Source organism: Akebia trifoliata, chromosome 8 (genome assembly GCF_017979445.1).
Source record: "Akebia trifoliata isolate Shusen 1 chromosome 8, ASM1797944v1, whole genome shotgun sequence".
Taxonomy (NCBI): domain Eukaryota; kingdom Viridiplantae; phylum Streptophyta; class Magnoliopsida; order Ranunculales; family Lardizabalaceae; genus Akebia; species Akebia trifoliata.
The window spans coordinates 17,530,862-17,601,239 of NC_141382.1; the positions used below are offsets into that span (position 1 = coordinate 17,530,862).

General features: G+C 35.0%; 1 protein-coding gene across 4 annotated transcripts; it reads right to left on the reverse strand.

Moving 5' to 3' along the window:
* Positions 1-31,982: 31,982 nt before the first annotated feature.
* LOC147396325 (uncharacterized) lies at positions 31,983-42,119 on the reverse strand. 4 transcript variants are annotated; one of them, XR_015180882.1, is made up of 4 exons: positions 41,915-42,119; positions 40,417-40,476; positions 32,886-33,039; positions 32,000-32,777 (listed from the first exon to the last, which is right to left on the reverse strand). XR_015180882.1 is itself a non-coding variant. In XM_086451690.1 (3 exons), exons 1-3 carry the CDS (start codon positions 42,059-42,061, stop codon positions 32,589-32,591), a joined length of 396 nt encoding a protein of 131 aa, XP_086307816.1. In that variant the 5' UTR covers positions 42,062-42,119; the 3' UTR covers positions 31,984-32,588. The 4 variants fall into 4 exon arrangements, 1 of the variants encoding a protein (XP_086307816.1); XR_015180881.1 differs by having other exon boundaries at positions 32,002-32,777; positions 32,886-33,031; XM_086451690.1 differs by lacking the exon at positions 32,886-33,039 and having other exon boundaries at positions 31,984-32,777.
* Positions 42,120-70,378: the final 28,259 nt, after the last annotated feature.

Sequence of the window (70,378 nt, forward strand, 5' to 3'; positions counted from 1 at the left end):
AATTTTTGTCCTTATTTCTCCATATTAAAGTAATAATCATTGCATTGAATGTGCCAATCCAAAAAGAGCAGACACAATTATAAAGATCAAGGCAGCCAATAAGAAAGCAGGAATGTGTCTCGAGGAGACGAAGAAACCCCACACCTCCTCGAGAGGGGGGTAATTGTATAGGAAAATAATTGTGCATTAATCTAAGTCGTACACGTGTTCAAACCGGTTAAGTGGTACCAAGCGCAGATCAACATATAGGCACTGCCCTTCAAATATGGTAGGTCTAAACAGAGACCTTCCTATCCTAGCTAGAAGGGCAGCACAACATCAAGTGACATCAGATCAACCAAGTAGGGCAGATATGGTCGTAGAATAACCGTAAGCTTGATATGTGCATGTCAATCCCAGAGATCTAGGAAGAGATCTCTGTAGTATAGTACGATCAATCCAGAAGATCCTCGTAAGGTAAGCAACTCCGCAGATTCAATAGTTATCCTAGGATTGTCGCCTGAAAAGCGGAAATCCTGATTTGTGGTGAGGCACTTAAATAGCACAGTAAGCACTATTGGAGGGGATCTTTTTGGAAGGATCAGAGTCTAACTAGTTTTCTTAGACTATTCCTCTGCTTCTTTAACTTGAGCGTCAGAGTGATTTTGGCAGGTAACACGCAGTTGTAAGGAGGCAGGTGTTGGGAGCGACTTTGGATCAGTGTGATTGGGTCCATCAGAGCCGTTCATCAGATTCTGACCACACACATATAAAACAAACTAAATTGGATTTTCTATCATCAAAATCTAATACTTGAAGCAAAATGACAAAAGGTAGTCTTAAATTTCCAAAACGATTAATTTAATTATTTAAATTAAGTATTAATGCTTACAAAGATAAATCATTTCTGAGTTTGCTTCAAGAACACTAAGGATACTCGTTTGGGATCAAAATAGGCAAATGGGGAACACCCTTAAATAAAGTGCATATCACATTCACCTTAGATTATTTCATATTTGAAGTCACGAAACGAAAATAATTGAACAATAATGATAAATGCATGTAAGCCACTTGAAATAAAGGTTCATCTGCATGGAAATCACTATAGGGGAAAAATATATAAAAATTAAGCATCATCGGTTCTATACATATGTATATCCATTCTCCAATATCCGTGGTCTTTGTTTTGTGAAAAAGCGTTCGTCATATTGCCAGGAGGCACTTAATAAAGCACTACCTTAATACTATTTTGGGAATTACACAAAGGGAAATCCTAAACTGATTTCCTACAACACTGTCCCCCCAGTACTGTGCTGAGTGTGGGAGTGTGCATAGAACCATTGATATGTTCCCACGAGATGCAACCATTGTATACTCGAGAAAAATTGATGGTTCTCTGCACACACAGTGCAGTAGACAATGATGTAGGATGATAGTGTAGCTCGACTCTTATACAAATAATATTTTTTTAGGTTACTTACCAAAAATGAGTTGGGCCTAACTTAGCCCATCCTTATAGATAATTGGGCCTAGCTCCAATAGTACTCAAATTGATCCATGCTGGAATGGGGGAAAGCCGACTCATTGGTAGCTTACTAAGAACCGGTATTTAAAGCAATGATCTGAATTATTTTCTCCAAAGGTCGTAACCATATAACATAACCTGATTTCCATTATCCATTTTATATTTGTTGCAAAGTAAATAAATAAAGAAAAAATAACAACAATGACAACAACACCATCTTTCTTATTCTATTCTCATAATGCTCGTAAAGAATTTATATTATATTACTCATAGTATGGTATGATCTAACCATCCAACATCCTCCAACGTCACAACAAGATTCACTTTGAGAAGAAACGAAAATGTTTAAGAAGTACTATAGTCAAAAAGGCCAAAAGTGTTGACTGATCCTCGAGTATGTGATTTGACTCTAAAGGACCGTCAATGATCTTGATTTTGAGACAACCACATCATTTTCACTCCTCTATAAACAATGGGAATGAATTATTGAAGATGGATAAAGTGCTGTAGGATTTGCATTGGATGTTGTGTCTCGGATTAGCTACATACTTAAAACCATAATAATGTAAACTAGGATTGGAATGGGCCAATGGTAGATTGAGATGATGCGTGTGACCAAGCACACTCAACATTAATTCTTTAAGCATTTCTTTTGTTGATATATACAAAGATGGTGGAAAGCAACCACCAATGAGGGGTGTGTTATATTACAAAACCTCTATTCTTAAATTACAATTATTTGTCCTTAATCAGCATTATGTTAATCGATGATGTCATCACACAATGGATTGGGGATACATTTGCTTTTGAGCGAGAAGAAGACCTAAAAATCATTGATTGATTGAGGTAGTAAAAGACGATATGAATACATTTCTAGTAGCATAAGAAGCGAACATTTAATGGGTCATACTTGTACCTAATAAAACAATAAGGCAAAAATTAATAGGATAAAGGGATGTCATCCATTTGATATATTTTATTATATTTCTTTATAAAATAAAAAGTAGTATAAGCTCCATTCTGACGGACAAAATTCATCCAATTATCAATATGACACTCAATAAGACATTTTGCTCAAAGGCCAACGTTTGGGTGTTTGATACACTCACTACATACACCCATTGTACCTGTGGGTGTAAACAACAAAAACTTGTTGGCTACGTTCACCCACCAAATTTATCTTAATATTATTACAAGCCTACCAATCTAATACATCTTGATAAAAAGTTAATATTTTGAAAACGATTTCACTCACATTTTGTACACCCAATTTGAATAGACGCCACTTGAAAATGGCTTTAAAAGATGTATTTAAAAAAAAAAAAATCGTCAATGGATTTAAGGGCCCAAATCTTTAAAAAATGTTAGTTTTATTTCAAATAATAGCCTAAGGCCCTCCTATTCGGCCTATGGGCTAAAACTGGACCATCCCCTACCATAAACCTTCACCTCCTAAACCCTCACCACATCACTTCTCAAGTCAATCCAATCCTACACATTTATGAGTTTGGTTGTCTCTACCGTACATTTCAGGATAGTATATCACTTAGGATGATATGACAGATTATCTCTTCAGGTATTTACAAGCATTTTAACAGTTCACAAAATAGCTATATATATACATCATTTCTTTTCTTTGAAAACAAATAAGAAATTAGCATTATAAAATTGAGAATGAATATCCAGTTTCCTACCATGCAACTGTATCCACGCGGCCTAAAATAAATAATAGAACAAAAATATAAACTGCTCCTCGTGCTAAAGAAAGTAAATAAAAATGCAATCATTATCATTATCCCTGTATATTCATTCACTAACCTACACATAACATTACAATGTAAAATGCATACATCACCCCTTGGGTGTGATTATTATATTTTACCATTTCATCCCTTTTGCCCCTTTTTCAATTCTTACACTATTTACGTTTTCAAACACATCATCCATTTTTCGATATTTATTCACTCAAATATTCATTTTCCAATATTAAATCATTTTTCAACAAAAAAACAGAAGTAGTTTTGAACAAAAAATTCTGTTGGTGGCTATCAGTGGCAGAAGTATGATTCTGTATGTTCCACCGACATAATGGCCTTCCACAAGTGTCAGTGGCATCGCCAGCTCCTGTTGACAACACTGAACACATTCACGAAATTTTGATTTTTGTCCATTTTTTAGGTTTTTCTTTTGTTTTTCGAATCCTTCGACCCACCCACAAATTTGTTGTTAAAATTTGATAAAAATACATCAAATTTCTAATTCTAACATGAATTTTAAAATCAAATACAAGATTTCTACGATTTATAAATACCACATACATTCGATAAAAGTTTTCTAAATGCACATTTTGAAATCTAAGGTAACTACAAAGAATCGAAAGTCCCCTACTTGGTTTGTGGTTGTCGAGGGTGATGAGATAGCACAAAGGTCCAAGTGAGACCACAAGGAACTTAAAATTTGACGAACTTGGTTGTCAATGGTCGGGTTAATGTCAAAACCCTCGATGAAGATGTTTTTCTTCTTCTTACGACGATGAATGACTTCTCCTTTAAATGGGTGAGAATCTAAGTGAGTAATATTGAACCCACATGCTATTTTTGGGTAAGGGACTAAGAGAAAGAAATGAAAATAAAGGTTAAATGGGGTGAGAACGTGGAGCTCGACAATGCAGATGACTTTTCCCTCTTTGTCGACAATCCACATAGGCTTGATCACGATGGATTTGGATGATATTGGATTGAAACCCCATGGTTGAGAAAAGTACTAGTTTGGGTTCTTTAAAGAAGAGAGAAAGAAATGAGATAAAAAGAAAGTTAACTTTCTTTTATAAAAGGCTGAGGGCACTTTTGGCATTTTCCTCTCATTTCTATTTTCGACGGTAACCTGACTATTCGAACTTATTCAATGCTATGCTACCCTTCTAGGCAAACCAGACACTCTCTACTTTGGCTCGCCTTGCTGCTGGGTAGAGCCCATATGCTGATCTACACATAGTACCACTTAATCGGCCTAGACACGTGTACGGTCTAATTAATTACGCTGTTATTTCCATTTACGTAGAATATTCTAACAGGGTATCCTTTTCCCCATTTCTGAATACATCTAATACTTCACCAAAGCCGTGTTTTACTAAAAAAAAAGTCATCTTTTGTTGTGTATTATTAAGATAAAGATCTATGTGAGTTAAATTGAACTCTTTTGTTAACTGAGGGATATATTTAGCATTGCTTTGGTAATTTCGGCATTTTTTTGGATTTAATTTTTTTTCTAGCATGATTGGACTCAATGATTTTTATTTAGAAATTGAACCTGTATTTCTAGGCTTTTTGTTTGTCTTATACTATGTATTTTAGCTTACCAAGTTAGCCAAACAATTACACGAGATTGTACGTAGGTAATGTCTAAGTATTGCTGCAGAAACATTTGAGTAATTTCTTTACTCCTTTATTGGCACATGATTAGTTTTCATTAAAATTCAATTCTCCAAAAGAAGAGGTTGCAATTGTATTCTCAAATTTTAAACTATTGAATCAATTAGATGATCTTTGGTAGCATTTTGATGTGAGGTAATTTCTAAGATGTCATTCCCTATATGAACACTAGCTTTAATCTCTCTCAATGCTTTCCATTGTATAGTTTTAAGAATCTGGGATAATAGAATGTTATTTCACTTACATTATAGCATGATTGAATCAAATAGGGAAAATAGAAGTTATTTGATTTTTGACTTATAGCCATTACTAAAGAAGTTTCATTCTTAAACCTATGTACAATGTTTGTTTTTTCATTTATATCTCTAACCAAATCCTTCATTTTTTTTAGGTTGAATTACCATTTCGTGAGATGAAAATGACTTACCTAGGATTTTGGCTAACTGTTCATTTTAACTAACCAAAACATGAATGACCACTTTTTCGTTAAAAAAAAATTCAAAGCAGTAACGAATTCTGCTGTTTTAAAGTGACTACTTCGCAAGTTTAAAGTGACAATTTCGAAGGTTTAAAGTAACTATTTCCAATGAGTCACTTTCAACCTGCGAAATAGTCACTTTAAAAACCTCTAAATTCGTATCGTTCATGTTTTGATAATTAAAATGAACAGTGAGCCAAAATCGTAAATTCTTCCAAAGTGGATCACTTTTTCTTAAATATCCCTTTTTCATATTTATAATGAAAATTTCATCATGTGTGGTTATAAAGAGGTTGTGGTAGCAACCCTTAGGGTTTATAAATAAATGTAATATATGTTCTTAAGGCTCTTTACAAGAATCTAGAAATTTTATAAGTTTTTACAAAGATGATTTTATTTCTATTTGAGCTAGCATAAGTTAAAGTAATTCATAAAATTAATGTACAAATTATTACTGTGAAATATGCTCTCAAGTCTCTCTTCTCTGATAACATTTAGTAATTGCTTGTGATATGAGAAGATCATCCTTCTACCAGAGGAATTACTAGAAAATAATCTACCTCCACTACTTCATCTAAAGCATGTGAAGCTCCAAACAATAAGAACAATGATGAGCTAAGCAAATATTTTAATCATATTATTAAGTCTTTCAGTTCATCTAAAGACTCTCATATTAGTCTTGGGTTACCTAAAAATTAAGTTCAAGGTACATGTTTCTTCTTAGAAAAGTTATCACATTATGCACTATTTTAGACTTATTATGAGGAATTTAGGATTTAGAGTCTATTATAGTTAAATATTTTTCCATCCATTTTAGACCCATGGACGACTCTTTAGAGATGGAAGAATTTCTGATGCTGAACTAGACTCATTTTTCTTGGGATTATTTTCGACTTCGCCTCAAGGAAGTCGAAGTAAGAAATCTTAAAGGTAATTACAATGAAATCGAGTTAATACAGTTTATTGGTGGGGATGTAATGCTCGGATTGTATGTCTACCTCATCATTAGATTGCTTCGTCTAGAAAGCCTAAAACATGGTAAGTAGACTGATCATCTAATTGCTAAACATTCAAAATAGTATTTGAGAGAGCATTTATATTATTTTTGACCTTGATGATAATGTAATGGATTCACTGATCTTTGTAAATACAATTACTATTCTTTACGATCGAAAATTTTCTTTCAACTAATCTATGAAAACACTGCATCATTGATGAAAAGGAAACACAGTTAGTGAACTTTCTTCTTGAGATGCAATATATGGTCTTTGATGCAATTTCTATTCCTCCTTATAAATGCTTGAGTATGAGATCTTTTTGAAAGAATTAACATTTCTTGAAATGGTCAAAGCATTTATACAATTGTATTATTGATACAAATATATCAAAATACTTATCTTAATTATCTTGATAACTAGTGTTTTACTCATTTTTGGTTTTGATGATTATCCATGTAAGTCATCTACACTCTCTGATTTCTTCAAAGTGATCGACTATATATAATGCATCTACAAGATAAAGTATAAAGCAAACTTTTCAGTCATAACCCATTGATTGTACTATTTCCATGTATGTTTCTTTCACTTCTTGACCAATCGCTATCGCATTGGAATGTGTCAGCATTGGTTGATCAGGGATCAATAGATCTTAATTTTCAAATGTTACTTCAAGAACAAATAATGCTTGGAATCATGCAGGCATTACAAGCCTCAATCGTGCTAAATATCTTGTATTTAGCTGGAAGTAAATTTTGTGGTAAATTGTTTAGGATTGAATTATTTTTTTCTTGGATATTATTTCTTTTATATGCTTGTACTATGAAAACTCAAAAGCTCGTCTGGTTAACATAGTGTGGTTATTTAAAATTAGCTAGTGAAATTGTTTAAAAAGAGTATGCTAATGTTTTGTAATGTGAATGCTGTGTTTTATTCTAATCATGGTGTGATAATTAATTGAAGTGTAATAAGTAAAATGTGGGGTGCCAATAACATTTCTTAAGAAATTGAAGTGTGATAAGTGAAATTTGGGGTGCCAATAGCAGCTCCTTTATATATATATATATGCAGGTTTTATTTTGAAACGAAAATTTAATAAAAAAATGAACATTAGGGGCAGTTTTTAACTGCCTAAAATAAGATTTATCTTTTAATAATAAATGAGATTAGGGGCAGTTTTAAACCTTTGGGTATTCTTTATCTTTTTCAATTTTAAAAACACAATTGGAAGTCGTTATAAACCACCTATAAAAAATATAATAAGAGTTTTGTAGACAATAGCCATTAATGGTTGAAAACTGCCCTTAAATAACATACATTAGAGGTGGGGTTTTAAACCAACAGTTAAATGACTAGAATTAGCGGCGGTTTTCTAACCACCATTACTTGGCCACTAAAAGTTATTGGCAATATCACTATAGTTAGCGTATGACTAAACCGCCCTTATAACTATTGGAGGAGATTTTCATGATTTTGGAGGTAGTTTAAAACCGCCTCCAATAACTTCAGATTTTGTAGAGGGTGATGATGATTAGTACCTTCTATTTTCTTAAATCAGTAAATTGAGTTGTTCAAGGAATAGGATGAGATATCGTTTTCTTTGTGTTGTGAATAGCTGCTGCCCAACAAACATACCACAATACATATAATTTTTTTTTCAGAATTTAATATCAATCGTGCACATTGCAATCAATCTCTGCCCAGCTAACATGCCACAATATGGCATTTCTTATCTCATAAATAAGTTCAACTGGATTCTCTTATCAATTTGAAAATTAGGGGAATGGTATAGGAAACATGTCTATACTAAATTGGATTTAAATTTTTCTTCTTTTACATAATGGGTTCCATGATATAGGCCAAGGAAGGTTTTTATGCCCATTAAAAAAAAGTTTGAATCCAGTGATTGGTGTGGGTGTTGAACTACTCCATTCACTGGTGTTTGTGAACAACTACCTTCTAGAAACCCCTTTTATTTGTAAGAATTAGACATTGAAGATATTTGCTGACATGCCCCTACAATGTAACGCCATCATGTTTCGTCTATTTGTCGACACACCCCTACAATGTAACGCCGTCATGTTCCATATGTAACAGTCGTGGCGTCACAAACAATGAGATTTCTGCTAATAAAAGCTTGAAGGAGAGGAACCCATTCTCACCCTAGTAGTGAGTGAGTCCTTCCTTTGTTTATTCCTCAAGTTATGTCAAGTTCTTTAATTTCCATCCCTTACAATTGTGACATATTTATGGGAGTCCTTGCTTAAGGAAGACAACCTCCTACAACCTTCTGAAGCATAACCCAATGTGACAATTGTTGAGCTAGATCATGATGGTTGTTCCTCAATCATCAATGATGGGTCAGTGGAGTTGCCAGTAATGGCGACATCTGATTCTCTATCGAGAAGGAAAGTGAGAAGTCAGTTGGGTAAACCTCATTGGCTCCCTTATGATTGGAATATAAAATGCAACATTCGCCAAATTGGTCATAGTAGATAGTAAAGGTTTCAAAGACAAGGTATTCTCTCACTTTCTCTCTCTCAATCTTGTTGTTAGACATTATATCAATTGATCTGATTCGACTATGAGTGTGAACAGAGGTAATTATGTATCTTATTGTAAAGATGTGCATTTGTGTATCCCGAGGAAATAGATCTACGGTTCCATATCCATAACATGTCAGCCAAGTATTGACCTAGTGAAGACTTTCTAGTTAGAAAATCAATATTCTTTTTACTCATATATATCCCTAAGTTTTAAAGGATTTTCTTTGCTACTTGAATACCTAAGGAGATAACCTGAGTGCAATACCTTGTTAGCAATCTCCCACTTAATTCTTGAAAAAATCACAAATTTGATGTTTTTTTCAATAGAAGTATTATTCTCTGAATTATTAAACTATTCTGAATAATTCACGGATTTTAAGTTTGGAAAGAATAAAACACGTTTTTATGAATATTACAACTTTTTCGAATTTTTATAGAACTCAGTGAAAACAAAAAATGCTACTATAACTTGTTATATGTTGCAAAGTGTAAACTTGTAAGCTGTGACGTGTAACACAAGTTGACATTGAAGCAGCCATGCTCCGAAATTTTGGAGGAATCCACCCTCTTACGTGACAATTATCCCTTTAATCTTTAGAAAAAATAATGACATGGCCTTCTACATTTATTTTTTTAAACCTTAATTTCCCAAATTGATGATTTATCCCTTGATTTTGGTCTTCTTTTAAAAATCAATGGAACAATAACCTCGACGTTCTCATTATCACCAACATCACCAATTTCATCATCACCATCACTATCACCAGACCAAATATTTGGTTTTTGAATTATTGAAGTGAAACGAACAATACACGTATGAAGCGTATGCCGAGTATTTTCCATTTATCGAAGTTTAGATAGGATTTTTGCAATCCAAAATCGGATAGAACTCGAATTTTTCAAAAATTGAATATTAGCCGTATTTCAAATTGCTAACAAGGGTGCATTGTCAAACTTTTCCACATGCCTGTTGAATTGCAGTAGAATAATAAATAATATACTCATAACTTAGAGGTGAATGAGGAACCCTTCCTTGACCCTTTTCTTAACTAATTTTATTAGAATCATATAGAAAATGTTATCAGCTTTTGTCATTTTTCCTTTTACAATTGTTTATCTGAAATTTTTATCACATTTGAGACTTTAGAAATTTTCAAATCTTATATAATTTTCCTTGAAAGTTAAGAATATTAGGAAATGTTTATAATATTCGGCGCAATTTTATTATGATTTAATCAAAGGCCACAAATTTAGGTCATTGAAAGATACCATTACTTGAAAATTGGAAGTCCTCCATCCAGGGGGAAGGGAATGAATGCTAAAGCTAACGTTTTGGTGACCTAGATAATAACCTACTATTTTTAACTACATGTGGTTGTGTTAGTTTTATAGGCTTTGGACAATTTCAATCCATGTAACAAAGTGGATCTAATTGGAACAAAAAGAGGGTAGAAAAACTAACTTCAATCTTTGACTTTCCCAAAAACGTAAGATGGGTTTTAACTAGCGATGGGGAAAGAACAAAGTTGGCATTTGCTGGTGATGAATGGGTATCTGAATCCAATCTGCATGAATGGCCTACAACTTCTACATGTTTGGCCCGTTGAAGTTTGGCACCTCGTTCCGAAGGTATCTTAATTTATCTTGTACTATTTTTTATTGGAGTACATATAACTTAAGATACCTTTTTAGTAAATTGATGCAATCTCTTTTTAGTTTATCTTGTTTAGATGAATGACCACTCAAGTTTCCTGGGTTCAACACCTTTTTCTTTTTTGGTTTGTGGTCAACATTTTTCATTCAAGAACCACCCCCCCCCCCCAAAAAAAAAAAAAAAAAAAAAAAAAAAATTAAATAAAAGACAGAGAAATGCTCTAAGCAATATCTATTAGACTTTAAGCATACAGAATCTTTAACATAACAATTAATTTATTACTCCCAATAGGATCTAGAAACTCACACATGTTTCAAGAATACTACTCACATTGCCAAGAATGAAACTTATGGTACTTACCTTGTGTCATAATGATATGGTTGATTCAATAATTTGTTGGTGGTGTGCCTTTCACAATCCACATGTTTGACGAAGTGCCCGAACCACCCCAAATTGTAAGTTCCTTTAGTTCTAGACTCTCCTTCTCTCTCTTCTATATTTTGATAAGCTAGGGTTCTATTGATTGATGAAGATCACTATTATAGAATTCTATTTCTTATGTGCGTCTCTCGCTCTCTCTTATTATGGGGTTGTCAATCCTCTTTTATAAATGGAGATAGAAGCCTAAAGTTCTTCTCTTAGTAAGATTCCTATCCATCAAGGTTTCCTACTAAACTTAAAAGTGTACTATCTAAATCCAAACGATATTGAAAATCCCTTTTAATATTGACATCTTTTATTACCTTGTGCAATTAAATCACTAAAATCATGAGGTCAATGGATGAGACGTTATTGAGTTCTAGCATTCTCCCATTTGGTCCATTAGACCGATTGTGCTAAAGTTAATTTTCTTTTACAAAACATTTTTTGAAAGAACTCAATTTATGATTCTATAAACAAAAACATTTTACATGTAATCACAAATTCTAAAAACTTGTCAATATTCCCAATATTTAATTAGATTTTATAATGTCATATTTCGATAGTTACTAATGTGATTCATGACAGTTGTATGTCATTTATGCCATCTTTTCATGTATCACACCATTAATGCCCTTTCTAATCTAGTATTTAATTACGCTTGTTTTGTCTAGACATTTTCTGTATTACTTCAATCCAAACAAAATATACATTATATAAATGAAAATGAGGAATAAGTAGAAACAAACTTTGTTTGGCATTAATGTTAATGAAAATTATATAACAACTTCAAAATAATCTAATCCAAATACATAAAAGATTTTCCCAAAAGACCAGTCCTGACAGCATGTTTTTTTATAAGCCTTTGGTGATAATCCATTTGTCAATGGATCAACAATCATTCGATATCATCTACGTCTTTGTTATTTGTTGCAAGCAATTATCACAGAGAGGGGCAATTGTAGACACCCTATTTTTGCTTGGGCCGAGTCTGAAAGCATTCAAACCTTTTGAGAATGGACTTGAGCTGAAGAATTTCTTACAAAGTTTAGAATCCAAAGTCCAAGCAATGAGGACCCAATCTTGGGAGGTTTAGCTAAGCTAATTTAAGCTTGGCCAAATTTAAGATTCAACCTAAGATAAATTTAACCTAGCTGAACCTAAGGTTCAGCCAACGTTAATTTAAACTTGTCCGCATCTTAGGTTTAGCCAAGCTTAATTTAAGTCTGGCGGAACCATAGGTTTGGCCATGGTTAAATTTATCTTGGTCGAACCTTAAGTTATGCCAAAACAGTTAAAACAATTTGAAACCCATGTGCATTCAAATTTTATTAGGAAAAATGACCCTCTAATTCCTTCTTAGTAATTTTCCCCTCAAGAAATCCCTCTTCTTTTACTCTTTTACCCCTTTTCAACTATCCAATAAACTTTATCACTTTGGTCTTCTCGTAATTTCCCAAATCTTCTAAGAAAGACTAAGTCTTGCTCGGTCCCCACTCAAGGATAATTACCTACATAACCCAAGTTTGTTGGGACTCATTAAAGTGGATTTTCACTTCTACTCTTTCCATGTTCTTCAAAATTCAAAAAGTTTCCATGACATTCAATATGATTTTTCCAAGTTCAAGGATCCATGACACTTTTGTCCACCCTAGAGAATTCTCTAAAAATTATACCTTATGAGCAACCTATCCCTAGTTTGTTGAGACTCACCCAAGGAAAGTGACTAAAAGAAAAAAACCAATCATCCAATTACATGCCATTTGGTTAGTTCCCTCACAATTGACTCAAAGCCAAAGTCTTAGGACCATTCTACCCCTCCCAAAGAATTCTTTTGAAATTATTGGTTTTTACTAACCTATCTATTAATCATCATAATTAGTGAGACCTATAGGTGAGTGAAAGACCATCAAGGCAAAGAGAGGTAATTTATATTTTTCATAGTGGTTTTGATGTAATTATTGGGAACTCTATGATTTAAGATAAGTTTATCACTAAGGGTCTCCTAAAATCTTATAAATAGGACCCCCATTCAAGGCAAAGGGGAAGGAGCTCAAGTGATCCAAAATTTTGTTATTTTCTCTTATCAAAAGCCTCTAGCCTACTTAAACTATGTCCAAATTCTTTTTCAAACACACAAGAAGCTTTAACCAAAAAGAAGAAGAAGAAACCAAGGTGGGGAGAATCCGTATTTTTCAGGTTTCATTATGTAATCCCCATCTCACTCCTCACTTCTATTTAATCTCCTTTCTTTTACTTGCAAGGAGTATTATTTTATGTTTTTCTACTTTCATATAATGTAGATCTAAAGTTTCTTAGTTTGAGGCATGGGGAGAAAGAGTAATTCCTCTTTGAGAGGTAATCTCCCCTATAGGCCCTCAATAGGTTCCTTGTGAGAATTTTAATTTACATCAAGAATAATTGAGTTTATTTTATTTCTATGCACTTTAAATTCCTAATGGTATTTGGTTTTTTACTTTCAATGGCGTAAGAGCTAGAGAGTAATGCTACACTTTGGGTAGGGTAATCTTCTATTTATTGGTTTATTCATACATACACACTTGCACACACTACTATCTAAAAGGACTATGAGTTGGGGAGTCAATCCCTTTGAATCCATATCTAACTCCCTTTGCCAACAAAAAATGTCTCAATGAGGGCACAACTTATGTATAAAGTTCCCTAGTTGTCTAATGGTAGATGTCTCCTAAGGGCTAAACTAACAAAAAGATGCTCCCAAGTGAGCACATAAGCTTTCAAAAGAGTTTTGGGATCGAAGAAAGTGAAGTCCATATAGAATTTCACCAAAATCCTAGACTCATAAGAAATTCCAACAATATATTTGTTTTTAGCTTGCACATTAGTTTAGTTTCTTAGTTTTCTATAACTAGGCTATGGTGAATTTTTTTTAAAGTTTTCTATAACTTCCTATATTTTTAAACCCCCAAAAAATGAGTTGGTAATCTCACCTTTGGTCAATCAATGGTAACCATCTTTGGATAGAAGAGACAAGGTACATAAATAACACCTTCCTTGTCTCTCAACCGAATTCTCTTACCATAGAATCTCTAAGAACACATTTTCCTTATCTTTTGGATATGAGAGTCACTACAAGCCAAGAAAAATAGATTTAAAAAAACTTTTTATGATGCCCTTTCACACCTTAATTAAATGGTGGCAACCCTTAAACTCGTGTAGAAGAGCTCAAACCCCCAAAGGTTTCGAAGCTCACGTATCTACATGTGGGTGTGTGTGTCACTATATACTAACATCTTACATCTTATGTTATTGACATGAACATGTTTTATATGATCAAGTGCATTAAATCTCTTTTTTTATAATTTAAATTTGCAGGTGATCTTCATTGGCAAATTGTATTTGTTTATATCAACTGAACGGGGTCAGCTGAGATAAGGTATGCATTTACCTATCGCTTGTTTTTCTGCTATTAAGTAAAGCCACAACAATTTTAAGGTATTTTGTTGTGTTAGACTAACCAGTATGATATATATAGTAAAATTCATAGTTTTTTTTTTTTAAATTTTATTTCTTATTATGTTAAGGATAAGATTTGAACTTTACACCTCTTGAGTGTTACTTGTAAAAGAGTAGTATTTTCCTTTTTTGCTGAAACATAAAAGAACCCATTCCTTTTTCTTTTTTTGTTTTAGTTGAAGTCAAAGATTCTCCTTACTTTCTTGGTTTTGAAAGTTGTAAAGAAAACTCTTCTTTCTTTAGTCCCACATTGGGAAAATAGAAGGAAAGTTCTCAACTTTTATATCATCCCTTTCTCTTTATTACTTGAGTGTGAGAAACATAGAGACTAGGCTACATGCGCATATGGGGACCCAAGGCACCGTGAGACTGCAGCCCATGGTGTTTGGGGCCAACCTGTTAGATAACCTTAGAGGGCGTGTGCGCATACGATGCATATGCGAGGGGGTGTAAATCTCGAAATTTAAGCCTCATGTGGGTGCGAGTTTTATTTAATCTCAACCGTTGGTTTGTATTTTTATTTCTACCGTTGATTTGCGAGTTAATGTTTTTATCTCAATCGTTGGTTTGTGTTTTTATCTAAAATTAGATTATTCCTCTTTGTTCTAAATACATAAAAAAACACATCAAGCTTTTTGATATCTCTTCTTCTCTTCGATACAAAATCTTGCTGCTTGTGCAAAGTTCAATCTAATCGAGTTCGTCGTAGATCTACTATTTCTGAGTGCACGATTAGTAGACAATGGCTATTGAATCTTGGAAATCAAACGCCTAAAATCGACTGCATTGAAGACTTAATCCTAAGAGGGCGAAATTAGTTTTTAAGGACAACAGCTTCTCTGTGCCTCAGTCACCGATAAGTTCTTCCAATTTCTTCGAGTTGTTTACATTATACTATTGCTTTTAATTCATTGTTTCAACAAACCAAAATCAGAATTTCCAACAATCTTAAAACCAATATTTTACTTATATCCTATTTCTGTTTCTAAACTTTGAAACATGGATTTCAAACCCGAACATGTGAAACCTAACTTGTTGAAACCACAACCCTTTAATGGGAAATTTTACAGAAGATGGAGCCAAAAGATGTTCTTATTCCTTAAAACCCTTAATGTACTGTTCGTACTCAAAATAGAAAAATTTATAGAAACAAACCCTAATATGCATAATTGGATCAAAATAGATGGAATTTATAGGAATTATATTTTATCTTTTCTTGTAAATACTTTGTATGATATTTATTGTGTGTATGAGACTTTTATAAAATTGTGGGGGGCATTAGAGAAGAAATATGTAACAAAAAATGTGGGTGTCAAAAAATATGTAGTTAAAACATTCCTAGAATTTTTAATTGTTGATAGGAAGTCGAGTGAAGACTAAGTGAATGAATTTCAAAACATTATTCACGAGTTGACGTATGAAGATATTAAATTGTCAGAATAGTTTGTAGTGTCATCTCTAATTGAGAAACTTCTTGAAAGCTGGAATGAATACAAGACTAATTTGAGGTAGAAAAATAAAGATAAATCTCTTGATGACAGTAGACAAAAAGAGAAAAATGGTAAGGTTAAACAATTTGTTGCCAAAGTCAATCTCATTGAAGGATATTCTCAACCATATAGGTTCAAACCTAAGAAATTGTTTAAAAAATAGGGAACAAGGACAAAGAATACTGTTGGCTTCAAAAATTCAGGAAATTAGACATAATGTGGTTAGGAAATTATTAATGGATGAAGTGATTGCTATTGACTTTGAAGGTCAGAAAGCAATTTAGTAGATTCGTTAACAAAACTATTAACTAGAGGCTTAGTGAGTAAATCATCGAGGGAAATGGGACTAATGCCTATGTAAATAATTAGTCTATGATGGAAACCCAATCTACATGACTGGAGATCCTAAGAAGTAGATTCAATGGGTAATAACAAGTCACTAAACTAATTGATAAAGCACTAGTGAAAAAGTGTTGATAAACTCTTGGTCCCTTTCTTATGGTGTTAAGTAGTGCTTATCTATGATGAGTCAAGGATGAACAAAAGTTCTTAATTAGTCCATAGTCTTATTGGGTGGTGTGTAATAGTCATAGAACATATTTGATGGACTGACCTATGTGAATGTAGAAGTGGGGCCGCTTCCTATGAATGTTATGGGCAATTATTCTAAAGCATTCATGAAAGACCAGGATTCAACACATAGTCGAAAAGTGTCAAACCATAAGAACTCGATCGGTCCTAGAGAGAAAGATATCTATGATATGATAGTTAACTTATACCAAAAGGAAAAGGGTTAAGTAACTTAGTTACCCTAGGTCCCTGTGAGTTTTGTCTATCTATACTAAGTATCGATTAAGTCCAAAAAACATTGATATTAGGTATCCGGTATTTGACTTTGTACGAGCAGCATTCCTTCTCTTCTTATTATGAATCTGTGGGGGATTATTGTAAAATTCATAATTTTTTTTATTTCTTATTACGTTGAGGATAAGATTTGAATTCCAGACCTCTTGAGTGTTACTTGTAAAAGAGTAGTATTTTTCTTTTTTGGTGAAATATAAAGAACTCTTTCCTTTTTTCTTTTTTGTTTTACTTGAGTCAAAGATTCTCTTCATTTTATTGGTTTTGAAAGTTGTAAAGACCACTTTTCTTTCTTTAGTCCCACATCAGGTAAATACAAGGAAAGTTCTCAACTTTTATGTGATCCTTCTTTTTATTGCTTGAGTGTGAAAGAGATAGAAATTGGGCCTCGCACGCACATGGGGGCCCAAGGCACCGTGGGACTGTAGCCCATGGTGTTTGGGGCGAACCCGTCAGAAAACCTTAGTGTGCATGTGAGCATACGATATGCGTGTAGGGGGGTGCTAATCTTGAAATTTAAGCCTCACGTGGGTGCGCGTGATAGGCCCGTTTTTGCTAAACTTTTATTTAATCTCAACCATTGGTTTGTATTTTTACTGTTTGGGCTTCTCAAGGCCCAAATGATGTGTCTTCATTACATCAAACTTAGATTGTTCCCCTTTGTTCTAAATACAAAAAAAAAACACATCAAACTTTCTGATCTCTCTTCTTCTCTCTGATACAAAATCTTACTGCTTGTACAAAGATCGATCTAATCAAGTTCGCCATAGATTTGCTATTTCTGAGTGCACGGTTAGTAAACAGTGACTGTTGAATCTTGGAAACCAGATGCCTGAAACTGACTACACTGAGGATTCAATCCTAAGGGGGCGAAATTGGTTTTAAGGACATCAGATTCTCTGTGCCTCAGTCACCGATAAGTTCTTCCAATTTCTTTGAGTTGTTTACATTATACTATTGCTTTTAATTGATTGTTTCAACAAACCAGAATTAGAATTTCCAACAACATATGTCCAACATAAAGTTGTTGAGTAGTTGCAAACCAAACACAAAAAGTAAAATACATATATTTTTTGATATTATTAGTCTAATATATTAAGTAGTTATATTGGTTTACTCTTCATATATTCTACTTATTTATTTGTTTTTGAGTTTTGAAAACTATCCATGGTGTATTTTGCTTGTTAATTCTATTTTTTGTTCTTAAATCTATCATTTTTTTCCAACTCATCAAACAAACTTGGGTTGTAGAAATTCCGCAAACAAAGAACAATGGTACAAACTGTTCCATTTAAAAAAAAAAGTATTTGAGGAAAAATATTAGAGATTTTGAGGAACAATACCCATCTTTTCCATATGACTTGAATTACACAAGATAAACTTGGAAACAACTTTTAGAAGGTAACCTACATGACCTTCTTCTATGTCTACCAATTGTAATTCCTCATCAAAAATTTACAAAAGATGTGAAACATTTAAAACTTCTTAAGATTTTAAATATGAACTTTAAAACCATCTTGTACTTATTTGTTCTTTTAATAGATTGGTAAGGGAAGAATCTTGATGGAAGGCAATAGAGTTGGAATTCTTTTGTTTGGTTATGTAGTTCAACAATGTATGGAAGCTACAAACACTCTTAAATCCTAAAATATTGATGTTACGGTCACAAATGCTTAGTTCTACAAACCTTTGGATGTAGAGCTCATCAGAAGATTAACTAAAGAACATGAGATCCTAATTACAGTGGATGGAGTCATTGGAGGTTTTTTGTCTCATGTATCTCTTCCTAAGCTTAAATGGTCTTCTAGATGAACCCCTAAAGGTAATTTTTTTCCTTCAAGTTTTGAAGATCAAAATGGTTTTTTTTTTGTCTCAATTCTGATTCTATTAGGTACTTTTATGCAGTTAAGAGCAATGATGCTTCCAGATAGATACATTAAACATGGATCACCCAAAGATCAAATTGAAGTGGCGGGGTTATATTCAAGGCATATTTCTTCAACAATATTGTCTCTTATGGGGAGGCCTAAAGAAGCTTTACAGTTCAAATGATAAAAAACATGGGAAGTAAGTTCCTTTCTACTGTCTTATATTTGTAACTATTTGAGATTGGTTGATGTAAGTATTGTAAACTCGTATTTGTAACAGCTTTAATGCTTTGTAATGTTGAGTAATGACTTGATTGTAGGTCATTGTTGAAGTTTTGTTATGCTTGATGGTGTGTTCTAATCATTCATTAGGTTGTGCTAAATAATTTAAGAAATAAGATTTAATAAGTAAAAGTTGGGGTGCAAGTAGCAGCTCTAATTTTTTTCAGGTGTGTATAAATCTTTAATTAGGGAGTGGTAAATAATTTAAGAAATGGGTGTAATACAGAAAAATTTGGGTGCAAAGGCTATTATTTTTTTGGTGCATTTATGTCAGTTTTCAACAGTGAATTCAACACTTAATTTGACGGCTCGAAACTGTCCAAAAGTGTATTCTACATCAAAAAATTTGACAAGTTGGTCCGTCAAATTTTACAAAATTCAATGATCTTTGACAGTCAAATATAGCCTTTTTCATGTAGTATTGTGGACGTTAGAAGTAATGTTTTGTAGGATGGATTAGGTCTTGGGTGTGTTGGAGGTAAATGATGAAGGATTTTGGAATGAAAGGTAGTTATATAGATAGTGAAACTGATGGATAGGAGATAGGGGTGCAACTTGGTTCAGTATGGTTCGATTTGGGGCTAAATCAGAACTGAACAAACATAGGCTAGTTCCACTAAATAAAAACTAATAAAATCGAATTGAATAGTAAATAGAATTGAACTAAGGTCGATTTGGTTCTATGGGTTGCCAATATCCTATAAAATGTCTTTGAAGCAACATCTTCTAGATGAAAAAAAAAAAAAATTTGTGACCATGAAATTTTATTATAATAAGTCATTAATCTATCCATAAAAAATAATTGCTAATCTATCCATAAAAAATAAGTCATTATTCTAAGTCCTAACTCATAAAAGCTACCAAGTAATTAAGAGTTTAGTTCTCAATTTGGTTTAGTTATATATAAGCCTTGAATTAAGAACCAAACTGAATTGGTCGGTTTGCAATTTTATTAACACAGAACCGAGTTCCAACTTATTCGAAACCGAACCAAACGCTATCAGTTTGGTTTGATTTTCAATTTGAATCAGACCAAGTTGCACCCCTATTAGGAGATACTATGATAACAGATGGTGTGTAAGAAATTTGTGATGGATGATAGTTTGGAAGGGTAAATAGTGAGTGATTTAGGATACAAAGTAACAACAAACAAAAGAGAAGAGAAAGACGATGATAGTGAGGCTTGGTTATTTGGTAGCAATTTTTTCAGGAAATGGATTGTAAGCATACTACCCACAACATCAATTGAAATGAAATTCAATCAGGGTTAGGGTTATGACCTTTAACAATTTTGGACAAGAGATTGCAAAAATTTTATAGTCTAGATTTCATATGAAGGGATGTCGGCTTCCAAGTATATAAGTGCAGCTTCTCTCCAAAGTGCAATTTAGAGATAATCGAAGGTTTCCCGAGGTACTAGTTTAGCTTATAAAAAGCTTCCTCATATTCTTGTCCTTAATGTACATGTTTATTTATTTTTATTTTTTTGAAGTAATTGAAAGAGGGGTCGACACTTATATGAGGTACTTACGATGAAATAGTTGAGGGTTGTGATTCATCTTGTTAATTGTTGAACTTCCTTCTTATTCTTTTGAGAAGGCATAATGATTAGTTCACTAATCTAATTCGGATTTGCAAAGGTGCACTTTCTTGGATTCAACTTCATCCTATACTTCTTTAGTATGTTGAAGGTTTCTTGTAGGTCCTAGATATGGTCTTGTCTCTTCGTACTTTTGATAAGAGCATCGTCGTTATACATTTACATAGTCTTCCCTATATGTTTCTCAAAAATTTGAGTGACGAGACACTAAAAAGTAGCCCCTATGCTTTTGAACCTGAAAGGCATGACTCTCTATCAGAGTATTCTTCCGTCCTTGACGAAAGAAATTTTCTCTTGGTAATCTGGATGCATCATGATATGATTGTACCCAGAGTAGCCATTAATGAATGACAATAGATCATGTCATGATGTTGCATCTACCAGTTCATCAATTTGTGGCAGAGGAAAATAATTTTTTAGACATGCCTTATTCAGACTCGTGAAGTCTATGCACACTAAAAAAAGTTTATTCTTCCTAGACACAACAATGATATTGCCCATCTAAATTGGGAACTAGACTTCTTCCATAAAATTTGGGTGGTATAGTTTCTCTATTTCTTATTTGATTGCATCTCCATGCTCTAGTGTGAGTGGCCATCTCTTCTACTGGACATGTGGATAACTAGGATCCACATTAAGTTGATGGCAGATAAGCTTTTGATCTATATGCCCAACATATCATCGAACAACCATGGGAACAATTCTTTATTTCATCTTAAGGAGCTGTTCAGCTCCTTCGTCTCTTCCTCTGATAGCATGATTCAAATGAAACTTTCCATTGGCTATTTTCCATCTCTGATAAATACGGCTTATATGGGTTTGACCGTAGGTGAGTCATCCCATATGAGTTAAACCTTGCTCTAGTTCCTTCTTATTGAATGAGGTGACATAACATCACCTTATGGTTGCTTGGTTACATTGAGTTGAGGGACCCTCTCATCTTATGTATCCATGTTTGCCTTAAAATTACGTTCTAGGGTGAAGAAGCATCTACTACAACGAATCTTGTCATCACCGTTACTGGTCCAGCCGAGATTGGTAAGGTGATCTCTACCAACATTCAAGTTGTATTTCTATTGAAACCCACTTGAAGGGAATTTTCCATTGAACTTTCATCTACATTCATCTTCTTGAATGCTTCAATGAAAAGGGCGTTAGCAATGTTAGGACCAAGGCATCTTCATGCAGCCCATGTATTCATTCCAAATCTTGAGTTGAAAAAAAGATGAGTGAGTGTCCATATTCTGTTAATGGTCAAGTCTATTGAGGTTGAAGTTAGATTTGGTAGACTTCTTATACCTGAAAGCTTTTCAAATTATATTCCACTTTCCTAGTTACCCGCTAGATTTTTTTTAGTTACCACTCCTCCATGTATTAAGTTGATAACATTCATTATCTATGCATGTTGCCCCAGTACTCTTGGGGATGAAGAGGGAAGGCATTGTAATTGTTGGTTGGCATGTGTCTGCTCCTTCCTTACTTCTGGTTTGACTATCCATTTTTTACATTGCTGAGATAGCTTCTCTATTATCTAAAGGATATATGCATTTCTTGGGATAGCATTTAGCTTGTCTTCTTCTAGCTTTGCATATTTCTCTGCCTTTAACAAAAAATTCTCCATCTTCTCTGGATTACTCTTTACCAGAGAATCATATAACATCAGATTGTTGGGGAGCCCATGATTTCCATATTATCATCGCAACAATTGATTTGAAGAAACTCCATTTTGAATTTGTGAGTGTATTCTCTTATGGTCTCTTTAGTTTTCTTCTTGAGGTTAAAAAGACAATATACCCACTTCTACTAATGTCGGCTTCCTACGAACTGTGTATGAAGCTCATGTAAAGACCAAAGAAACTTTTGATTGACTATGGAGCAAGTCTATGAAATTATGTTAGGATTGCTCTATGCAGGCTGGGGGGGAATACTCAACATAAGAGAGCTTCCTTCCCTTCTTACTTGTTTGCAATGGTAGAGATGTTCCATAGGATCAGTAGATCCATTGTAGAGGTTAAAATTGGGAATTGAATATTTTCAAGGTAACGTCTCAACCATGATCGTTGTTGCAAACAAAGATTCCTTCATATCTTTGATTACCAATCGTGCATGTTGCTTGGCTGACTTTTCCTTCCCAAGTGCCACCAAGACATCAAGTTCCTGATTTAATTTCTTCAACATAAAGTCTAGTTCATCTTGGTTGATCAACTCACTAGCATCTCGCCCTGGTTCTAACTATTCTACTCCTTGGTGAGTCATCATTTTTTATTCTATATTTTTTTTCTTGGTCTGCTTGTATGATGGGAACATTGATGTTCTCTATATGTTGATTATTCTATTCTTTTTGTTGTGTGTCATGATTGGGAGTATTGACTATATCTCGAGGATGATTTGCCCTAGACCATTGAGTTTGTTCTATAGAATTGCATTCTCTTAGAGCAAAAGTGCAACAATTTCTTATTGATCCTATATTTGGGCATGAACTCTTTGGAGTTGATCGTACAGAGTCAGAAGGACCTCTACCTAGTTTTGATGTTGGTTAGAAGGACTAGTCGTAAGTTGACATGAAAAATAAAGTGAAAGGTTTCTTGTGTATTGTTTTACGAGTGTAAGATGGCCTAAAAATGATGTTTTATTAGTCGAATTTTAGTTAAAAGATAGCTATCTCGTTAGGGATAAGAGTCTTCTTAGTTGAGAGTGTTGCTTTGCATAACAAACCTCTAGATTGATCATGCACAGTGTGTGCTAAGTGAGTGTTGTGAAATTCCTTGAAAGGGAAGCTAGTGAGGAGTGACTAAGGGTCTTGATTGTTAAAGGCCTTTGATAGTGAAGAATAGTAATTTTTTTTTAGGGTGGAGGATGGTAAAGAAGAAGGCCTTTTGTTAATGGGATCTCAGGGTTGGTTCTTCGTTTCCCACAGACACTGCCAAAGAGTATGGAGGATTTTTTAGATCTCCCACTCCTGGAGACACATTTTACAATAAGTGATCAACTTTTCTTCAATTTTTGTTTTAAAATAAATGATTAACTCATCCTTCGGATACGAATTACAATAAATGAACAATTATGGTCATCTTCTCCGATAAAGCTTCTAAGTCTTCGACTGTAGTCTTGTGACGCCTTAACCTGAAAAGAAACTGACAGGCTACTGGCAAATGAGCCTCCAACAATCAAGTTAGATGTTACTTAAATTGCAACATAAAAATAAGAGAACAAGTGTAAAGGAAACTTGTACAACTTGTCCCTTGTGCCTTAAGTGGGAGAAGTCTCCCTATTTATAGATTTGACTCATTGAAGGTGGTAGTAAAATTAGTTGTAACCACTCACTCATGTTATCCAACAGTTATAGAAGTTAATGCCCATGATGCATTGATGACAATGAAGACCCACTCCTCATAGTTCTTATAATACACATGAGGAGTAACATTAAATGTGTAACCATCTTGACATGGTGGCTACTCGGTTCTCTAGTTGATTCAGTCAAGTTATCAGCCATAGTTCATTTAGGTACCATGTGTAATTTGTGTTACTTGGTTAACTTGAGATAAGAGTGTCTCTATAGTTTCAGCATGAATTTTTTCCTTGGCTTGGTGGTTGTACTACCTATTGTGAAGGAACTTGTTGTCCGTATCTGACATGAGTAGAGGGGCATGTTTGGTTGAACCATGTAGAATGTATACTGATTGAACCATATAGAAGGTGTGCATTAGCCCAATGATATATCGATGGGACTCATTAACTGAATCTTATAGTGAAGGGGCTTATTGGACGAACCTTATAGTAAAGGGGATCATTGATCGAACCTTTTTGTGAAGGGCTCATTGGCTGAACCTTATAGTAAAAGGATCATTGGCCGAACCTATAAAGTAAAAAGTGTTAAGAGGATGAACTGACCAAGTTGACCAAACCATTTTGGACAAAGTACGTTAAATTGAGGGGTCAGCATAGGTAGTCAAATCCATTGTGGAATAAATTGGATTGTAGGTTCGACTTAGGGTCATACCCATTGAATGGTTGATCCGACTTGCATTGATTTCTATGACGCCCTGCCAAACGCTAACACAAAGCCCAAGTCAGATCTCGAGGCACTAGGTGGCGTCTCGAAATTTCAACATGGTTTCTTCTATTTATGTTAGCATTTCAAGGCATTCAACCTGTTCCACTTGATAAACAAAATTCATAATATCCTGTATATACAAATTACAAGATTATACAAGCATTCCTCACTCTAACAAAATTCTTAATGCTCAGTACAAGACCCATAATATTACCTGAACTAACTAACACAACTAGAGGGTATAGTCCCAGTATTCACTAGGTAACGAACTCTGGTTGTCTATCTGACTTACCAGATAGTCCTTACTCGTGTTTTACACCTACCTTGCCAAGCTCCAGATCTGAAACTAAAAATTGGAGAAGAAAAGGTAAGTAACAATGGTTACCTAGTAGGGAAGCAAACAATTTCTGCCAATAACCTCTTCTAACATGAACGAATAAACATACTGATTCATTTTAACATATGTAAACTTTTATAGAAGAAAACTACGATTAACTGGTACATATGGCCAGAGATAAATAACTAAACATTTTAAAACTCACATTATATCATCAGTAGTACTCACTATAACATTTTCTTTTTATACAAATCTAATTAACCAAATGAAAATATTAAACATGCATTTCATTTTATATATCAAAATAAGGCAACAGATACATAATACACAATGGTGGAATAGTAGAATTGGAGAGTTGGGATTCACGACTGGATCGCTTACAATCGGGACATGATGTTACAATTCTTTACTAGCCTTTAGTTCCTAATTTTGTGGACGGTCGCTGCACTTACAACACTTGGTTGATCATTTATCCGGCTTAGGCTAGTCTTTTGACATGACCGTTAGCAATAAGTCTATTTTCGATGTATCAAAACGTTTGACTACTATAGATTGTTAGTGATCACTGACTGATAATCTTTGTCTATGCCTATCAAACGTACATGTGATTCTCAAATATACAACTCCATTTGTATACGACCACCTATACATTACAAGTTCACTGGTAAAGATAGAGAGGAATAAACTCGAATTCGAATTGTGACTCCACTCACATACACGTCCCATACCACGTATGAGTTTGATTGTCCCTACCGTACATCCCAGAATAGTATATCACTCCAGATCATATGACAGACTATCCCTTCAGGTATTTACAAGTTCTTAAATAGTTCACAAATAGCTACACACACACACACATATATATCATTACTTATTTTTGAAAACAAATAAAAAATTTCGTTTGAAAACAAATAAGAAATTAGCATTACAGAGTTGAGAATGGATATCCAATTTCCTATCGTGCAACTATGGCCTTGCGACTTAAAATAAATAACAAAATATAAATATGAACTGCGCATCGCGCTACAGAAAGTAAATAAACATGCAACCAATATCGTTATCCCTAGATATCCGTTCACCAACTTATACACAACGGTACAATGTAAAATGCAGACATCATCCTCGGTGTGACTATTATATTTTACCGTTTCATCCCCTTTTTCCCTTTTTTTTTATTCTTACACTTTTTATATTTTCAAACACATCATTCATTTTTCGATTCATTCACTCACAGATTCATTTTCCAATATCAAATTCATTTTAACACTTCGAAATTCATATTTTTCATTTAAATTGAAACTTTACAAAAGTTATATCAAAACAAGGTCCGAATAGTGCACAAAACCCAACTAGCGAAAATAACTCGGAGAAATATCCTCCCCACATATAATTTGTTATAAAATACAATTAAACATATAAAATATACAGTTTCTGGCATGAATTTGAAATAACAAAAAAAGTTCTATATTTTTGAAACATATAACAAATTTTTGTTTAAACCCTATATGCAATTTTTACAATCTACGGTTATCAATAGAAATTGAGTCCTTACAATCTCTTTGCGATAAGATTAAAACTCATGCACGAAAATTGATATGATCAGCACAAAAATCGAGATGGATCAGACATCAAGGTGACTGATTTTTGAATCTGGCCCGGTGATTTCGAAGATCTCGATGCTGTTGTCCTTTCTTTTTTCTACAATGAAGGACGATGTGACCTCAAAATAAGTAAAATCTGAGGTTTAAAAATTGAAACCCCCGTATCACATATGATTGATTTTTGACGAAACGGGATGAAAAAGAAGAAAAAACGAAAGAAAATTGGGTGGATTTTGTAGAGGTTGATGCCGTGGACGTTTTTCCCTTCTACGTCGGAAGGCAACGACTACTCGTTCACGGTGAATCTTAGGTTGAAAGTCGAGAAAAATCCAAATTTTTTTCGCTAAAACCTCACAACTGGTTTTGGACGATTTTGAATAAGGATGAATAGTGACTTCTTTTTAAAAATTATTTATATATATTAGCGGGACGAAATTAGTATTTTTTATATTATTTCTTTCAACGATAACTTGCCCATTCAGATTCCAAAATGACAAATTAATACTCTATTTTGTATAATTTTTCGTTTCGGATCTAATGGTGTGGTCAAATTCTTCAAATTTTATCTCTGACAAAAGTTCACTTTTTTTGGTCTGGTGGGACCCTAAAGTTGACATCATTTCCATTTTTGACGATAATTCGATTTTTTGTGCTCCAAAAATGATAAGTAAATAGTCCATTTTCTATCATTCTTCATTATGAACCCAATGTTGTGATCGAATGTTGAAAATTCTTATTCTAGAAAAAAAATCATTATTTTAGCCAGACTCAACTCGAAAATCGAGGATTTTGTAATTTTTCTATTCGAACTCGTATTTGAGCGTGCTTATAGGCTAACATATGTTTTCTGACCATTTTGAATCCAATGGTGAGGTCATATTTCATTAAAAAAGACCAGAATTAAATCCTAAAGTTTTACCCTAATTCACATTTTCAGAATTTTCTTAAACTTCCCCTATTTGTTTTTTTTCGATATACGAATAAAAAACTCGGGATTTTACAGATTTGGGTCGAATCGGGTTGAGCCAGGTCCCAATGCCACGATTTGATAACTTTACTAATCCAAAGGAAAGCGCTTCTTTTTGTTCCTATATTACCTTTGTATAATAAGCTTATTTTCTCCGTGAATGATTTTAATTCAATTAAATGCATTTGATAAGTTTTATACTCCTTACATTCTTTACCAATCTTGCAAGTTAATGATAACGAAAGCAAAAAAATAAAAATAAAAATTAGTGCAGCTTAGTTGAAAAAGGATGATTTGTTAAAAGCAATTAGCTTTAACGAGGGTAACCTAACAATAAAATACTTGGGTCTTCCTCATTTTTCTTCATCTCTGGCACATTCCTTGTGCTAACAATTAATTGATAAAATTTATGAATGAGGGTTTGGAATGCTTTCCTTTTGTCTTTTGTAAGTCATTTTGAATTAATCGGATCATTCCTTTCTAGCTATAATATTTATCGGCTTGGTTCTTTCTAAATTCAAATAAATTTCTTAAAGAAAATTGAATCTTTCTTGAAAAAAAATTGATGGAAGATAGGCTAATTTGGATATGTAACTCTAATAGGAACTTCAGTTTAAAATGTGATTGGATTGCACTTTTGAGAGATAGAAGATAAGTCTACTAGGATAATCTTTATTTTGAATTGCTCAATAGTACCAAGATAATCCTTTTTTGTTTGGCTAGCAATCTAGAACAAGTTATTCATGGCTGAGAACCTAAGAAGACGTGTATTAATAGTGGTTTCCAGATGCATCATAAGTAAAAACTCCATAGAAGACAATAGGTACATTTGTTCTTTTATGGCCCATATAATGCCTGGATATGGTAAAAATTCTAGAAAAAATTTGACATCAATAGAACTGGGACTGGTTCAACAAATGTGGAAGCTCTAGTAATAGAACGTGTTGTTTCCTGACAAAATTTAAAGTGTGTTGGCTACTTTTTATTGATTTTGATGAGGGTATTAGGAGTCGCCACCTAATTCTAGGCCTAAGATCCATAAATTAACTCCAAGTATGATGTAGGTTGGTTCATGTTGAAGAAAATGGGTAAGGAGTCTAGTTACAAGTTATGGAAGGTGTTCAACACCGAACCAATCTAATTGGGGAATCAGTCTCTCCAATGAACCATGACTATCCTATGGTCAACTATATTTGACTAAAACCACCAAATGCTATACTAGGGCACATTTTATCAGCTTATGTAACAAATCCACATCCTATCTATAGCCAAGGCATGTGTCTTTATCAAACCATGGAATCAAAGCTTATACAAATTTTGCTGAGTTGACCCGATCTAGGAACCATAAAATCCCAACTTTTCAAAAATCAAATAAACCCGATCGAATATTAGAAACTTAGGCTTTTAAGATTGGAAAATAGAATTATCGAGAAACCAAATTTTAAAACTTTAAGATTGTAGGTGACTTGAGAGAAATTTACATTATGATTACAATCTTGGGCCCACAAATAGGTTATAAAAATCAAATTTTTTTAATGCTTTGAAACCTGGCACTATGAAACTTCTGACCAATATCCAAGTTTTTGTTTTTTTGTTTTTTTTGTTTTGAAACCGTGAACAAAACTAAAATCTTGTGATATTTTAAAGGCAACAATAAATTTAAACAAATCCTAATAGTTCACAATGCCCTGAGTTCAACATATAATAAACCATGGGGAAATCCGAACTCCCAAAAAGAACATTAATGAAATTGGGTTAATGCATATTGTAAACAAAGAATAATAAAACCTACCATTTTATCACTGCGTGAAAAAGGGGTAAATTTGACGCCATGATCCTTCAAATTTGACTAAATTCAAGCATATCCTACTAACCTTGGTATCGAAATTTTCCCCTTTTTCCATGTAATGTATGCAACCCGAACCAGTACAGTCATTAACTGATTGGAACATTTAAAATAACTAGTCATCCCATCACCCAAAGTTATAAAAGGATTAATTTTTGAGATTCTTGATTCGGCAACAAAATTTAGTGAATCAACTTCATGGCTGTCGATTACCAATCAAACCGAGCGTCATGGGATGGGGATTCACACAAGAAACATTTATCCACCCATTGTCATTCCTATAGGTTTCAACTTTAAATTCAGTACAATTCCACTTATGGATGCCATGGTTGATGAATCAAATGATTTTTTTTTTTATATTAAAAAAAAATGAAAAAAACACAGAAGACATGCCAATAAGCAAGAGTCACCACATCCTAAATGGCTATCCAAATCAAACGACCAAATTATCACTGATGCCTAAACTTCATCAATACCTGTAAAAGTAAGGACGTTTAAAGTAGACACTAAGCAATAACAAAATTGAACAATAAGATAATTAAAATATGTGGAAAACATCCAAGATAGTTACTTTGTTTCTAGTTGTACAAATCATATATATATATATATAGAAGGAAAAGTGGTTATTGTGTTGTTTAAAGTATAAAACATAAAGAGAGAAACAAATTTTTTTATTGGTAATTATTTATTGCTACAAAATAATTATTTTGTTTCCTATTGTATGAAAAATAAAATATGAAGAAAGAATTTTTTTTTCTATTTGGTAACTAATTATTACATAAAATAGTTACTTTGTTATCTATTGTACAAATCCTATAAATATAAAGAAACTTTCTTTTCGTTGGTAAGTATTTACTACTATAAAATAGATACTTGGTTGCCAATTGTATAACTATAAACATTTTTGATGGGGTGGGGGAAAATATTTTACATTTGTTTTGTTCAAATTTTTGAATTGGTTTGGTTCGAATCCGGTTCGGTCCAGCTTTCGAGGGTGGAAACCAAACCCAGACTAAAACATTTCGGTTCAGTTTTTGTTTGGTCCATTCGTGTTTTGGCCTGGGTTCGGTTCGGTTTTCGGTTAATGGGTAATTTGTACATATATCCCTAACCACAAGTGACTCATTCCATTCTTTATTCCTCTCTCTACTACTCAATATTGCATTTTGATGCATTAATCAAATTGGAATGCAATTGTGAGTATCCAATGTCACATATTTAGGCATCATCCCGTTAACCAAAAATTCAGAAAGAAATGCTCTACTAGTTTCAAAAATAACTCCCCTGCCCCCTCTCTCCGAGTTGTTCAGCATCTATGAGTATAAAATTGTTCTATATACAAATAATAGAAAATTGGTCTATTGGATTCTGCACGTTATAATATATGAGTGTAAAAAAATTGCTTCAAATTGATGAAAAACATTTGAAGGCATCCAGTGCTTGTTTGTCCATCGTTGACCACAAATTGAACAATTTTTTTACATTCTCCCATGGATTCCCTTAAGAAATTGTTTCAAACTTTGCAATCAAATACATCAATGCATTTGTAAACTCTGTGAATTTGCATTCATTACAGGCACCCCTTAGTCTTATTGCATGTTGTCTTGTGACAATCCTATTGATGCCACATATCCTCTAGTCATAGGGCAAAATTTTGTCTTCCACACTAGATATGATAAACAACCTATCCTACCTTCTCTACAATTTTGACAAGCAGGGAAGTTAGGGTTGGTATATAGTAGGTGAAGGCAGATTTTATACCCATACCTTCTCTACATTCTTGACATCCAATCATTTCTTTTTTATAAGCCACGGACCATACTTTTAGGAAATAATGTTGAAAAAAAAGTAAATAATTAAAGTTAAGGTATACTGTTTGGAGTAAAAGAAGAGTGAAACTAATTATTCATTATTATGTTTATACTGTTTGTAACTCATAGAAATCTTAAGAAGAACCTGTTGGGTGCAGTTCCAACAATCCTGAAGATTTCAAATTCAATTATTTTCATTTTTTTTTAATGATTCTAACTGTTGTAAATTTTATTAATTTCTTACATAATTCCAATTTCCACATTTTTTTTTGTTTATCTGTCTTCTATTGCATGTGAACAATGTTTTCTACTTCTTTAGTAACATGATACAAGAAATGGTTTAATTACTTATATGATGTTTTTGATTTAATTTTTTACTATCCTGTTTTTTATATTTGTTTGATAATTTACTCAATATTTTTTCAACACGACAATTTTGTCATTCACCCTTATTTGTTTAGATTGGAATGCGGATCAAGAGAGATTGCTTCTAGAGGTATTTACTTTTATTGACCTAATTCCCATGGTCAACGTTATATATCAGTTACAGATGGAAAGAAAAACGCTATGTATCAGTTACTTTTGAGTTTGACTATCAGTACATTTTGATGTTGAAGGCTCAGTTTATTGACCACTATACAGTTTATTGACCACTATACAGTTTATTAAGTTTTAATTGATCTCTTAGGTTATATTGTATCTTGTGCATCAAAACTTTATGGTTCTAGATCCTTTACTCTTGCCTCAAAAGCTTATTTCCATATTATAGGATGATTTGATATTTAATTTTGCTCTCTCGTAACTTCGTTCTGTTTTTAATGAAACAGAATTTCAAGGGTAACAGTTGTTTGCTGGCTTAAACATCATCGATCTATAAGACTTGTTAGTAATTTTGCATTTTTTGTTACAAAATTTTTATGATCTGAAATCTTTTCAGTATAATGTAATTTACTTTCATCAATACTATCGATATTTCTCTTAAATATGATGTAATGGCACTCTATTGTAGCCTTTTTTTTGTGATCACTTGACGGGTGGGTTGCCAGAAAGCCCCAGCCTATCAATCAAAAAAAAAATTCTTAAAATCTTTGTATAACTAATGTAAGAATTCATGAGCCATATAGACTAAATTTGTTTTCTTGATTCTTGTTACTTGTCAAATGTATGTTCCAAGCAATACCACTACACAAAGTATGTAACCATATTTATTAAGGAATATAACTAGTAAACAATGGGAGAAGACTAGAGCACCTCACATCAACTTGGGGCCTACAATGTGAAACTATGCATCATGATAGTTTTACAATTTATTTAAAACTAAAGAAATATTGATTTATTCAGTTCACTCTCACTGATTTTCTTCGTGGAACGTACACCGGTGCCCATAAATATTTTCTGTTGACCATGAATGTGGCCTCTGTTCTCCGTTAAGAATTAGAGGAATGACTGATGGATCTCTTAAAACCATTCGAGCATATTGAGGATCTATTCCCAGTGGGTACTCTTCATCAGAAGGTCTTGTACTACTGGTCCCCATCTTGTACACAATACATTGCCAAATAAGAAAAAAATGGAAATATTTGATAGACATGTAAGATATATATATCAGGAATACAAGTAAAAGAAAAGAGTAAGTGTAGTATACTTATTAAGTGAATAAGTCCAATACTTCAGCCCGACATAGAGCATAGCCGTTGGAGAACGTGGGGAACATTGATCTTTGTTCAAGAGGTGGGATTGGGACTGGTAATGAACTCGTTGATGCATGTTCTCTCCAGATCGAAGTCTCACCTGTCATACTTGAACTACTCATCAATCCAGCTGGACGAAGGACTGAATCCTGTGTGCTAGATCCATCCCCAAAGGGTCTAACAACGGATGTAGTAATACATCCTCAACTTGTCTCGCCGCATTCTCCCCAAAAATAACATTACATACTATGAAAAAGATTTAGTAATTAATTGGATTCATGTTGTAGTCGCACTAAGTAAGAGTACTCGTTTCTAAAAATTTTTCCATGATTGACTCGCATGTGGATTTGATCCATAATATTAAAGTACTTTTTTAACCCAATTCCTCAATGTTCAATCTTGTTGGTTATATTATTCATCTTTTTTATTATAAAATACGGTAAGAAATTTTGTTAGTATAGTCGTAATTTCTTAATGTATTTAGTGTTTAAAGCCAATGCATTAAAGAAAATAGTAGATGACGAAACATAGAGAAATGTGAGATCCCTTGAAGACAATAAGAACCAAGAAAAGGTTTATTTGAATTCACCATATAGATTCACGAAATACCATGAGGAGTAGAAGTTTCACCAAGATCAGTTGACCTAATCATGGTTGCTCTCTGGTCCAAAGAAGAGAGGTAAGAAAGTCTCAAGAATTAAGAAAAAAGTCTTTAATCGGCTAAATACCATGAGAGATAGAGGTTTATTTTAGAGTGGTTGATCCAAGTCAAAGAAACTTTTGATTGGCTAAATACCTTGAGAGCCACAAATTTTCTCAAGAGGTGGATTCTAGTCAAAGGTAACAACCTAAGATAAATGAATTTATAAAGTACCAATGCCAAAACGAATGGACCATAAGAAACATATATGCGTATATTTAGAGTTCGTCAATTTAATGATTTGAACTATTGATAGTAGTGTTTCTTGCTCTCTTTACAACTCAAGGACTCTTCATGTCCACAACTCTTGAGGAAAGCTAACGATACGGATAATATCATGACCACACAAAAAAGATAAATAAATTATGTCTCTGTCTTATTTTGCTTGATCCAAGAGGATTTACATAGATAGTCTATAGTAAATTGGGAATAACTTGGTCATAAGAACTTGAAATTTGATGATTCCAAAGGCATTGAAAGGAGGGCTTAGAGGGATACACTATCGAATGCCATGGTGCTCATTCCTCATAACCTACGAAAGTATTTCGACATCATTTACCCCTCCAAAATCATAATCAAAGTTGGACTTTCTATTTATAGAATATTTGATTGCGAATGAATCTAATTCAATCGTGATTTTGAACTTGTGGCAAAAAAGAGTTTTAACGTATTTAGGATTCTTAATCTAATTGGAGGCAAATTAAAGACTAATAAAGCAATTTTGATTTCTACAATTATTGTGTTTTTGTTCTTGGTATGAGCTTATCCAAATCCAGAAGGAGAGGGTGGTTCATGGTCTCAACGCATGACCAATACAAACAATCTAGTGAAGAACTCATTACTCTGTTGCAAGTTTGTAGGAAACCAAGTTCCAAGATGAGCTTCTGGGAGATGTCCAGCAATGGAGAGAAAAACAATAATGATAGATTTGATAAGCTAGAAAAGCAAGTCGAAAACCTTACCAAGTTGTTGAGGAAGATAGTAGAAAGCTTGTTGATCAACAAAATCTCATGGAAAAACACTTTGAAAACAAAAAAGCCAAAACTAGATAATAGAGACGAAGATGATGTTGCATCTGATACTGAAAGTGACTCCGAAGATACTGGTAAGGATCCCACGAAAACTCTGAAAATTGGCTTTAAAATTGATTTGCCTATTTATGATTGGACGATTGATGCCGATAAACTGGAAGGATGGATTGATTGATTAGAAACTTATTATACTTTAAATAAGTATTCTAGTACACAAAAAAACAATTTTGCAAGTCTGAAACTATTAGGTCATGCTCTCACATGGTGGAAGTCATACCGGAAGCAATTCTACCCCATAGGTTATGAGGAAGAACATTGGTACAAGTGGCACCACCTCAGGCAAAAGGTTGGGTTGTCTGTACAAGAGTACACTACCAAATTTCACAATCAGGCTTAAGTTATAGATGTCGACATCAATGACCATGTAGTCTTCATGAATTATACTAGTAGTCTCATGAAGTATATATGAAAAGAATTGAAGTTGTTCATTGTAGAGATTATCGAAGACGCTGCGGTGAAGGTCATCCCCATTGAGACAAGAAATAATAAATTTGAAAAGAAGGATTACAAGCCAAAACATGGGAATAAGTTTGACTGGAAGGATGGCAAAAAGGGAGAGCAGAGGAAGGAGGGATCATCCTTGAAAAGAAACTATTGTGACCATTATGAACTCAGTGGACATATAAAGGATAAGTGTTGGGTACTTCAGCACGAATTACAACCAAAGAATGGAGAAATAACGAGGGGAGGAAGGACAGAAAGACAATAGCCTTGGCCACGCAACATGTTGAAGAGATTCTAGATGTACATATTGTAAATACTAAACTCACCCTTATGACCAGACCAACAGAGTCCTTAAAACACAATAATCGAGAAGAATTATTTAATGTAAGAATTTAGGATATGGAAAGTATGGTTTTGGCTATTATAGATTTGGGTAGACAGAAAAACTTCCTTTCAAAATATGTAGTACAAAAGTTTGGGTTGGAGACTACACCTCACCCTCGACCAAAACCCCTTGGGGTGGATGTAGAAAGACGTGGAGATGAAGATTACTAAACAGTACACCTTCAAGTGGGCAATCACTGAACAATATATTAATGAGGTAACATGTGAGGTAGTACCATTGGATGTGTGTCAACTAATCTTGGGAAGTCCGTACTAATTGGATCGAGATGCGATCCACTACCGATGTCTTCGTAAATATAGGTTTATCGAAAATGGAAAAGAATTCCATATTAGTACCTACGGAGATTTGTTGACAGCAACACAAGTCAAGAGTATGGTTAATGCATACAAGAAATTCATATTGTTGATGATCATGCCTCAACAATAGAATATGGTAACTATGGCATTATCTGCTATGTCTGTGTCTCTTAAACAGCAAACTGCGATTGAAAGCTAGAAGAATAATATACGAACTTATTTCAAGACATCAAAGGGTGCTACCATGGAGGGATGTAGAACATGATTTCTAATTGGTCGGGGACTCTCCTTTACCAAATTTTGGTTTATATCGTACATCAATCACGGAATCTGAAGAGATAAAGAGGCAAATCCAAGAATTTCTTGAGCAAGGAGTTATCAAGTCTAGTTGTTCACCTTGTGGTTCGCCAATGTTATTAGTACCGAAGTAGGACAGTAGTTGGCGAATGTGTGTCGATTTTAAACAAAATCACCATTAAGAATTGATATTTGCTACAGAGGATTGGTGATTTGTTAGATCATCTTAAAGGAGATCATTACTTTACAAAGTTGGATATCTAATCTGGCTACAACTAAGTTAGAATTTGAGGAGAAGATTCTCCAAAGATTTCCTTTAAAACCAAGCAAGGTCTCTTCGAGGGGTTGGTTATGCCATTTGGACTATGTAACGCTCTAGCTACCTTCATGCAATTGATGAATTAGGTACTATGACCATTATTGATGAATTTTTTTATTGTGTATTTATATGATATTTTGATTTTTAACAAGACATGACATGATCATCTACGACATATAGAAAAAATGTTGAAGGCCCTAAGACGAAATTAGTTATATTTGAATAACAAGAGGTGCAAGTTTGGGAAATAGAAACTAATGTATATAGGATACATAGTTGGCATAGGAGAGTTGAAAGTAGATTCTGACAAAGAACAGATCATCACTAAATGGCCCACACCCTGTTCAGTAATAGAGGTTCGAAGTTTTATGGATGCATGCCAGTATTTGCGCAAATTCATAACCCCATTTTTTACAAATTGCAACACCTTTGCATTTTCTAACAAAGGTCAATCAAAAATTCGAGTGGAACAAGAAGCACAAGGATACTTTTTAGTTACTCAAATGGAAGAAATTAGAGGCACCAGTTCTAGCTTTTGAAACTTGTAAAGGCCATTTGATATTTAAGCAATTGCTTCTAATTATGCATTGGGAATTGTCCTTATCAGAGATGAAAAACAGGTAGCCTATCATTCAAAAATGTTAAATGAGTTGATTCCAAACTATGCAACTTATGACAAGAAACTCTATGTACTGCACCAGTCCATGAAACATTGGAGAGTTTACTTGCTTAGGAAGTCATGGTTCATTCTGATCATAAACCTAACTAGTTTTTGTCTACACAGTCCAAGTTACATCAAGCTTGGCCCCTGAAGTGGATGTCAAACCTACAACAATTCAACATCATCATCAAGTACAAAAAGGGAGTGACTAATAAGTTGGCAAAAAAATTTTGTGTACCCCACTTCAATAAATTCCTCATTAATGGTGGTAATGAAAATTTGACCTTTGAGTTCTTTCGGATATGCAAAATCATATGAAAGAGACGTTAATTTTTGTTCTGAATATCAGAAACTACTAGTAGGGTAGACTAGCAGTTTCAACTGAAGGATGGGTTGATGTACAAGAGAACACTTTAGTGTATTCCAAAAGATGAGGATCAAGTGCAGTGGATTCGTGAGGCTCATACTTCTAGACTAGAAGGACATTTGGGGTTGAGAAGACTTTGCTCAATCTTCAGCGTTAAATCCACTAGCCAAAAATGCAACTTGATTTTTTGTGTTTTATCTAAGATTGTGTTTTGTGCAACACCTCAAAGCCTTCCAATAGAAAGGTAGGATTGTATCTATCATTACCAGTCCCTAACCGACCTTGGAGAGTATTTCCATGGATTTTTTGGGTGGATTACCTAAAACCAAGTCTAGACATGATTATCTATATGTGGTTGTAGATAGATTTAGCAAGATGGTTATTATTATTCCATGTAAGAAAAATATTATAAGAGAAGGGGCGGCCAAGTTGTTCTTCCAGCATGTTTGGAAACATTTTGGACTTCCCACATTGATTATCTCTGATAGGGACAATCGGTTTCTTGATCATGTTTGGCAATTCTTATGGGAAATTATGGATACCCGACTGAAACAAAATACAACTTTCCATCCGCAAATCAATGGACCAACTGAAGTCATCAACCATACCATGGTGCATCTATTGAGGGGCTATAATTCCAAGCATCCAAAGACTTAGGATGATAGTCTTCCATACCTACAATTTTCCTTGAATAGGGAAATTCATAGATGCATATTGAAGTCACCTTTTGAAGTGTGTTTGAGTCATTTACCTCAAAGTCCTTTTGACATGGCATTCACTGTAAGTGACCGTAGTTGGGTGGAAAGTAAGAAGAGGATCATGCTTGAGCTCAAAAAAATTTAGAGAGAATCAGTAAGGCTCTTATAGAAGTTGAAGCACAATTGTATAGGTCTCAAGAGAAGTACAAGGCTCGCCATGACAAGCATTGAGTTCCATGCACATTCAAAGAGGATGATCTTGTTTGGTTGAATATTGGGAAGGAGAGATTGCACAATGAAGGTAAGAAACTCAAGCCTATTCAATATGGGCCATTCCAAATTATTATACAAAATGGTGCTAATGCCTTTGAGCTTGAGTTATCACCATATATGCACATGTATTTAGTCATGAATGCTGAATACTTGAAATTATTTGAACCGTCATTCCTTCATGATGACTCTGACAAACATACTCGTCTCCCATCATTTAAAGATCTATGGATTGACGTTGAAGATCCTTTGAAGGAGGAAAACATTCTCGAAAAAAAGGTAACAAAGACAAACGACATTAACATGACTCTTTATGTATTGGCAAGAAGAGACAACTACCTAGCTAGTCCAAGTAGTATAGTAGAGACAGGGGGACCAAAACGTTCACTCATGTACAGTTTTAGATTTAGTAGGAGCTAAATCCCCTAAAAGAGGGAGAGCCATGATCCAATGGGATTTACATAAATAGTCTATAGTAAATTGTGCATAACTTTGTCATATGGACTCGGAATTGGACAATTCCAAAGGTGTTGGAAAGAGGACTTAGAGAGTTACACAATTGAATGATCAGACACTCATTTCATGTAACCAAATAAAGTGTTTCAACATCGTTTATCCCTCCAATTCATAATCAATGTTGGACTTTCTATTTATAGAATCTTTGACTATGAATCACAATCAACATTTCTTTGATTTGAACTATTATTAGTAGTGTTTCTTTCATGGCTTCACAGCTCATCGACTTTTCATGTCCACAGATCTTGAGGAAAGCTGATGATACAGATAAGATCATGACCATAAAAATAGATAAATAAATTTATTATGTTGTTGTTATGTAAAGAATAGTTGACTATAGTGCATTTTTATTATGATATTTCGGTGTAGGTTATCACTATCAGTAATGAAATTTTTTTTTATCACTTTTCCTCAGGAGTCAAAGATCATTATCTATCTTTATGTTTGGGGTTTCCTAGTTCAATCACAAGAATAAAAAAGTCCACTCATGATAAAAATTCCTACAACATAAGCGCTTATGTTGATGGTGAAACTGTTTTCAAATTGAAGTTCACCTATTTTTAAAGAGAGAAATAAATACCAAAAAAATAATTTTAAATTATATTTTAAGTTAGTTCTGCCCTAGAATTGGGCTTGAATCCTTTTGAAGTAAGACAAAGCCAGTAAGAGTGATTGACCAAAGGACGACTACCTCTAGGTTAGGAATGTTTAATTAAGTTTTAAAATGGAATATTAGTCTGCTCATCGGGCAAGTTGACTCACGAGCCATCAAGAGATTATGTTTTTACCTCACCCTTGTGTTCGTTGGTCTCGGGTCCCAAGAATTTGGGATGTGACAATTCGTATCAATTAAATTCGGGGTTTACCTCTTGAATACCTTTTACCCTAATGTTCCAATATAAAAAAATTCCTTGCTTGCTTTGAAACAAATGGTCGTCTTGTCTAGATTGTCTCATCCAAGTCATCTTGGTCTTAGGTTGCACATGGATGAGACAAGAAACCGAGATGTAACTATGATGTCAAGCGTGGCTTTTAAAGTGTTCACCATATTGCTTAATTCTTACAGTAGGTGCTTTATTTATGAAAGGCCTCACTTATTATTTTCGACTAAAGATGGTTGGCTTGGATGCATGGATTCCTTTGCACTTTGCCCTTTAAACATGACCTAGGCATCATCTTTGACAACAAAGCTTTGAATGTGCATCAACTATTACAATGATGATGAAATAATAAGAATTGAAATTTAAAAAGCTTTTATGCACTACATAAAAAATTTGAATTGTCTTATTTTATACTTGCTTTTTTATCAAACAGATCAACTATTGATGAACAAATACAAAGTGTAAATTAAAAAAATAATAACAAGTAGGAATAAAATAAGTTCAAAGATAGAAAAGAAACAACGAGAGTATATATTCACCACATTTGGAAACATTTCTGCAAATTTATTGAGGGAGTAGACCATTATAGTAAAATGTTCCTACATATCAAAAGCCAACATGAAATAAGAAAAAGTAAATCACGTCACATAATTTAATATCATGAAAATAAAATTTATATATTTGTGAATCAATCAAGTAGAAATTACCCAACAAGTTTCATAAGACGTGTCCTTAGAAACTTGTCATTTTGGGAAATCATGGTTTACCTTTGGTGAAGAATACTTAGTTCACTCTAATGCTATGTTGTTGTAAGCATTACTATTTCTTTTTCTATGTCAATCTATTAAAGAAATTTATCACAAGAAAATCTTCAAAAGTAATGTGTGTGTGTGTGTGTGTGTGGTAATATTTAGGTAGTTAGAACAAGTAAAAATATTCTTAAACTAACCAAATTATAAATACTTTTGTAAATAGAAGTAAATGGAGGAACAAGAATTGTACAATCATGGCTTTAATCATGATAATGACGAAGTTAATATTGTAATTAATATGCTCTAATGGGGTTATTTTTTCTCTCTAAAAGATACTTATGGAGTTGATCTATTGAAATTATCTGATTTCTTTTTTCAATATTAGTTGTCTAGAAAAGAAGGTAACAAAGATCGAACAACAAAAAAATATATATATATCAAAATTCTCAATGAATTTTATGATTCCACTACAAACCTGAAAATAAATGTATAAAATATATTAAGCTACAAATTTATTTTATTGATATGGACACTTTAACGAGCTAGCCTCCAAAAATCCGGCCTGTAGGATTGGTCAAAAGTTCCGAAAGAATTTCACCCAAATTCTAGTTATCTCTTCTAAACCTAAATCCTTAAACCCTTATAGCCTACTTCCTAAATATATGATTACAAAGTAAATCAATCAAATGCTTAATCAAATCTAAAAGAATAATAATCAAATACAGCCGGCAAATCATATTATAATATATATTGATTATCAAAAAGAATATACTGATTAATCTTATAATAACTCCTAGTTTTATTTAAGTTACTAAACAGAGACTATAAAAGGTTCTTAAGAAAAAAAAATCCGATAATTCGAGAAATTCAAGAGATGGATTTTCAATAAATTGATATTTCTTGTTGAAAAGATTGATGTTCACCATTCAACACATCAATTCCTTTTAGTGTTGTTGGATCCAAATTCTCAAAGAAACAACGGCCGAAAAACACAAATAACTATCAAACAATGGGAGCATTAAAAGAAATTTGGTGAACCCATTAGAGAAGAAGATTTCATAAAAAGTCTCAAGAAATTGAAGAAACAAAATAGTAGAGCAAAATGATACTCTAAAATATAACTTTATCTACCAAGATATATCAAAGATATTTACAAAAATAATACCACTTATAGAATGAATTTCAAGGGATACAAGAGGCAAGTGACCTAAACGGAATATTAAGTATGACAAACCTACCTTATTGAAAAGAATATCAAAGGAAAAGAAATAGAACTAAAGATCACCTGATGAACTATGAAACCAAGAATCATCACTCCATCACCCATGAACATGGAGATCCCAGATAGAGTGATAAATCTGAGACTCGTTTGAGGTTTCCAACTCCTCTCTAAGACCTGCATCACTGCTCCAATCAAAATTCCCAAATGCATCACCTAGGGTTTATGTTTGGGATTTTTAATATTTTTCCTCATTGAAATCATAAATGAGCGCTTCGCATTCCATCTATAGGAAACTAGGGTTTTACTTTCTATAACTTGCAAAAGGACATAAATACCCTCATAGGTAACTTTTTAACTTGTTAGTTGTAACCTTCTTCTCTCCTACTCTCTAACAAATTTGTCGGCTTTTCCATCTATCCTCCCTAAAAAAATCTTTTAGCTCATTTGTATCATTTTATCCTTCAATTTTTAAGCTACTCCACCAGACCTTTGATTTTTAGCAATACTTTCTCTAGTATATTTTCATTTATTTTCCGCAATGATAAATTATAGTTTTTTTTTTCACGATCATTAAATCTAGGTGATCAATTAAGCTTGACCTCATGGAAAACATGAACATAAACAAGGTGTAATTTTAGAAAACCTTCCTATGAATAGAAGACCATGCAATTCAAAGTAACAAAGGTAAATTCATCAAAGTTATGGTAGAAAAAATTCTTTGAAAGTGGGCTTATGCCCCTTTTGAGAAACATTTTAAAAACATAGCTAGTCTTATAATGTTGGCAAGATACTATGTTATTTATTTTCTCTATGCGGTTATATGCATGACATTTTAAGCTTCAAATTGATTATTAAATAGAAGCTTGTCTAAGTAGGTTGGCCATGATTCTATTTTGCTACGCCAACTTGTAATTAAAGAATTTCAAAATATTATGGATTTGTTAGGAGTCGCCATCTGGTTTACATCCAAGAGCCAAACTTGACTTTGAATATGGATTTTTATCAGTCTACAATAAGAATCTTGGATAAGCAATTTGGTTACAAAATCTGGAATGTGTTAGATACTTGTTTTGCCCAAGATCACAAGTTGATCTACACTATGATTTATTAAGTACTTTTACAAGTCAACCTAAGTGGACTACAATCAAGATTTACTTAGTGTAGGAAAATTTTCCTCCTATCAACATAATTTTATGCGAGGGCACAATAAATCCAGGCCCTTATCTTTAATCGAGTCAACTAAATAATTTAAGAAAAATTTAACCATTCATTGCATTTAAATTAGTAAGCTAACTCAGTAAATAATTTTGAATTTCCACATTTTTACAACTCTCTAACAGATCTCAGATTTCTTTTTTGAAAACTTTGATTTTGTTAATACAATTCAACCAAATCTGAGTAAATCGATCCTTGAGCGAAACAAAACTTACCATGTTGGAAAACTTAAAGAATCCATGCATTTCTCTGTGAGATACTACCAACTAGAAGGCTATAGGATGGTTTCAAGCTAGTTTCTCTTCTGATAGGAAGGCATCAGATCATCCCAAAATTCTTGTTTATAATCTTTCTTTCATATCATAGGAATACTTTAAGTTTCCCAGTCATGGCAGAAAACTCCTCTAGGCTTTCTTTGCGGAGGCTTTTCAAGGGATGAACTGATTGATCTCCAAGAAGCTTGGAGTCTTTTCCAAATGTTTGAAAAAAAGATCGATTACAATTTCAATGCAGCTAATTGAATCAAAGTTGGGAAGATGGGAGAACTCTTTTGTGGGCTATTTTTTAGGTAATTGGTGACGGGGACCTTCGTTGTCCTTCCCATAAAAATTAACATATATGTAATTTTCCTTGACTTGTGGAACAAGTAAGAGATCGAACCCAAAAGATAAGGGGGGGTTTAGAATTAAGCTAAGATAATGAAATCAAATCTAACAAAAACTATTACAACTATTTCTCTATTTTTGAAGGTACCAAAAGAAAATACAAGTTGCTAGAAATTTAACTAATAGAAATGAGAATAAACTAAAAACTATGAGGAAAAAATCATTGGAAAAGGATGCACCTAGAGAAAATTATTCAACCAAAATCTAGCTTCTAACCTCTTTGATAACTCAATCATAAGGGCTTGGTGTTAGCTCCTTAGATCAGAAGATTTAGCATGATAAAATCATATTTAAAGACTACTAAAGTAGAATTCCTTCACTCTCTAATATGTGAACCTTTTACTACCAAATATGAAGATTGAGCATGCTATATATTGAGTTAATATAAGAGTGAAACATCTAGGTTAAGCATAAAAAATGTAAAAGTTCATCTCTACCCTTAATCCATAGGAGCGGACGAGCTTTGAAGAGAATTCATAAACATTAAAGTAAATTAAAAGATAAAGAAACAAGATGTAGTAAAGTAATCTTCATTTAGGCTTTTCCACCCTCCAATAGAAGGGAGATTAGCCTAAGGTCATTGCAAGTGAAGGAGAAGAGCAAGCCTTGCTTCATTAGATAAAGATAATTACAATATCTCCTCACTCTCTTATTTATAAGAAATACAAAAAATTAATGGAAAACTTAAACTTAAGCTTAAAATAGAAATTACAAGAAAAAAGACTAAGAGGCTTAGGTTAAAGGAAGAAAGACAAGAAACCAAAAGAGACCTTTTCTCAATTGGAAAAGGTATTATTTATAGAAATCCTAGGTTCTGAAAGGATTCATTCTTAGTTGCATTCAATATTGCAGACAAGATCATGTTCAAAATACACTCCCATTCATTCTTTTGTAGGCATTTCAATTATATTTAACGAGTGTAACAAGCCCTTAAACTGCTAGGTTATCCTTAGCTGATAAGTTTGACTTGTGTGGATTTATAGAGAATATACCCATAAAATTCAAAACAACTTTGAAGTAAAAATGGTCAAAATCAAAATTTATATTGAAAAGCACAAGTCACTTATGATTTGTCAATTATTTAGAAGTAACACTTGGTATAGAGTCTCAATTCTTATTTCTCTATGAAAAAACTTAGATTTAAATTGACCTTTAAGAAATAATAATTCTAACTTAAAAACTTTAGAGATTTCATTTCTTAAAGTGAAAAACCTTCTAATTAAACAGGAATAGTTGTATCAACTTAGGGTTTAATTCTAAACTTAGCATCTTGTCTGGGGTATTGAGAAGTGTGGATGTTCACTTTAATACCTCTAAGTGATTTTATCTGTGATATTCCAATATACTCACATTTTTACACTTGATGGCTTTCACCTAAACTTATAAACTTTAAATCTTTGATTCATTCTTTTTTTCTTACTTCGAGGGTTTTTTTTTCTTTTCTTGTTTTATTATTTTTTTTCTTGCTCTATTGATTCTTCTTTTTCTTTTTTACTTTTCTTTTCTACTCCTTTTTTTTACTATTATTCAAAGAAAAGTAGGCAGCCCTTTTCAAGGTACCTAGTTTAATTCAATGGTTGTTGTGCAAGACATACTCAATCCAATTCTATTTTTCTTCTAGTCAACCAACCACAAAGAAGTCAAAGTTTATTGATTAGTATCTCAAAATACAAATTTAATCACACTTTTCCTTGGCATTTATCTCAATTTCTGTCTTTATTTCATTAAATTAGGTAATTAAGTATGTTAAGCCTCAATTAATCATAGTTCATATTATACCATGCTAATTAGGTTTAGTTTCACAAAATAAATGTAATTATCAAAAAACTAATCGCGTGTGTTCATTGTACAAGTCAATGGTCAACTCATCCACACAAATACCAAATCAATCAATCAAGAGTGCACTGCAATCAGAAAGATCATTCAAGCAAACATGAAAAACTAAAGATCTGGATACTTCCAAATCATTGTGGCGCAGTCCACCTCGAATGGATCATCCTTAAAAAGCTCTAGTGTGCTTCACATGTGAAATTATATGCAAGAGTGATGGAGTATTTTGGATCTTTTTAGAACACGTCAAGTCTATAGACATGAAATATTCGCCATGAACCTCAATGATACATTATTTGGAGTCGCCACCATTCTTTTTTGGAAATGGGTGTGAATGGGCACCCGAATTGATTTTTTGAAAATCATTTTTTTTCATGGTATTATAGTGACTCTCATGTATTGAAAAGGAAAAGGTCTACCTAAGATCTAGGTAATGAGGTTCGGTTAGAGGATGGGGAAGGTGTTCAGCACCCCATCTTCTCCACCAAAGGTGGTTACCTTGCTTGGCCATTTTTAAAAAAAAAAGCTTAAGAACATAGATAGAAAATGCATGAAAATGCATGCTAAGGTAGTGTGTGCATTGAGTAAAAATATTCCCTAAGAGAAGGATTTTAATTTCAATATGAATTTAGGGACATCCTATGGAGAAGGATGACCCATGTAGCCACATTATTGTTATGGATATGAATGTTAGTTTTAAGCTATTAGAGAGACTCCATGATGGAGTTCCCTTAAGGCTACAACTTTGATGCATGTATGCATAACTAGAAATTTAGTGTTTCACCCTATTAAAAGGGTGACATATTTCTTCATCATTGCCATGCACATGTGAGTATGTGCATTGTGTACAATATGATGCATGAGATTGAGGTAAAAAAGGACTTTTGATGGGACTATCGTTGTTTTTCCCACCGGAGTTAAATTAATCTTACTTTTACCTTACTTGTGGGGCAAGTAGAGGATCGAACCTAAGAGGATAAAATTCAAATTAACTAAAAGGAATTAAAACTATTTTTCTTTGTATTTTTGAACTTATCAAGAAGATTTAAAGTTGCTAGAAAATTAACCAAAGTAAATGAAGTTAAAAGCAAGTAAACTTATGGAATTAAAGAACCATTGGAGGTGGATCTACCTAGAACATATTGATGAGCAATTCCTAGTCTCTAGCCTTTTTATAACTCAATCATAAGGACTTGGTGTTAGCTTTTTAGATCAGAAAGTTTAGCAAATGAAATCAAATGAGAGAACATAAACAAAGTAGAATTCCTTGAATATCCTACTACCAATTATCTAGTAGTTTAAGCATACTTTATATTGGGTACAATATGATGCATGAGATTGAGGTGAAAAAGGCTTTAATCCCCATCCTTTTGATTGAACCTTAATCCAATCTACCGGGAATTGGAGAGGATGTGCATTACATTTTAAAGATTTATAAAATAAAAAGAAAATTGGAGGGTTAAAATAAGAGAATGTAAGCTTAAAATAGATAAACTACATTTTAAACCCCATCATGTCCTTTGATGGCTTGAACCCTGAAAGGTAGACTTGAGAGTTGAGTGAGATGGTTGAGGGTTGAGTGAGTTGAAATTAGAAGATGAGAGATTAAGTATGGATTTTGGTAGAGTTTTAGGTTGAGAGATGGGGGCTTGAGAGCATGAATTGTTCATAGAAAATGAAGGTATTTATAGAGTTTTTGGAGAAATTTTAAGGATAAAGTGGTCAAACCTTAAAATTAAAGAGAATGGACATAAGGTTTAGGTTATTTCTTTTTGAATTTTTCATTTGTATAAGGGCAAAGATGACATTTGTGAAGAAATCCTAAAAGTATTTTTTCTTCTTTGATTTTTTGGTAAATAGATGTGAGAGAACAAAAAGTAATTTTGGAAAAATAAATAGGGAAATGACATGTGTAAAGGTGAAGTGGTAGGTGAAAGTAGACCTTGGTTCATTTGTAAATAACTCATAAAGTAAGGGTGGAAGTATATTTTGAAATGGACTAATAGGAGAGCTCCATATTTGTACTTGAAGATTCTCACCTTTTGAAGGTATGATTGGAAGTTTTCTCAACTTTATGGATTATTACCAAAGACTTAAAAAACTTTTTTGTTTGACCAACCTTTTTAGGAAGGGCATTCTTGGATTTTCACAAAGGGGAGTTGACTCTCTAATTAGATAATGCATTGAGTATTGAGGACTTATAAGAGATCAACATGTGTCATCTTTTGAAGGGGTGTGAGAGAGAATGGAGTTATAATGGACTTGGTATTGAGCTTATGGGATGGACTTGGGCTATGGATTATGGGTATTATGGCTATGGACTTAGTTTATGGATAATGGATTTAGAGATGGACTTGGTTATGGATTATGGTTGTTATGGCTATAGACTTAGTTTATGGATAATGGGTTCGGAGATAGACTTGATTTATGGATAATAGTATTATGGACCTTGGGTTAAGGTGTGGGTGATGGATCGGTTGATGGAAAATGGATATAGATCCGGATTGAATCAAAAAGGTGGTATGGAATTAGATTGGGTTAGGGACAAAGTTGAGCATGCAAAATTATGTGACATGATGCATGTATGCATGTATAAATGATCCGTTGAAAAGCTTGAGTTCTAAATCAGAATCAATTTAAGGATATTTGAATTTTCTTAACGAGTTTGTGCAAATTGGGGTGTCTACAAAGTATATAAATGATCATTTTCCTAGATATGAAATAGTTTTTAGGCCCTTGTCCTTTCCTTCTTCTCCTCCAAATGCCCATGACATTTTTTTTATAATTTTCTATTTTTTAATTAGGTTTTATTTCAACAAATTCTGTAATTTCTCAAGAAGGAGATAGTGCATACTAGTTACCACATGAATACAAGCATTGTTTTTATTATTGCTTCTTATATCCTTGAAATGATCATAGGCTAGACTTCCTCCATTAGTCAGAGGAGGAAGCCTAGGAACAAGGTTTTATTATGTGTTTATTTCATTATCTTTTCATGTTCTTTATGTTGTTTATAGAGTTCTTTTCAAGATTTTATCTAAATACAATAGATCAAAGCTTTAGATCAATCTCTATACCTCATATGCTTAACTTAGATGTTTTATGCTTAGGTGAGATTAAAATAGAATATGCTTAATCTAGATATTTGATGGTAGGGACTTCACATATTAGTGAGTGAAGGAGTCCTAACTATGGTTTATTCCAAACTTCATGCCATATCTTCCAACCCATGGAGTTCACACCAAGCCCTTCAGGTTGAGTGCAAAGAAGGATAGATTTAAATATAGTTTTATTTTCTAATCTTAAGTTATTATAATCGCTAATGGCTTTGTTTCTCTTGTTTTCTTAGTATAAATTTTCTTTTTATTGCTTTAATTTCCAGCAACATCTATTTTCTATTTTGTTTCACAAAAATACAAAAATAAATTTTAAATTTGTAACTTAAATTAACTTCATTTTTGCTAACTTGGTAACATCCCCTTTTCTCTTGGGTTAGATACCATACTTGTCCACAAGTTAAGGAGAGTATAAAAATATTAGTTTCTAATAAGATGACAACGACGAGATCATAATTTTGGTGACGTTGCTAGGAACAAGTGTAGTTATTCTAAGTTGGTTGAAGTTATTTTTTATTTTTTATTTTTTTTAATTTCATTTTTATTTCTGTTTTCTATCAATGCAAAATTTTTTCAGAAAACCAAAAAAAATTGTTTCCATTGCAACCAAGGAGACAATTTAAGATCTATGGAAAAATTTCAAACATAAATCCCAAGGTTTCAACGTGATGCAATCAAAATTCATTGAGCCACATTGATTTCAAAGAGTTGATTCGTCTGATTTTGTATATTTCTTGAATTTCCTTTTGGATTGTAGCAGTAGGTATAATTTTTATTGATTCTTTTTTGTTTTGTTCATTTTCTAATACTTTGTTTGTTTTGTAGGTTGGAGAAATCTTTGGAAAAGAAAATCAAGTGTAATCCATTAGATCCAAGATTCATTCCATCTTACTATATTTTTTTATAACAATTTAGTTAGGTTTTTTTCTGTTTTAGATCCATTTGTTTTAGGAACGTTGTAAAAATTTTATTAGTTAATTAACTATCCAACAAGCCTTGGATTGTAATAGACTAGGCAAAAACGACGGTTGGACAATACAATCACGGCTCCTTAGGTTTGCACGTCAAAATCGGAGTTGGTGGCCTAAGTCAACTCAACCCATCTTCACCTTTTCTAGCATGAGAAGTAATTTCAATCCACCCACGTCTCTCATTGCTAGTGGATTACTTCTTCCCTTTATTTTCTATTTTCCAATTTGCACACTTGAATTAGTTAATTAAGATTGATAAAGGGCACCCCTTTTCTAGGGATGGTATCATAAGATAAGGATTGGAAGTCATTACTAATTCTTTGCTCTAATTAGGATAATCAATTCACTAGTCATCTAAATAAATTAATTAAAATCAATTAGATTTGACTATAGGGCCCACGAGCTCAATAGAAGAAATTTACTTCAAATTGTGTCAATTACGCTTCTTGATCATATTTTGCATCTAATATGATTGTCTTTTTAAGGGGATAGTGAAAGCGCCCTCGATCCGCGGGGTGCGCGGATCCACTTTTGACCTTAGAGGTTTGGGAGTTGCCACCTATTTATTACGGTCTAGGAACCAAACATCGACTCTAAACGAATAAAAATAACTAATTTACTTAAAAAATAACTGAGTTCGAAAATCAAACTACGGGGTTGGAAGGTGTTAGGCACCAACCCCACCCAGCCAATGCCGGTCTCTACTTATCCCAAATAAAACCACATTGCTAACAAAAAGACCTAGATAAAAAATAAAAGAATTTTACCTTCGAACGCAACGATTCTATTCCCTCAGATCTGATAGAGTAACTCGTTGTACAGTACTCCTCGCTTCGTTCTGTCTCCAGATCTGATTTTTGATCTCCGAGACGAGGTATCTCTTTCTTAGATCTGGATTCTTCGAATTTGTTTATGAATTTCTAAGTGTTTTTGAAGGGCTTCTAGGTATTTTTCTGTAGACACCTCATTTTTGCACTCGCTTGATTAATCTACTCGTCAACCAGATCGCCATGATTCCCAATGATGGATGTTATTTCCATTGCTTTATTTTGTTACCAGAAATATTTCAGAAATCCGGATGAGGTATCTCGAACTGATAAAACTGTAGAAACCACGCTACGCTAGGAAAATACGACTCTAGAAACATAGAAATCATCATTTTTCAGACAAAAAAAGCTTCATGATAAAAATCACTAAAAAATGATCAAATTACCAAAATACCCCTAACCTTAAAATATTCCTAGAGCCTACATTACGCTTAGGAAAATCCTTTTGAACACATAAAATAACAAATTGAAATCAAATAAATCATTTCGCCAATTTTCACAGAATTTTACAAAATTACGAAAATGCCCCTCATAAAGTTCATGATCATTTTACACAAAAAACCTCATAAATGACACAAACCAATATTTCCATCGAATTCCTTACGAAAAATCGATTCTAAAACATCCTAGAACATAAAAAACTGACTTAAAACGCGAAAAGTCCTCTCCGGGGGCAAAATGATAATTTCACAATTTTTATAATTAAAAATTTTGAAATTAATAAATAAAACATTAAATAATTAACGTGAAACATTAATTAAATTAATTTAAAATTTTGAATTAAAAAAATTGATCAATTAGGCTCTCAAACAAAATTGTTAAGGGTTCGCAAGATATTTCTTTAAGGACCCTTCCATTTGGGGGTCCAAAGAATTAAAGATATAATAGAGGGGGGTTCTCCAAAAAATTAAAGCCAATCAAGAAAGACTAAAGTCAAGGTATTAAAGTCAATCAAGTAAGAGTAAAGTCAAAATTAAAGTCAATTAATTAAGACTAAAGTCAAAATCTTAAAGTCAATCAATTAAAATTAAAGTCAAAATATTAAAGTCAATCAAATAAGACCAAAAGTCAAAATCCTAATAGAGTTCTAATTAAATAAATAACTCTATTTAATAGAGTTCTAACTAAAATATAACTCTACCTAAAACAATTCTAATTAAAATATAACTCTACCTAAAATAATTCTACCTAAAATAATTCTAACTAAAATACAACTCTAACTAAAAGAATTCTAATTAAACACTAATTCTATCTAAATCAACTCTTAAAAAAATCTATAAATAGAGGTTCTCACACTCTATTTTCGTATCAAATCATAAACCCTAAGAGAAGTAGGTCTAAAAGCCCCCCTACCGTCCTATAAACCCTAGTTTTAGAGCCATAACTCCTTACCCAACACCCATACTTCAATTTTAGCCTAAAAAACACCTAAAAGTCTTTCAAAAATACCCCAAAATCCATAACAAACTCGAAGAATCCAGATCAAAAAAGAGATACCTTGACTCAGAGATCAGAAATCAAATCCGGAGACAGAATGAAGCAAGGAGTACGGTACAAGGAGCAATTTTTGTCGGATCTGAGGGAACAAGGTCTTTGCATATCGAAGGTAAAATTTCTAATTTTTTTTTATCTAGGTTTTATTATTAGCAATGTAATCTTATTTGGGATAAGTAGAGATCGGTATTAGCTGGGTGGGATTGGTGCCTAACACCTTCCAACCCCGTAATGTGATCCCCGGATTCAGTTTTTCTTCAGTAGATTAGTTCTTTATCTGTTTAGAGTCAGTATCCGGTTCCTAGACCATAATAACTAGGTGGCGACTCCCAAACCTCAAGGGTCAAAAGTGGATCCGCGCACCCCGCGGATCCAGGGCACTTTCAGTGGCGACTCCGCTGGGGACCTTCGAGGGTCAAACTTGAAAAACCCCAAGTATGGGAGCATTGTTAGAACTAGGGGTGCTTAATTCGGTTCAAACCGAGAACCGAACCAATCCAAGAATTTTGGATTGGGTTGGTTCGATTTTAAGTAAATGCGGTTCGATTTCGGGTTAAAAAAAATAAGAACTGATGAATCCGGTTCGGTTTTCGGTTCGTGGTTGATAAATACCCGAACCAAATCGAAACCGATTCTATTTATAAAAATAAATTGTTTTTTCTTTTTTTTCAAAACGAAACCCTCGTTTCACTCTTCGTCTCTCTCTTTCTCTCGTCTCTGCAACCCTCATCGTCTCTCACTTTATCTCTCTCTCTCTCTCTCTCTTGTCTATACGGCTGCCACCGACTGCAACCTGCGACTGCTTCTCTCTTTCTCTCTCTCACGACGTCTCTACGGCTGCAACAGTGCGACCTGTGACCTGCGACCTGCGACTGGCTGCCACCGACTGCAACCTGCGGCTGCAACTAGCTGCCACAGGCTCATCCCCTCTCCCTCTCTCTCTCTCTCTCTCTCTCTCTCTCTGCGGCCAGCGACATACGACCTGCGATTTTTATTCGAAATGTGGTCGAACAGATGATGCTCGTCAAGTGTTTGATAGGATGCCTGAAAGAAATGTCACGTGTTGGACTTCTATAATTGCTGGTTACACGCAGTCAGGTTAGTATTTCTAACCCATGAAACCGAACCAAACCAAACCGAATTTAAGTCGGTTTGGGTTGGTTCAGTTTTAGACTAATTTGGTTCGGTTCTGGTTCATATATAATGGAACCGACCAAGGTCGGTTCGGTTCTGATTTTACTCTAAACCGAACCTACCCGAACTGAGTTGCACCCCTAGTTAGAACGACTTAGTTTTGTTATTTTTAATTGTTTGTTTATCAGTTTATTTTGTTTTTATTGTTGGCTCAATTATTGCTCATCGGATTAGACTTTCAATATTTACCTTGATATATTATTTTTATGGTCTGATCAAGGATCATTCGTAATAACCCTAAAATAATACAAGATTTCGAAAGGTTTTTTTTTTTTTTTCTTTCTTTCTTAGGGATGATTTAATGATTGTTGAGCATGAGAAGTTTTTATTTATTTTAATTTTTTTTTTTTTAGGTACATATAAAAGTTTTGTTTATTTTTTAGTGTGCGGTTTATTCTTTAACTTTGTTTAAAAAAAAAAAAGATAAAAAAATTAAAAATTTTGGGCATGCTATTGGGGACAGCAACTACACTGTTTCCATTCGTTTTGTTGGTGGTGTGTTTTTGAGAAAAATCCAATTTAAATTTTCAAACCCTTAACTTTTTAACATAATTGATGGGGTGTTATAAGTAAAAAAAATTCCTTTTACTTTGGTTTCTACCCGTTTAATCAGTTCTTTTAAAGAACATCGTCTTCCCCATCTGGCTCTATCGGTCTCAACAAAGACTCAAAAGTGCTGCTGCTCAAGGGTTCCTAATCCATATCTTGGTTTGTAAATCTCAATCAATGAAGAGATCAGTCGGTTGTTTTTGTTCTCATCCTATTAATCTTTGATCAAATATTCGACGCAACCAGTCTCCATGAAACCTGTTGTTTCGAGCCACCTCGATCAAAGGTGGCTTGGCCCTTCTCGACTGTAGATCTCCAAGCCTCATCAAATGTTGAATCGACCTTCGTTAATGTTTGGAAGAATGTGAGCCCGAACTTGGAACCACCCAAGAATCCCCTCTCTTTCATGAAACCTCACCCACTGAGTCCCTCTTCGATTCCATCCCAGCTCACTGTCGATTTCACTATCCCTTTCCACCATCTTCTTTACATCCATCTTGACAATCAAATTTGAGGACATCGTTGGGCAGCACTCCATCCTCATGGAAGGTTTTATCGGTGGAGACCAATTCAATTTTTGATGATGGATCTGTAGTTCCTCCAGGCCGAAAAATTCTAACTTGCGAACCATGGGCTGGGAAACCAGCAAGGTTCGTTCAAACCCTCAGCTACAAAGAAATCTTAGAGATCCCCAAAGTTGCTGTTGCAATTAGCAATCTGAGCAAAAATGTATCCGAATTTCTACCTTGCTCCATAGTTTATTTGTAGGTTAAGAAGAGAAAAGGAGAGACCGAGTGAAAGCGCCCTCGATCCGCGGGGTGTGCGGATCCGCTTTTGACCCTTGAGGTTTGGGAGTCGCCACCTAGTTATTACGGTCTAGGAACCGATCAATGACTCTAAACGGATAAAACTAATCTAAAACCAAAAAAAAAAACTGAATTCGGGGATCATGTTACGGGATTGGAAGGTGTTAGGCACCAATCCCGCCCGGCCAAAGCCGGTCTTTACTAAATTCCCAAGTAAATTACATTTCTAAAACCTAGATAAAAATAGAAAATAATAAAAAAAATACCTTTTCGATGCAAGGACTTTATTCCCTCAGATCTGACAAAAAGAGCTCCTTGTACCGTGTTCCCTTGCTTCGTTCTACTTCCGGATTTGACTTCGGATCTCCGAGGCAAGGTATCTCCTTGTTTTTGAATTTGAACTCTTCAAGTTCGTTGTGGATTTGGAGATGTTTTTAGAAGGTTTTTGGGTGTTTTCTAGACTAAAATTGAAGGAGGGATGTTAGTTAAGGAGTCGGGGCTCCAAAACTAGGATTTATGGGGGTGAAAGCGCCCTCGATCCGCGGGGTGCGCGGATCCGCTTTTGACCCTTGAGGTTTGGGAGTCGCCACCTAGTTTAGGTCTAGGAACCATAAATGACTCTACAATGGATAAAAAAGAACTAATCTACATAGAAATCTGAATCCGGGGATCATGTTACGGGGTTGGAAGGTGTTAGGCACCAACCCCGCCCGGCCAATGCCGGTCTCTACTTATCCCAAATAGATCTACATCGCTAATGATAAACTAGATTCAAAAAAATAATAAAAATTTACCTTTGATCTGCAAAGGTGCTATTCCCTCAGATCTGAAAATGAACAGTTCCTTGTACCGTACTCCTTGCTTCGTTTTGTCTCCGGATCTGATTCCTGATCTCCGAGGCAAGGTGTCTCTTACTTGGATCTGGATGCTTTGAATTTGTGGTGGATTTTTGGGGTGTTTTTGAGAGGTTTTTGGGTGTTTTTTAGGCTAAAATCGGAGTAGGGGTGTTAGGGAAGGAGTTGGGGCTCCAAAATTAGGGTTTTGGGGAGGTTATGGAGGCTTCTTCACCTACTTTTTCTAGGGTTTTTTCTTTGATACGAAAATAGGGTGTGGAGGCTCCTATTTATAAAGTTTTTAGAAGCATTTAGGGTTTGATTAAGGTTTCTTTTACGGTTGCAATTAGGGTTTTGACTTAGTCTTTAAGGTTTTAGGATTTTGACTTTAGTCTTATGAGATTGACTTGATTAGTTTTAGATTAGGGTTTTGATTTAGGGTTTTGACCTTAGTCTTATGAGATTGACTTGATTAGTTTAGATTAGGGTTTTGATTTAGGGTTTTGACCTTAGTCTTATGAGATTGACTCGATTAGTTTAGATTAGGGTTTTGACTTTAGTCTTAATCGATTGACTTTTAATATCTTGACTTTAGTCTTGCTTAATTGACTTTAATTTTGACTTCAGTCTCACTTGATTGACTTTAATACCTTGACTTCAGTCTTACTTGATTTACTTTTAATTTTTGGAGAACCCCCTTCTAAAATATCTTTAATTCTTTGGACCCCCAAATGGAGGGGTCCTTAAAGAAATATCCCACGAACCCTCAACAATTTTGCCTGAGAGTCCCATTAATCGATTTTTGAGGTTCAAAGTTTTGAATTAATTTCATTAATGTTTCACTTTAAATATTTAATGTTTTATTTATTAATTTCGAATTTTTTAATTATGAAAATTGTGAAATTACCGTTTTACCCCCGGAGAGGACTTTTCACGTTTTAAGTCGGTTTTTAATGTTCTATGATGTTTTAGAATCGGTTTTTCGTAAGGAATTCAATGAGAATGTTGGTTTGTGTCATTTATGCAAATTTTTATGTGAAATTATTGTGAACTTTATGAGGGGCATTTTCGTAATTTTGTCAAATTTTGTTAAAATTGGTGAAATGATTTATTTGGTTCCGATTTGTTATTTTATGTGTTCGAGAGAGTTTTCCTAAGCGTAACGTAGGCTCTAGGGTTGTTTTGAGGTTAAGGGTATTTTGATAATTTAATCATTTTTAGTGATTTTTATCGTGAAGCTTCTTTTTGGTTTGCAAGATGATGATTTCTATGTTTCTAGGGTCGCATTTTCCTAGCGTAGCGTGGTTTCTAAGTTTTGTCAGTTTGAGATACCTCATCCGGATTTCTGAAACATATCTGGTAACAAAATAAAGCATTGGAATAGACATCCATCATAAGGAACCTTTGCAATCGGGTTGACGACTTGATTAATCAGGCGAATGCAAAAATGGGGTGTCTACAGGGGGGCTAGGGGAGCTTCTAGACCTACTTCTCTTAAGGTTTATAATTTGATACGAAAATAGGGTGTGAGCACCTCTATTTATAAATGTTTTTAGAGGTTGATTTGGATAGAGTTAGTGTTTAATTAGAGATCTTTTAATTAGAGTTGTGTTTTAATTTGACTTGTTTTAGGTAGAAATGTGTTTTAATTCAAATTGTTTTAGGTAGAATTGTGTTTTAATTCAAATTGTTTTAGGTAGAATTATTTTTAAGTTAGAACTCTATTAGATAGAGTTATTATTTAATTAGATCTCTATTATGACTTTTGGTCTTATTTGATTGACTTTTAATGTTTTGACTTCAGTCTTAATTGATTGACTTTTAATATCTTGACTTTAGTCTTGCTTAATTGACTTTAATTTTGACTTCAGTCTCACTTGATTGACTTTAATACCTTGACCTTAGTCTTACTTGATTTACTTTGATTTTTGGAGAACCCCTCCTCTAAAATATTTTTAATTCTTTGGACCCCCAAATGGAGGGGTCCTTAAAGAAATATCCCACGAACCCTCAACAATTTTGCCTGAGAGTCCGATTAATCGATTTTTTAGGTTCAAATTTTTAAATTAATTTCATTAATGTTTAAATTTAATTATTTAATGTTTTATTTATTAATTTCGGAATTTTTTATCATGAAAATTGTGAAATTACCGTTTTGCCCCCGGAGAGGACTTTTCACGTTTTAAGTCGGTTTTTAATGTTCTAGGATGTTTTAGAATCGGTTTTTCGTAAGGAATTCAATGGAAATATTATTTTTTGTTATTTATGAAATTTTTGTGTGAAATGGTTGTGAACTTTATGAGGGGCATTTTCGTAATTTTGTCAAATTCTGTTAAAATTGGTGAAATGATTTATTTGGTTCCGATTTGTCATTTTATGTGTTCGAGAGAGTTTTCCTAAGCGTAACGTAGGCTCTAGGGTTGTTTTGAGGTTAGGGGTATTTTGGTAATTTTTAGTGATTTTCATCGTGAAGCTTCTTTTTGATCTGCAAGATGATGATTTCTATGTTTCTAGGGTCGTATTTTCCTAGCGTAACGTGGTTTCTAAGGTTTTGTCAATTCGAGATACCTCATCCGGATTTCTGAAACACATCTGGTAACAAAATAAAGCAATAGAATACACATCCATCATTGGGAATCCTTGCGATCAGGTTGACGAGTTGATTAATCAGGCGGATGCAAAAATGGGGTGTCTACAGATGCCCCTCTTTGGCAGAGGGTTGAAGCAAACTAGATAGCAAATCTATTTTGGTAGATAGTGCGATATCCGAATGCCAAAGCTAATGACAGTTCATTTTGCAGCCTGATTTAACAATTCGTAGGGGTATTCGGATCCTTGAGGGTAAAGCTCTCCCCGGACTAAGAGGTTGTCAGGTCCTTAAGCGCAAACTCTCACTGACGGTGTCAGATCCTTGAATTTTAGAGAATTCTCCCTGACTAAAAAGTGCAAATGTGAAAGTGTGTGCACTGTGTGAAACTGAGTAAAACTTGAGCATAAATTGAGCATAGACTGAGCATAAATTGGGCATAAATGAGTAAAATATAACTGAGCAAAATCCAAGATAACCCTTAGCGACATCTGAGCAAAATCCAAGATAACCCTTGGCAGAAACTGAGCAAAATCCAAGATAACTCTTGGCGGCAACTGAGCAAAATCCAAGATAACCCTTGGCAGAAACTGAGCAAAATCCAAGATAACTCTTGGCGGCAACTGAGCAAAATCCAAGATAACCCTTGGCGGCAACTGAGCAAAATCCAAGATAACCCTTGGCGGAAACTGAGCAAAATCCAAGATAACCCTTGGTAGAGACTGAGCAAAATCCAAGATAACCCTTGGCGGCAACTGAGCAAAATCCAAGATAACCTTTGGCGGAAACTGAGTAAAATCCAAGATAACCCTTGGCGGCATCTGAGCAAAATCCAAGATAACCCTTGGCGGAAACTGAGCAAAATCCAAGATAACCCTTGGCGGAGACTGAGCAAAATCCAAGATAACCCTTGGCGGCATCTGAGCAAAATCCAAGATAACCCTTGGCGGAGACTGAGCAATATCCAAGATAACCCTTGGCGGAAACTGAGCAAAATCCAAGATAACCCTTGGCGGAGACTGAGCAAAATCCAAGATAACCCTTGGCGGCATCTGAGCAAAATCCAAGATAACCCTTGGCGGCAACTGAGCAAAATCCAAGTTAACCCTTGGCGGCAACTGAGCAAAATCCAAGATAACCCTTGGCGGAAACTGAGCAAAATCCAAGATAACCCTTGGCGGCATCTGAGCAAAATCCAAGATAACCCTTGGCGGAGACTGAGCAAAATCCAAGATAACCCTTGGCGGAGACTGACTGAGTAAAACTGAGAACAAAGAGATAAATCTGGGAGAGAAACGATTGAAAATGAGTCTGGAGAAGAGTGGTTGAATCTGGGAATGAATAAATTTGAGACATAATGGATGTCCGATCTCCTATGTGAGATTCAGAATGCATTTGTTTGAACCTCAAGGCTTTATCAAAAAAATTTTGTACATTTAAAACCTGAGTTTGAACCTCAAAAGTTTTTTGAAAAATTGTTATCAAGAGAGTAACCTTAAATTTGGAGTTCTCATTTTTTTAGGATTAACATTGCTCAAAAACAAAATGTCCCTAGTTTGACAATAAACATGGCATTGAAAATAATTGAACACATCATTAAAAAATGCCCCTAGTATAAGGGGGGAAATTACATATCTAGAGGAAAAAGAAAAAATGCCCCTTGTATGAAGGTTTGAAATATTTGATTACCACAAGCGCAATAAAGATCCAACTTTTAATTTTGATTAATTTTATTAATGATTTTGAGTCAGGCTCAAGAGAACAAAATATTTCCTTTTGAGACTCACCATAGAGTTCACCATTCTCTCCATTGGTTCACTTGGGGAAATAAGAATTTTCAGATCGATCGTAGACAAGATACTTGTGGCTTCTGAATCTATGCCTGGTTTAAGCTGAGTATTGAACTTGATTATTCGGATTTCTGATGTTTCAGCTCGAACTGCTCTCAACTTGGGATTTTCTTCTATTTTTTTTTTTTTTTTTTTTTTTTTATTGCTCTAACTTTTGCATAGATCGCCTTTTCAGGTTTTCAATCTATCGAGCTTGCTCTAACTTTTGCCTAGATCGCCTTTTCAGGTTTTCAATCTAGCGAGCTTTTTCTTTTTTCTTGGCTCTGATTGTTGCCAAAGTTGTCCTTTCAGATTTTCAACTTTGCGAGCTTGCCTTAATTTTTGCCTAAGTCACCCTTTTCGGGTTTTCAACTTAGCAGGCTTCATCATTTTTTTTCTTTTCTTTTTCTTTTCCTCTGACCTTCTAGAATTACTGTCTACCCTCCTTAACCTTTTCACACGGTACTTAGGAGGACTTTTATAGGTAGGCTTGGGACTAGGCGTAAAATGAAAGGGATTTTGAGGCTCAAAAACCCAAATGCCCCTTGTGTGGCATTTCATTTAAACTTTTCCTTGAATTTTCTTCCCCATTCTTTTGAATTTTTTCTTTTTAGATTTTTTTTCCATCGGGGAATCTATTTTTTTAATTTTGGTGTGGTCGGGCCTGAAGTAACTTCTCAGGTTGCCTACGTACCCCAAATTTTTGGGATCAGACCAAAACGTAGTTCGGATTTTTTCCTCCCCTAGGTTAGGTGATCAGGCTAAGAAATGAAAGGCACAATTTTTCTCTTTTTGAACAGGCTGCAAAGGGGTTAAGAAAGGAGATAAAGAATTAGGTAATAGGAAAATTGATTCGGCCAAAAATGGCCTCCTTAAATGTAGTACCGTTTGATTTGGTCAAGGTTGGTTGGTTCTGGTAACTCGATTCCATCATGATCTTGAAGCCTGACAGCTTTTCCTGGTAGTATCTCCTTGATGAGGTACGGACCTCCCCAATTTGGTTTGAACTTCCCTCTAGGGTCAAAGATAGGTGCCCGATTCTCTTTGAGTACTAAATCCCCGACCTGTAGGTGACGAACCTTGATCTTTTTATCAAATGCACGGGCAACTCTTCTTTGATAAGCTTGCACGTGATACAAAGCTCTCAGTCATTTTTCTTCAATCAAATTCAATTCTTCATACTGCTGGCGAACCCAATCTGTTTCTGACAATTGACTTTCCAGCAAGACCCTCAGAGATGGAATTTCCATTTCAACTGGCAAGACTGCTTCCATGCCATACACTAAGGAGTAGGGAGTAGCTCCAGTAGAGGATCGAATTGAAGTTCGATATGCCCATAGTGCAAATGGCAGTTTTTCAGACCAATCTCGATGTGATTGACACATTTTCCTAATGATAGTCTTAAGATTCTTATTAGCTGCTTCAACTGCTCCATTAGTCTGAGGGCGGTAAGGAGATGACTTGTGGTGTGAGATTTTGAACTTTGAACACAAAGTAATAACCTCAGCTTTGAAATGTGACCCGTTATCAGAAATCAGTTCTGAAGGTACCCCGTATCGGCTGATGATGTTCGTTTGGATAAATTTTGCAACTCGAGACGCAGTGAGAACAGCATAAGAGGCAGCTTCGACCCACTTAGTAAAATAATCGATAGCCACCAAAATGTATTCATGCCCATTTGATGCTTTAGGCGATATTTTACCAATAATGTCGATTCCCCAAACTGAGAATGGCCATGGTGAAGTTAGACCAACTAATCGAGAAGGTGGTACATGTATGAGATTTGCATGTATTTGGCATTTGTGGCAGGTCTTGACCATGTGATGACAATCTGTTTCCATCGTAGGCCAGTAGTACCCTTGTCTCATAATTTTCTTAGTTAACATTTTCCCACTCATGTGAGGGCCGCATTCTCCTGAATGTAGTTCAACCATTATCTGTTCAGCTTGATCTTCATCGACGCACGACAAATGAATCCCATCATAAGACCTTTTGTACAAACTTCCTGCGCACAGGATGAATTGAGATGCTAATCTTAAAAGGGTTTGCCGTTCCTTCCTCGATGCTTCTTCTGGAAATTCTTGTCTTTCCAACACCTTTTTAATATCTGTGTACCACGGCTTTCCATCGGGTAGTCGAGTTGCAATATTGATCTGACAGCAATATGCAGGTTTATCTTTGACTTCAACAGTGATCGGCCTCAATTCCATGCCAGGGGGTAAATGGATCATTGAAGATAGAGTGGCTAGCGAGTCAGCAAATCTATTATCTTCCCTTGACACGTGTTGGAACAGAATAGCTTCAAACTTACCCACTAAGTTTAACAAATATTCATGATAAGGCTTCAGCTTTTCGTCCCTAGTCTTCCATTCTTCCAATGACTGGTGTATGACCAAGGCTGAATCCCCAAAAACTTCGATTTCTGTAATGCCCAGATTCAAAGCAGCTTCAAGTCCAGCGATGCATGCCTCATATTCGGCTGTGTTATTGGTATTAGAGAAGGCTAACTTAATAGCGATCGGAATGTGGCATCCGTCTGGAGAAAATAGGACTGCCCCTATTCCATACCCATTCTGATTGACGGCTCCATCAAAATACAATTGCCATGTTTGGTTCTGAGGCTCTTCTTCAACATGCAAGATGTTCTCATCTGGGAACTGATCAACGGGCCTTATTCCTTCTACTACGGGGTGATCTGCCAAGTATTCTGCTACAGCTCTCCCCTTGATAGATTTCTGCGTAACGTGCGTGATGTCAAACTCTGATAATAATAATAACCATCGTGCAGTTCTCCCTGTTAGTGCCGGTTTCTCGAAAAGATACTTGAAAGGATCCATCCGAGATAACAAGATAATTGAGTGAGATAGCATATAGTGTCGGAGTCTCTGAGTAACCCATACTAGCGCCAAGCAAGTTTTTTCCAGGGCTGAATACTTTCGTTCATACTCTAACATCTTTTTACTGATGTAGTAGATAGCCCTTTCTTTGCGAGTATCTTTGTCATACTGTGCCAGCATGCATCCCATAGCTTCTTCTGTGACTGACAGATAAAGAAGAAGTGGTTCACCCGGTGTGGGTGGAACCAAAATGGGTGGGTTCAAGAGATACTCCTTGACTTGGTCAAAGGCCTTTTGACATTGCTCATTCCAAACTGTTGGTTCATTCTTCTTGAGAAGCTTGAAAATAGGTTCGCAGACGTTGGTGAGTTGAGTAATAAATCTGCTGACATACTGGATTCTGCCTAAAAAACCTCGAATTTGCTTTTCGGTTTCTGGCGGTGGCATATCTTGGATAGCTTTAATCTTCACAGGGTCTACTTCGATCCCTCTTTGACTGACCACAAATCCCAACAATTTTCCAGAAGTTACTCCAAACACACATTTCTGCGGGTTGAGACGGAGTTTGTACTTTTGAATCCTTGTGAGAAATTTTTCTAACGCAGCAACATGCCCCAGTCGTTCTTTGGACTTGACTATCATATCGTCTACATAGACTTCGACTTCTTTATGTATCATGTCATGTAGTAATGTCGTGGCTGCTCTTTGATAGGTGGCTCCGGCATTCTTCAAACCAAAAGGCATAACCTTGTAGCAAAAGGTTCCCCACTGTGTGATAAATGACGTCTTTTGCATATCTCGAGGATCCATTTTTATCTGATTGTACCCCGAAAAACCATCCATGAAGGACAATAAAGCGTGTCCTGCTGTACTATCTACCAGAACGTTTATGTGTGGTAAAGGGAAACTATCCTTTGGGCTTGCTTTGTTTAGATCTCTAAAGTCCACACACATCCTGACTTTTCCATCCTTCTTCGGCACCGGGACGACATTGGCAATCCACTCAGGGTATTCTACTACTTCCAAGAATCCAGCGTTAATCTGCTTCGTAACTTCTTCTTTTATTTTCAGAGTCCATTCCGGCTTCATACGTCGAAGTTTCTGTTTAATAGGTCGAGCATCTGGATATAACGGAATCCGATGTTGAACAATGTCTGTGCTTATTCCCGGCATATCCTCATAAGACCACGCGAACAAGTCTTTGAACTTTCTGAGCAACTCTACTATCCCTTTGCGTTCATCAGGGGATAATGTGATCCCAATCCGAATCTCTTGAGGATTTTCTTTTGTTCCGAGATTGATAACCTCTACTTCCTCCATTGGAGGTTGAGCCCGACGTTCATTTTCTTGTTCAAGTAATTTGATTATTTCAGGGGGAGGTTCTTCATCAGAAGATTCTCCCTCCGAAGTCAGATTATTAGTTAAATTATTATTGCGCTCGGGGTAATCAAGAATTTCTTTCATTTCATTAAAAGAAGATGGGGTAACAGGACTCATTGCCAACTTGACAGACTCACTTAACTTAGCAGCGATAGTGGACTTACTTGACTCATCAGAAACAAATGACTCATCTGGCATGTCAGACTGAACAGGACTAAGGGGACTGACAGACCCAGTCTTGACATGCAATACAGGACTAATTACATGATAGCTAGAGAGATACCTACAGCAGGTTTGATTGTAGACTGAGGATTTGGATCCCCTTCTCAGTTGACAACACCAAGACACTGTGATCTTCAATGAATAACTGGTCGATGTTGAGGGAGTCGATGTTGAACTGCCAGTCTTCAATTTCCTTCTCTTCAGCTTCTGTGCTTGCTTCCTCTTCAGGCCAATCCATACCAAAGAAGATCTCAAACCCGGCAACGAGTACCTGTGATATGGTCGATGAATGGCTCGGGGAACCCACAGTAACGGAAATCTTCTCCTTCCTTCACAAAATAGCCATTAAGGGTCTTACGATAAGGCTTCATTTTGATGAGATCCGTGGTGCGTCTTTGCCTTTTCGCATTGCCTTGTCTCGCTTTGTCTTCCAGTACTGGGCCCAATCTTCATTAGTAGGCTTATATCCTAGCCCAAATGTGCCAATGACCTCTTTAATCACTGGTGCCTCTTTATACCTTGCTGCTTGCGGCCTAAGCCCATACCAGGGAAAAATCTCATTTTCTTGAATATATTGGCCATGTTGCAGTTAGAAGTATTTTCCATTGGAAAATATTCTTTCATGGATTGATCCCATTGGACTGAGCATATTTTCTCGAACTCGAACCCACTGAGCTCTACTCCCTGTTGTTCTGGCTGAATCTCAAGCAGCGGCTCATCCTTAGCTTCAGTACTATTTATGATCCCTACAATTTCAGCATCTCCATGGAGAGTGATCACTAGCCCATCCTTGATAAACTTGACCTTCTGGTGCAGCGTGGAAGGTATAGCTTTGATTTGGTGTAGCCACGGTCTTCCTAATAACAGATTAAAGAGGACTGGATGTCTATGACTTGAAATTCTACCAGAAATTCAGCTATGCCCGTGGACAATCGAAGGTGCAGAATTCCCAGTACGTCCCTTTTAGTGTTATCATAGGCCCTAACCCCTTGATTAGTGGGCTTGAGATCTTCAGTTTTAAACCCAAGGCAAGTGGCGGTCTTCAAAGGGCAAACATTCAATGCACTCCCATTATCGATCAATACCAGAGGTACTCTCATCCCGTTACAGTCAACTGTGATGTGCAATGGCTTAGTGTGGTTTGCTCCTTCCTTTGGGAGATCGGAGTCCGAGAATGACAATATATTTTCCACATAGGTCGCCCCTACTATGTTGGCTAGCTGATCTGGAGAAGTGTCAAGGGAGACTTGGGCTGTACTTAATGCTTTGAGAACAGCCTCCCTATGGGCAGTGGAAGCCATAAGTAATCCCCAAACCGAGATATTGGCTCCTGATTTCTTCAATTGGCTTAATCACGGAGTTATCTTCTTCAATGTTTTCTTTGATAGGATCTTCTCTTTCTTTTCTTGCCAAGGTTGCCGGATTATCAACACAAAGTTCTTGTGGCTTAAAAACTCTTCCCCCTCGAGTCATATGTCTAACTTCATCACAGGAGAGAGGATAAGGTTCATCTTCTTCAGTAGCACGTATGGATCTTCATCTGTTAAAGGTACCGGGCTTTTTAAGTTCATCTGGGCCAACAGGTAACTGGTGAATGTGGGGCTACTGTATCGAGGCGGGGACAAACAATACGTATCATCTGAGGTTAAATCGAATGGTTCGTAATTTGTAGTGAAAACCTCATCAGTGAAGGCTATCCCGGCAAGGGGGTAACTAGGTGGTTTGACTTGATGGGATGGATAGAGAGACAGGATCGAATGGTAATGGTGTATGAGACACATGTTCAAAGTTGGTGGAGGTTGATAGGTAGGCAGTGGATTAGTGGTGACATTCGGTGGGCTAGGGATTGTGACCTTCTTGTTGTCAATCAGGTTTTGAATGGCATGACGTAAGGTAATACATCGATCTGTGTGATGGCCAGGATTTTTGATGAAACTCACAGAATAAGTTGGGATTGTGTCCGGCTGGCAAGGGATTAGGTAAAGGCCGGGGTGGAATCGGGGTAAGCAACCCTTTTTTCAATAGTTTTTGCAAAGCTACAGTAGGGTCATCCCTAAATTGGTAAATTGACGTGGAGTTCGAGGTTGACTTGGGTGAGCTTGGTTATTAGTTCGGACTGGGGGTTGAGCTGGGGTAGCTGATGTGTTGGCTATGTAGACATGGTTGGTGCTAGGTTTAGAAACATAGGGTTTCTTAAGCTTGTTATCCGAGGGTTAGAAAGAATCCCTGAGGCAAATGCATCTTCGAGTTGGCTTCCAGCTTGTAACAATGACTCGAAAGTAGGGAGATATTGGGCCACTAAGTGTTGAGCATATCCTTGCGAGAGGTTCTTTAGGATAATCGCTACTTGTTCTTTCTCTGACGGTCTATCCCACATTTGGGCAGCCTTGGCCCTCCAACGACCAATGAAATCAGTAAATGTCTCTCATTTCTCTGCTTAGTCGCCTCCAAATCTCTTCTTGAAGTCTCAATCTCGGTACTGTACTTATATTGATGCCAGAAGGCCTTTGACATATCTCCCCCATGTGCCCACAGTAACTGGATCTTGAGACATTAGCCAGCGTAGTGCTGACCCTGATAAAGTCCTCTGAAACAACAACGTCATATGTTCGTCACTGAGCCCCATAGTGCGCATGTTAGTAACATATACCTTAAGATGTGTTTTTGCACACCCTATACCACTAAACTTGTCCATTTCTGGCATCACGAACTTCTCGGGCAGATGGATTCTAGGGATGCGGTTCAGAGCTTCAATACCTGCTGCAATTTCATCGATGCCTTTTATACTTTTCATAGCCGACTCTAACTGAGACATTCTGTTAGCTAACATCGGATTTTCATTGACATATTCTTCATCTCCATCGAGTTCGAAGACTTCATGTGGACGTCTCTCTTCTACTTTCTTTCCTTTTGGATCATTTAAGGGATTGCCTGTTGATTCCGAGGTCTGTTCTAGCACTTCTACTTTACCCTTTATACTGGTGATATCATTGGCAAAGGCTGCCAAGATCTTACGGATCTCTGTCAGTTCAGATTCTGAAGCCATCTCTGCTTGTTGACTTGGTACTGTAGCTCGTTCTAACCGACTGGACTTACGACTCCAACTAGGAGGTGGACGCTTGAGTTTGGGCGCAATGATAATCCTATATGACCCCATCAAAGGTAAATTTAGTCAATTTCAGTATTACCCTCTTGATAACATTTTAAGGAATCATTTCATTGAGGTTTGTGCACCAATCCATTAATTAATCCATTCACATAATGAACATTCAAAGAAGAAATCAATATTCATTTGAAAGAAAAAGAGCTTTATTGAAAATAATTGACAAATAAATGTTCTCATTAAAAACATATTTCAACAAATTTGACTTGAACTATTTTTACATGGACGCTTGGCTTTGTCTTGACGGTCATCAGGATTGCTGTCAGGCTTGACCCTCTTGGCTCTAACAACTGGCTCTTTGAATTCTGCTGGTCCATCTGGATACCCTAAGGTGCGCTTGTTCCAAGCTTTCTCAATGAGGTGTACTAACTTTTCAGTCAGAGGCTCGGGGGGAAAGAAAGCTTTGTGCTGAGGTAAGGATAACTCTATAGGTACATCGTACTGCTCTGGGATTAGATTAGGATGGTAAAAGATGTTTCTTCTAAACCAATCAGACGGACATAGTATGATCCTTTGGTTCCTAGAACAGGGGGATCAGTCATCCACCAAGGGCACCTAAAACCAATATGACGGGCAAGGCGAGAGTCTAACCATTTGCTCCAAGCTTTGACTGAGTTGTGACGCACTAATAGGTTTCTCTTGGAAAAGTGTTCTGGCCCATATTCGAGGTTTGAGGGAACCTCTACGATTTTAAGACGGTCACAAAGCCACATATAGAGTAAGTAGGGGCTTCCTTTGAAGCTTTCCCGCTCACCATTTTTTATGGCATCTAAACCTGAGAAAGTTTCAGCTAGGATGAGAGGTACTGGGTTGGCTTTCCTTGAGAGTTGTGAGGCTATATCTATGAAGGACTCAGGGATAGTTTGGCCATCACTATTGGAAGTCAGCATGTATTGGGCTAGGATTCCTAGGCACAATCGATAATCTCTAGTAGCTCGCCAGGCTTCGGGTTTTACATTGATAGGGTGACTGCGAGAGCGATACGGGCCCAGTAGGGGTACTAAGTTCAATCTCCCGTCATTGACTAAGACTTTGGCTTCTTCCTTGGAAATGTTTAGTCCTGTGGCGAGTTCACCAGAATATCCGGTCTTCAATGAGGGCCTGACTAGAGGTCCTGAAGTGGATATCCTCATGATGCCGCAATAATCCTCGTGAGTGGGGCACAAATGCATATACCCCATATGGAATATATGAAGGTGGGGATTCCATCGCTTAGCCATAGCATGTAGGAGATTCCAGTCTATTTCAAACTCATGGAAGTAAAGAGCACTCCTCAACATAAATTTCCCAAAATTGATCTTCTCTACAGGGTGCATCCCTACAACGGTCGTTTTGACTAACTGTTCGATTGGATTGTCGCCTGCGACTAGCATCCTGGTTTGACACAAAAGGGTATTTTAGTACTTTTCCAAGGTCCATGTAAAAATATCAATTTTTTATTTTCTTTTGGAAATCTTATTCTTATGGAAAATATTTTCTGGAAAATATTTTTTTCTGAAAAACATTTCTGGAAAATATTTTTTTTTCTGGAAAACATTTCTGGAAAATATTTTTTCTGGAAAAACTTCTTCTAAAAACACTTCTTTTTGGAAAATATTTTTCTGGAAAACATTTCTTCTAAAGAACACTTCTTTTGGAAAATAATCTTTTTTGAAAAGATTTTCTTTCTATAAATATTTGAAAATTTGATTTCCATTTTCAATTTAAATGACTCGGCCCACCATGATTGTTAGATCGGGATGGACTGAGTCATTATTGTAAAAGAATGGATTCTTTATTGGGTCGGTGCACCCATTTTAATTTTCAAAAACATTATTTGATCCTTGAGGACAATCATACACTCTGATCTACACCATTCACATACATTCATCAATCAACAAGTTCCAATCAACAAACAACCCGGGAACACCCACAATAAGTTCGAGTCGTGACCTATTGGGAAGGTTTCTAGACTCTAAGCTTACTACGTGCAATGCATTTTTATCTGGCCACCCTTGCCCAAGCACACCTATATACCTTTCGATACGTGGTGACTTGGTTTGATATACCATATAGGTGATAATCTAAAACCTCAATTCACTTCTCTGAAGCCAAAAACAGCCCGTTTGATCTCCAGTTGAGAGGTGGCGCACAATGCTGAGCAAGGGCCCACTTAAATACCTCTCGTCTAGAATAGACGTAGTCTATCCCCCTCGTACAGTAGGGTACAGCGGGGCAAGATCTGCTTAGGCACCGGTTTTGACCAAGAAGTGCAATTGATATACTTAGATTACTTTTTTATACCCACGGGTACGAGTCAAGAGTTGTAGCTTTCATAAATGGTTTGGCATCCCACGAGGGGACCGACCACGTACTAGTACTACGTTGGCAATCGGGACATGTGACTGTGTGGCTTACAATAGGTCAAAGGCTCAGGTCGCTCCAGCCTGGGTGCATCAACATACTTCTCAGAATCACCTGATCAGATGGTATTGATGCCCCCAGTTTGATATACCCTAAGGTACGTGACTGGAGTTGTGGGTTTCATGAATGACGTCGCGTCTCCGAAGAGACCGGGCCACGCACTAGTGCCACGTTGGCTAAATGGGACGTGTAAGTGAGTAAAGCGGTAAACGTGCATGTGGTGTGTGCAAAACAGGGTGGGGTGTGCCCGGGGCTTTTTCAAACAAATGGGCCCATGGCCTGATCATACCATCATACATCAATTATGTGAACATTCAATCAATAAATCGACATCATTCAAATCATATGAATATTTAATCAAGATCAAACTAATCAAATCACATGATTGAAATAAATATTCAAGCATATATCCATGTTAAAATCAAACATTTAATCCGAATTATTTATTCTTGTATTTCAATCAAGGGTTTTTTGGGGTGACCTTAGACAGATTAGGATTTCAGGGATATCGAACTGAGCACAGAATGATAATCGTTGGAACAAAATGCTATGATCAACCTTTTAAAAAAAATAGAAAATTATTAAGAATCACACCCAAAATTGCCA

What these genes read in the sequence shown, in the direction of transcription:
- LOC147396325 (XM_086451690.1), bottom strand. Translation starts at nt 42,061, where the DNA reads ATGCATTTGGGAATTTTGATTGGAGCAGTGATGCAGGTCTTAGAGAGG. An exon ending in TTGGTTTCATAGTTCATCAG is followed by an intron (nt 40,477 to 41,914) that starts GTGATCTTTAGT and finishes TTTGATATGTAG; the next exon opens with GAACATTTTACTATAATGGT. An exon ending in CAGAAATGTTTCCAAATGTG is followed by an intron (nt 32,778 to 40,416) that starts GTGAATATATAC and finishes ATTGTGTACAAG; the next exon opens with ATGGGGACCAGTAGTACAAG.